The following is a 60,948-nucleotide window of genomic DNA, read 5'->3' on the forward strand; positions in this document are numbered from 1 at the left end:
AAATTCAACTAACTATAATAAAATATATATTTTCTATTTTTTTTTTTCAAACCATAAATCACACAAATTACAACAAACACAACCGCAGCCTAAAAATCTCATAGCTGATACCGCTTGTGTACGACTGGTGTCTTGAAGGCCTACGTGGTTTCTTTAAGGCCAAACAACAAGCCTCTGACTCTCTGCGATGGATGCTTGATTTTTCTAACATCGTCGTTTTTCCTTGTCGTGTATTGATGCCCTCAGTACGTATCTTAACTGGCACATTTACGACCAGGCAATGTTCGTTGAAAAATATTTAATACTCTTTTAAAAAATTAAACACGCATGTTAAATTCATCTGATCACATGTATAAATATATATATATATATATATATATATTTATATTAATTTGAAAATATAAAAAAGGGAGAAAATGTTTTCAACTAATTGCTTTTAATCACAATTGTTACTTTACATTGATTTATTATAGTTTTTCTTCGTAAATCAATTGCAAACATAAACTTTAATTTAAAAGTATATATAATTTTTTTTATAAGATATAGAATCTTGAAAAAATCATCTCGCATGGTGTATTAACTTATATCCAGATCTTTTAAATTGCTCAAAAAAGCTTGTAAAAATATAGAAGTTTATTTGTGTATTATTAATTTATTTTTATTTTTTTAATTAAAACCTCATTCTTAATAAAAATTATAAAATCAAGTGATACAATATCATTTCTTTAAAAGTAATTAAGAAAAAAGAAATAGGGACGTTTCAAGGGATTGTAAAAAATTATCCTGTGAGTGGCAAAGGTGGGGGTAAATTTCAGCCTCCCTGCAAGGTGAAATTTAATCCCTCGATTCTTTTAATTTACTCTTATTATTTCTCTTTATCTTTTATTTCAAAATACAAAAGCAATAATTTTTTATTAATTTTCTCTAATCATTACTAATATTTTAAATATTTTTCTCCCTTTTCATTAATAATTTACCCTTCAATTTATAACACACTAAGCATAATTAAAATTTGATTTTTATATTTTTAAAAATCAACTCTGCCATGATTATTGATGTAGTAAATCAAACTATTTTTTTGTACATTCTAGTCTGCATTACCTAACTGCACAAATACTAAAAAGAAACTCACTTTCACGGTAGAAATGACATAGTGGAATTTTTCTTTAATTGCTTACTATAATGGGTATTATAGCCGTGATATATTTGTAATTTTTGGTGTTTTTAGAAACCTCCTTTGAAGAAATGACAGTTTAATTTTTTTTTTATAATTTTGTTACTTCAGTGGGTACTGGTGTAATAGTACATAAATTTGTAATTTTTAGTTTTTTTTTTATATTTTTTTTTTTTATACTTTGTATTTTTATTATTTTACACATGGTCTTTTTATCATTAATTTTTTCTATCCTTATTTTTTTGTCATATTATTTTAGTTTTTTCTTCTAAAAACATATTACTTTTTATTATTTATATTTGAGTATTTATTACTTTACACTTTGTATATCTATTTCATTCCTTTTGTTCTCATTTTTGTTCTTTTGTAATTTGTGTTTTTTTTTCTTGACAATTTTGTTTTTTTTGTTTTTTGAAAAATAATTATACAAAAACTAAGAAACTAATATTTTATTATAGCGATGATAATATTGTTATTTTTTTTATTATATTAAAAATTAACTTGAAATCTTATATATTTTTATTAACGAAAATGATTTTTATTTTATTTTATTATATATAAAGTATAGACTTTTTAATTTAAGGGTATATTTTTTACTCAATGTCAAAAAAACATATTATTAACAAGTATATATTAATTATTTTGTATTAGAAAAAACATATTTGACTATAAGGTTAATCAAATAGACTAGTTAACACTTTTTTATATATATATATTTATTGACATATATACTTATTTATTTAATTAAATATTTTATATAAACTTTTTAATTTAGATTTAGATTTTTTTTTTAAAAATGCATTTAAAAAGCGTACATATTAATTTGAGAAAACAATGTTATTCGACACGCGGTGAAAAAAACTAGTATTAGTTAACTAGAATTAATTTGGCTCGTGCTTATATATTAATTGCTCATAATTGTTGTTGAAAAGGGCGTCACTGCATTTCATTTCAACAAACCAAGCACTCTTCCACGCCGGAATCTTCTCTCCATTTCTGTCCGATTCTCTCCCTCCATCTGTACTTCTTCATCGGATTTCTTTAGCGAGGTGAGTGATCCCTGTTCTGCTCGGCCTTGTTCTTGCACCTTGACAGCTAGCTGTGCTTGCATAGCTTGTTCATCAATAATTTTTTATCTCGTTCAAGTCTTTTTTTGTTTTGTTTTTGCAGAGCTTTACATAACTATACTCTTTGATACTAGCTTTTGAGATCATCTGGTCAGGGCTAATCCATTTTGTTTAACAAGGAGAATGAACTATCATGAAGAAAAAGAACAGTTATATTGCAATTTCTAATAACAATAATAATATCGATCGGGCTTGGATCAATCAACACAAATCTTTTAAGTTATTGCAGTTTATTTATGATCATCGCAGGTGTTGATCAAAAGATGAAAGTTGATGTGAAACAGTCAACTATGGTTCGCCCTTCTAGAGAGACACCCAACAGGATCCTATGGAACTCGAATTTGGACCTCCTGGTACCAATGTTTCACGTCCAAACTGTCTACTTCTACAAGCCAAACGGTTCTTCCAGATTTTTCGAAACCCAAGTGCTTAAGGATGCTCTAAGTGATGTTCTTGTGCCGTTCTACCCTGCAGCAGGGAGAGTGGGAAAGCACGAATCTGGCAGAATTGAGATTCACTGTAATGGAGAGGGAATTTTGTTTGTTGAAGCTGAAACAAGTTGTTTTGCAGATGATTTGGGTGACTTCACTGATAGCTCGAAGCTGCTGCCCCTTGTTCCGGAGGTCGACTATTCCGGCGGGATCTCTTCTTTTCCACTGGTGGTGTTACAGGTACCTTCACCTTTCGAGCCGCCGTTTGGAAACTTGTTCTAACATTATTTATTTTTTATTAAAATTATTATTTCTTTATATTTTAGATTTTTTTTCCAGCTTTTGGTATTAAAAATGATTTTTTTTTTCAAAAATATATTTTTTAAATATATTTGAAATGAAGAGTTATGAGTTAATCATAATCTTGCCTTTTCGTCGAAATAATCTATAATCTTAGGGACCTAAAATTGTATATTGCTGGATCTTACTTTTTCTTTATCTTTTGCCAATCATGCATTATAAATATATGTGATATGGGTTTGAAATGAAGTCAAACCATGTGGCTAAATGTTAGGATACACTAAGAAGGAAGTAATTAATATGCCTAAAAATATAGAGGGCAGCATTAATTATGATATGCGCTTTGGATCGTAGTTTCTTTTTTTTAAAAAAATTGAATATACAAATTATTTTGATATATTATTTTTAAATAATAAAAATTATAAATGTAAATAAAAAAATTTATCCAAAATAAAAGATTTACACGTTTGTGTCCTCTAAATTTATTCATTAAAATTAATAAAAAAAAATAATAGAAATAGAAACACATATAAAACATAATGAATAAAATAAAAAAGCAAAAAAAAAAAGGATACATGACCGAACATATAAAAAATATTATTTTAAAATAATTAATTTTTGTACAAAACAAAATCTACTTGGTTAAAGTAAAATAAAAATCAGCAAAAAATTAAATAGAAAACAAAAGTGTTTTTTTTAGAAAAAAATCTTTATCTAAAATTAAATTATTTAATTAGTGGTTTATATAATGAGACCGAGATAAATTGATAAAAAAATACAAAGTTAACAACAAAATAATTTTTAAAAAAATAATATAAAATCATAAAAAAAATAAAAAAAAATTTCTAATCATAAAAACACTTAAAATTTTGCCCCGTATCATTAAATTTGAAGCATATCTAAGGAAAAAATTATAAAATTTAATTTTAAACAAGTCAAATATATTTAGAAATATAATTAAAATTATGTTTTTTAAAAATTTAATTTTTTTATTTATAATTATTTATTTTATATTTTTGAATTGTTTTAATGTTCAGTTTTTAAAAATATAAAAAATATTATTTTAATTAAAAAATATTTTAAACCTCATTCACTATTTTATTCCTGCTAGTCCTGAATACCATGTAAAGATTTGTATACCATGTAAAGATCAAAGGCGGAACCAAGGGGTGGCAAGCAGGGCCCAAGCCCCTGCAAGACACCCCTGTAAAATATTTAAAATTTTTTTTTATTAGTATTTAAATATAATAAGTAACAGGTTATCTAATAATAAATTATTATTTCATTAATTATCTTTGAATATAAAATTATTCTCTTTGTTCAAGTTGTAAGAAAAAAAAATATAACCTGTTCAATTTAATTATTTTTTTACTGTTTTTTTATCTTTTTTTTTAGAATCCTAACCAAAAAAATATAATAATACAAAGTAACGTAGAAAGATTAAAATAAAGTTGCTAATTAATTTATTGTCCATCAAAATAAGGAATTTAATTTTGGTGAGGTTTTTATATTTTTATATATAATTCTGCTATTTTTTCTAGTTTTACCATCTTTTTATTTTTTGTTATAGTGAATGTTGTTTTTTCTAATAAATTAGATATATTTTATGGATTTGTTTTTGACTAAGCTTGGATATTTTTTATATTTTGTTTTTAGCATAATCGTCAAAATTATCAATTTTTTCTCCTATAGACCTTACTATTACCAGGTCCAATAAATTTAACATGATCTTTCTAACCAAATTAAATTCTTTAAAGAGCACATACTTGGCTTTAATTTAATTTAAGGTTTTTTTTAGGAATCAATAATCTCATTTTTTATGTTATATTTGCTTTTATATATTAGAGTGGTTTACATGTAAAAATTTATATCTTATTATATTAGTTATAGCCCTTTCTATTAAATAATCCTAGCTACACCTCTACCGACACGAATGCTCTCCTTCGTTTTCTGTCCCTCCCTGTACTTGATAACACCTATGGTAAGTACACCATGATATGCTCTCCTTCGTTTTCTGTCCCTCCCTGTACTTGATAACACCTATGGTAAGTACACCATGATTTCCCCACGCCCCCAGCCACTCTTCTCATTACTGAGATCCCCCACTCTGTTTAATTTAAAATAATATTAGGTTTTAACCAATTTGAGATTAGGTATTAACTCTCATTTATTTTATTTTTTTAAAAAAAGGTTGATTTGGTGTCCTGTATATATCGCGAGTTTACGTACTGTCAGTGATCTGTTTCCTATTTCCTTTTATAAACTATATATAGTAACAACAAAACAAGTAATGAAGCCTTGTTGGTATATAACCTAAGTTTTTTTTTGTGTCTTTGTTTGTGCGACTGCAGGTGACCCATTTCAAATGTGGAGCAGTCTCTCTTGGAGTTGGCTTGCATCATATCCTAGCAGATGGGACTTCTGCTCTCCATTTTATCAACTCATGGTCTGACGTAGCTCGTGGCCTGCCGGTTAGCACTCCACCATTCTTCGACAGAACCCTACTTCGTGCTCGTGACCCACCAAATCCTACCTTCCATCACGTTGAATATGACCCTCCTCCGACCATGAACACTCCTCCCCAATCGCAACCCAAAACCACCTGCACTAAGATTCTCAAGATCACACCGGAACAACTTGGCAGCTTGAAAGCCAAGGTCAGAACAGAAGACGGTGCGGTCAGGCATAGCACGTATGAAACCATCACTGCACATATTTGGCGTTCCATGTGTAAGGCACGCGGGCTCTCTGATGATCAAGCGAGTAAGTTATATATCTCAACAGATGGAAGGTCTAGATTGAACCCTCAATTGCCACCAGGTTACTTGGGTAATGTTCTTTTTACAACGACGGTGATGGGTTTATCCGGTGAAATACAGTCAAAACCATTAACGCGCACAATGGAGAGGATCCATGAAGCACTGGCGAGGATGGACGATGAGTACCTGAGATCAGCCCTGGATCATATCGAAGCTCAGCCAGATCTCAATGCTCTCAAGAGAGGGCCTCACACATATGCAAGCCCGAATCTCAATATTGTGAGCTGGATCAGGTTGCCTGTACATGATGCAGATTTTGGGTGGGGAAGGCCCGTTTTCATGGGGCCAGCCAGAGTCTTCTGTGAAGGAAATGCATATATACTAAGGAGTCCGGTCAATGATGGGAGCTTATCCCTGTTTATTTGCCTAGAGGCGCAACACATGCCACTCTTTGAAAAGTGCCTGTACGATTTCTAGGCGATAGAATCCATGGTCCCCCGTGAGCTATGCACGCTATAGCAATTCTAGAATTTTCAGTGAGTTTTTGTTTTTTGTTTTTTTTTTGTGTGGCTTTTGGACGTTTTTAGGCGATTGTATTTGTATTATTGAATATCTGGTGGTAAGAGGATGCAAATTCTGTTGGCAATAAATGGTGAGACGTGTCATGTTATTCGAAACCCCATTTTTTTTTTTTTAACATACGAATTGATACATGTTTAAAATAATATTTACCAAAATATAGAATGCATGAATTGTGATGGTCATCTCGTGAAAAAACATACAGAGAAATTATTATTATTATTATTTTGTTTAAGAGGTAAAGATACCCTTCTTTACTATTACTATTATGAGAAATTTTCATTACAAAAACTATTACTAATTAATCTAGGTTGACTCTAATAAATTATTTTTTAATTTTTTATTGATTTTTTAACTTTAATTACATTATTTAATATTATATTTATTACAAATTGAGCTTCATAATTTTTTTTTATTGAGTTATTTCAATCTCATAACTTAGATTGTGGATTTGATAAATTAACTCGGGTTATTTTTTTATTGTTTTGTAATTAATTTTTTTTTAATTTCATCTTTCAACACTATATTTATTGGAAATTAAACCTTATAATTTATTTTAATTTGTTTTTTATGATAATATAATGATCTTATGACCCGACATGTAGATTGATAAGTTAACTCAGGTTGATCTGAATCGTTCCTAATATATTGTCGACTTAGTATTTATATAAAAAAAATATTATTTTAAATATTTATTTTAAGTTAAACTATATTTTTACTGGTCGTTTAGATTGTTTTTAATTCATAAAGTTGACCGGGTCATATCAAATCAATTCCCGTATAATTTAGAAAATGTTTTCTGCTAGACAAAATATAAGAAACACCTAGAAAGTTTTTATATTAAAAAAATTGATCCCAAGCCAATATTCTATTTTGGACAATAATCTTAAGGTTTTCTTTATTTTAGTCTTTTTTTTTAGTTTATAATCCCTTGTTTTATAACTTGATTATTAGTTAAAAGAATATTAAAGTCTTTGAATTATAATTTAAATTTTATCTAATTGTTTATTTTATGCTTTTAATTAGATGCATATAACATGTACATATGAACAAAACAATAGAAACTTGTTTATGTCTACCATATAATATTTGTTAGTTATTTGCATAGTTTGATATAGGAATTATAACTCAAGGTAAAATTGCAATCAAACAAGGTATGCTAATTTTTTTTAATTTATTTAAACAAGCATATTGTATGATGCATGCCATTGGGATAACATTTTAATATAATCTCTCCTAGTTGAGAAAAAACATTATTTGTTCTCATAATTTTTACATTTTTTTTATATACTTGTTAAAGAAGCTAATTTTATTTGTATAATTTTGACTATTGTGCTATATTTATATTTTCTATTTGTTGAGAAGCCAAGTTTATTATATATATTTTGTCTATTATTGTACAAAAATATTTTATAATGCCTTCTACTCAAGAATTGATTGTTCTAACCAATTTTTCTTTGGCAAGTACTACTTTGGTTGCAAGGACTCCACCATCACCTTTTATAATGCATAATAAGAAACCTGAAAAGTTTAATAGATTGAACTTTAAGAAGTTGCAACATAACATGTTTTTCTATTTGACCACTTTGAACTTGAAAAAGTTCTTGTCAATAAAAGATGTCAAAGTTGTCAAATAATGAATCCGATTCCATTATTGTGATAGCTTGGGATATATGAAATCTTAGTGATTTTGTGTGAAAAAACATCTTGAATATATTGGACAATACATAATATGTTGTGTATAGTTCAATCAATAATGTAAAGGTATACTGAAAAGTTTTAGATATAAAGTTCAAGGTTGAAGTTGTTGGCATGAAAAAGTCTATTGTTGATAAATTTTTAGATTTCCAGATGGTTGACTCAAGTATCTTTATAAGTCAAGTTCAAGAGTTTTAACTCACCTTGCGTGTTATTTACTTTAAAGATATGGTTATAAGTGAATAATTCTAAGTGTTTGCAATTATTAAAGAATTACCACCATTTTGGAAAGAATTAAATAATTATCTTAAGCATAAAAACAAGGAAATGAGAGTTGAAGACTTTTTTTAAGACTAAAGGTAGAAGAGGACAATAAGTTGTCCGAAAGAAAAGTTAAATCTTATGGCATAACCCTTAAAGCAAACCTTGAAAAAATAAGTATTAAAGTTCCACAATAAAGATCAAAAGAAAAAGGTTGATGAGAAAAGAAAAGGTATTAATAAAGTGTTTAATGATAATTGTTTTATTTGCAACAAAATAGGTTGCATAATTAAGGGTTGCAAAAATAGAAATCAACAAAGTAACCCAAAATAGATAATGATTGTTGAAGCTAAGGTTAACCTTACCGATGAAGGTTCATAAATAAACATATATGTTTTTTTTTTTAAGTCAACATGATAAAAAATCATGAGAAAAGATGGATTGACACAAGTATAACATGATATGTATGCATTGATAAATTATGTTCTCCACTTATAAAGAAGTGGATGATAAATATTTATACATGAGAAATTCATCAACCTTTAAAGTACTGGGTGTCGGGAAAGTCGCAACGAAGATGACTTATTGAAAACTTCTGACTCTCAGCAATGTGCTTTATATAGCTAATAAGAATAAAGTTGAAAATCAACTTGATAAGAAAATAAAGGTAGCAAGAAACGATAACGAAGAGAGTATGCATCACCATTTGGTGAATTTTGTTCTAAAAAAGTAGTATCCATCAAACTATCGCTTTTTTATTTACCTTAATAGAATGGCAACGTAGAACATAAGAATCGAATTTAAAAGAAATGATGAATGTCATGTTGACAAGTTTGAGAGTACATCAAAACTTGTAAAAAAAGACAATTCTAACTGTCAATTATATACTTAACAAAGTACCATATAAAAAGCTAGAGAAGACACCGTATGAATTGTGATAGGTATAAGACCTTCATATATTTACCTCTAAGTATAAGATTATTTTCAAAGAAGGTAGTGCATGATCCTAAAATGTCAAGATAGAACCTATAATTATGGATTGTGTATTTATTAGATATGCTTATAATAGTAGTGCATATTAATTTCTTGTACACAAGTTAATTATTAAAAATATTCATCTGAATACTATAATGGAATCAATTGATGCTATATTCTTTGAAGATGTGTTTCCATATTAATTTCATTTAAAAGAATGAATAAAGCTAGTTCAAGTAATCATTATCAATTAAAAGATGACGAAGTTGAGTCTCGAAGCAGTAAAAAGACAAAAAAGACCAAAAAAATTAGTTTAAATTTTTTAACATATTTGTTATAAATTGAACCTAAAACATACTTTGAGGTAATGTCTTTTCTTTAAGCTTTTTATTAGAAGAAGAAAATCATTAGTGAAATTAAATTTATTATAAATAATTATACATGAAAACTAGTAAATCTTTCAACTAGAAATAAATCATTAGACCATAAGTTAATCTTCAAAAGAAAGATGAAAACTATTGGAACCATTGACAAATATAAAGTAAAACTTGTTACTAAAGACTTAAACAATAATAATGTGTGGACTATTTTGACACATATTCATTCATGTCAATACTAATTTCTATTTTGACACATGTTATAAAGCCATTAAAGATTTATTTATTGAGGTGAAATAAAGATGAATATTAATACCCTATGACAAGTTTGGGAGGACCAAGTTAAAATTTGGATTATTCAAGGTATAATGGTCTGATCTTAATGTATAAATATGATACACACATAATTACAGTTGTCCTTTATTCGACAACTGAATTTAAAATCAGATGACCTATTATCGGCTCCTATTATTGGATGTTAACTATCTAGTGATAAAATTGGTTAGTACTTGTTTATGTATTTTATTATATTATTTCCATGTTGATTTTGTCCATGATGTGAGTATAAAACTATATTTTATTCAAAAACTCAATCCGGGATTAGATGACCAATATTGACTCATATCATTGGAAGTTGACTATCAAATATTTGAAATGATAAATATATATTTTTGGCGACCATTATGTACTTTATATTTACATGTGATTCATAAGCTATCTTTTATTTGAGAACTCAACATAAAGATTAAATGATCCATTTTTGGCTCTTATTATGTTGACTGTCAGGTATAAGAATTGGTGAATGTATTTCATTTTGAATTCATTGTGTGTTTTGTTTTGTATACAGTGTATGAGTTGTCACTTATTTTGAGAATTTGATTTATAATTCGAGGACCCATTCTTATCTCCTATTCTTGGATATCAACCATCCAATATTTAAATTAGTGAATATATACATACTGTGTAATCATATTATAATCTTTTTTTACATATTATTAAACATCCATTGATATAAAATAATCCATTTACGTTTTTCTTACAGTACATTTAAAAATCAACATAAATACATTTAAAAGGTTGTACATATAATGTAAGTCAAACTTTATAGAATTCTATCTGACATAGGTAAACTATGTAGTTAAAAAACTCTTTATTAAGTATTTAGGATTTTATTCCGTGTGTGTGTAAACTTAATTACCTTCATCTCGTAAAACAATATAATCTATAATGGTGCTAATATATGAAGGATGTATATAATCTATGATTGTGAGTTGAATGGTATGTTTTAGGGGAAAAAAACTCTATTTTACACATATATGTTTATTGGGAAAGTGAAGAACTGCATAGAAAAGTTCAAGGTGTTACATGTTTATAATTATGTTGATTTGTGTTGTTTTGAGAATATCTTCCTTGAATTTATGAGCAAGTTGGGTTGGATTGACGTGATCTAACATGGGGCCATTAAGAGCGAGTAGTGGCTTTTAGAACCATTCCAATTTGTACAATTCATGTGGGTTCAACACTTATCAATAACTAACCATCTCTGATGATTCTACACCGAACTATTGTTAAAGTGGGGATTAGGTTGTTTCGAGGTCTAAAGCCAAAACCACTATCTTAGTTTAGATTTTAAAACAAAACATGTCACTTTAGTGTATGACCAACTCTTTTTGTTTTTCTAATAAACAATAATGCAATGTATCTTAGATATGATGCATATGCTAATTTTTTATCTTTCTTATTACATAACTAGTCCCTTATTTATAATCTTTGAAAATCAATTATGATTTCTAATCACTATAAAATTAGGTGACAACTCTATTTTTTTCCCCACTTTTATCCTTTATTGACTAAGATGTTCATTGTGACAGGTTTCAAGTTTAAAAAATCAAAAAAATCAAACAAAACTAATTTTTTTTAAATAAAAAACTAAAAAAGCCCAAAACATTATATCAAAACTGTAAAAAAAGCCTAACTAAAACATCTATGAAATAAATTAGATTTATTTTAAATAAAAAATCTACCAAACTATTTGATTTGAATTGATAATTCAATTCATTTTTTTTAAAATTTGATTATGTTAAATTTTTTTAAAATCTATTTGGTATTGTAATAGCGATTAATTTTTAATGTGCTTGTTGTTTGGAAATGTATCAAAATAATATTTTTTTAATTTATTTTTGATATTAACACATTAAAATGATTTAAAAACATCAAAAAAAATTAATTTAAAATAAAAAAATTATTTTTAAAAAAAATACTTTCAAAATATAAAAATAAACCAACTCTAAATTTAAATTAAACTGAACTAAGGGTATGTTTGTTTCTCGGAAAGTGATTTTTGAAAAATCATTTTCCAAACATTCATGTGTTTGTTTACCATTAGAAAAGTTGGTCAACGGAAAACACTTTCCTTTTAAAAGAAAATTTAGCTTGATTTCCAGGAAAGCATTTTCCTTTTATTTTGGACGGAAATCACTTTTCAGAAGTTGTGAAAAAATTAAAAATATTATATTATTTACTGATTATATCAAATTTGATCCTCAAACTTTTGATTGCTATATATTTTGTTTGGATCTTTTTTTTTTCTTCAAATTCATCCCTTAAAATTTGATTTAATTTGATTTTTTTTATTAACCTTAGTCTTTATTTTTATGATTGTTATTTACTTTTGTCTTATTATTTTTTAAATTAAAATTTTTTATCTATCAAATTTAGTCATCATTCTTTTGATTGTTACTTATTTTATTTAAAATAATTTATGAAATTGTAATTATAATTATTTTAATTTTCATTATTATTTAATTTTTTTATCTGTTAGATTTGATATCTATTATTTTGATTATTATTTATTTTTTTGAGGTAATTTATGAAATTAGATTTTTTTCAATTACATTCTCATTCAACTTTTTAATTATAAGATTTATTTTTTATTATTTTAATAAACTTGAAGAAAAAAATAAAACATTAATAAGATATTTTTCAACTCATTTTAGTATTTTACATAACATAACCAAATACTAGAAATTATTTTCCAACTTACTTTTTATAATATTATTAAATATTAAAAAATAATTTAATTTTCTGAAATTTAATTTTTTTTAAAAAAATTGCTTAAAAAAAAAAAAATTATATAAACAAACGGCCTAACCGATGGCTGCGACCCCTAAGTTTTAAGAAACAAGGGTCATTCAACAATACTGGAGATTTTTTGAGGTACATTCAAAACTCGAAATGGAATAGGATGGGAGCCGTGTCCTCTGATCATTGGTTTGTGTCCAATTATACATGACCAACAGGTAAGATAAAATCCATGGCAAAGCAAATCCTGTGAAGAACATCAAAAAAATATCAGAACCCCCCCCCCCCCCCTTCTATCCTCTCAAAACCTCTCTCTCTTTCTCTCTCTGTAAAGATGGCTTCGACGACTGCTGTAACTGCTCAGGTCACAAACCTTAACGGGCTATGCGACTGGAAAAGGCCTTTCGCTGCTTCACTTCCCTTAGGTAACTTCACTTCCTCTCTTTGTCTTCAATTTCCCATTGTTTGGTTCCTGAATAACAAATGGAGTATTTTTGAGAGAAAAGCTTGGACTTTCCTCTCTTTAGTTTCCACTAAGTGACTGTTCATGAGCTTATTATTTATTTTTTGTTAATTTAGGGTTTTGGTATTTATGGTTAAAATGTCAAATTTTAAGTGTTATTGACTTTAAATGTTGTTGGTATTTTGTCAATTTTAATTGCAATTGTTGAAGTGATTGAATTAGTTCAAAGAATGGGGCATTGAATCAGAGTTGGATAATTCTATAATGGATTTTTAGAGTGGCTACTCGTTGTACATGTTAAGGTTTATGCCCTCGTTTTTACTTTATAGAAAGGTGGCTTTTGAGATGCTATTTTTTTGTTGTTGTTGTGAGATGATAAAGCTAACCCTTATAACAGAAAAAAGAGGTTTTTATTTTTATTTACTTTTTTTTTGTCGCAGAAATTGACTTTAATAAAAGATTTAATCTATGATTAGGCAAATGTATTTGTACCTGGTGGAAGTAACTCAATATATCTGTCTATTAGTTGAGATTTGGTTATGGATATGATATGAAATAACCGTTCAAGCTATTGTTAAATAAGATTGAGAGGAAACAGAATAATCCAGAAGAGAAGGATAAGAAAAGGAAAAAGGAAATGAAAAAGGGACATGTTTAATGCATCATTATTGTTTAAGCCATCAAGTGTCTTGGTTTCTTCACCAATTTCTTTTTTGACAGAGAGTTACGGATCAAACTCTGCTAGTATTTTCTTATTATGCCTGTTGCTTTCCGGGAACCAAAGATCTATGTTAGTTTGTTTCCTTTCAAAACTTTGTTTGCTTGCACTTCTTCTGCTTATGCTTGTGCTAATCATCAAATATGTGGGTTTACTCTTTCCCCCCTCCTGTTTAGCTTTCAAGTTCATTGGATAAATAATTGCATAGTTATGGAAATTTTCGTTGTAAAAATTATATGGACCTTTTGAACTATGAGTTACCTGCTTATGATTGTAGTAGTTGGCTCTTAAAGGAGTTTACTATCTAGTTCTTTGTGTTTATGTCATTATGTTTATGTGCTTCTCAAGTATACATCCCCATTGCATTCTCTCCTGCTTCTGTCTTTAATACTATGTTGCTTACGGAGAAACTAAAAAGAAAAAAAAGGTCTTAAGTGTATCATTTATCATATTTTATGGCTGTCTAGACATGTTGTATTGGGAATGTTGTTGCCTATTGGTGATTTTGGAATATAATTAAAATTACTATCAACAACTTTTTGCCATCATGTCATTTTAAGTGTTAAGATTGTTCAATTTTTCTTATCTAGGTGGTTAGTAACTAATTGATTGTTTATGCTTGCTTCCGTGCTTAATAGCGTTTTCTGCCTTGCGGATTGAAGTTGCAGGAAGACATTATGGGTTGGAGATCATCCTTTCAAAATTATGCCCCTTTTACTTGGCATATTCTGGTTTCTCTGTGAATGTTTGGCTGGATGCTTGTCCATTCTGTATATCTAATGTTGAATTTCTTGTGACTGTCTTCTACCACTGCTTTCAGGTAACCTGAATTTAAATGCAAATGTTGTTGGCAAGCAGCTGTTGTCTTGGTCCGGCAAGCAGAAATCTGAGCGAAATTACAGATCTTTCCGTGTGATTGGTTTATTTGGAGGGAAAAAGGAGAATAGTGAGAAGAGCGATGATGCACCTTCAAAGGTAACCTGTGAACCTTCTTCTTCTAGTCTGTGTCGTGTTGAACTTAAGTGTCTTCTATATAATTAGATGATAATTGCCCCAATCTGACTGAGTTTGCTGTGCTTACATTGTGATTATGGAGATGATATTTTCTCTTTATTTATACTCTAATATTCCCCTTTTTTTTGTCAAAAAAGAAAAAAAATATTTCTTATTGTTTTTTATTACAGTTCTCTAGGTTTAACATTTTATTTGTTGAAGTCTAGGGGTAGCATATAAAAATAATTATAATGTGTAAAGGAAAGCTTGTGTACTAATGCTAACTTCTTTTGTGGCCCACCCATACTGTGTTTGAGAAGACGAGTTAACATTATACTGTACTGTGTTACACATATCCTTTATGTTGATGGCGGCTCTCCATCAGAAATATCTGGGAGCTTGTTAATTGGTTCTAATAGCTGAGAAGGTGAGAATTTGGCCAAACTACCAATCATATAAGAGAGCTATCTTTGTATCTGCATAAAGATCTTAAAGCAAGTGTACAATGGTATCATTTTGTCAGAATCTTGCCATTATTGGCTTAAAATTTAAGACATTATTTTGACACATAATATGCAGGATGATATAATAGATACATGGTGCTTCTGTGAGGGATTGCAATTCTGTCTTCCTTGAGGAGTTTTTTCTTGACCTGAGGCAATTTGGAGTTTGCATCTTGGCATCTGTGCTCAGTCATCTTCTAGGTTCTCAATTATCTTTTTAAAAGCAACACATCAGAAAAAAATCTTGAATGATTCCATAGCAGTGCCTTGTAAGAAATTTTTGCATTTAGCAATCAAACTCTTTTCTGCTCAACTTGCACTAATTTTAGGGAACAAATCAAAAAATCCTTTTTTTTTTTAAGAATTTTTTTACAAACCAAACCACAAGAATAAATATAAATAAATCCACATATAAGATCTAATTATCCAGATTGGATTATGAATATGGCCTTGTATTATTGTGCGTTCACTATTTCAAACATTTCCTAAAAATAGATGACAAGTTTTTAGACTGAACTCTCTTCTCATTAGGTTCCGAGTTTTTTTTTTTTTTTTGAGGGATAGGAAATGAAGACTTCTGAGAACAAATATTGAAACGGGAAGAAAAAGGGAAAATAAATCAGATTGATTTTTCAATCAAAAGTGCTATGTGAAATTGCTGATGCTACTTTCTTGGCAAGAACAACCTTTCCTGTTGTGATATTTTTGACTTGGAAAGATAGACTGTGATCCTTCTCTTTGACACCAGCTCTCTGTTTGGCTTTAGGCAGGAATATTTGGAAACATGCAGAACTTATACGAGACTGTAAAAAAGGCACAAATGGTTGTCCAAGTTGAGGCAGTTCGGGTGCAGAAAGAACTTGCTACGTATGGATTACATATTAAATCAATCTTATCTGAATCTTTAATTTTGATGCCTCTGTGAATCCTCAATTAACTTCCTTTTGTTTTATTGTTTGCAGAGCAGAGTTTGATGGTTACTGTGAAGGTGAGCTAATCAAGGTATGCTATTCTCTCTACGCACATGTCTGAAGCGTGTGTGTGTGGTCTTACTATTTTAGTTATGGTGGGATGAAGAGATTTAAAAGCACCATTTGGTCCCCTTTGGTTGATTCATCACATTAAATGTCAAGTATACAAAGAAATGTAGTTCAATGAAAACAAAAGGTAGTTATTCGACATGTGCCAGATACAGGAACAGCTGAATGTGGTGTTGTATGATTGTTGCTCTTATCTCAGGAGTGACCTTTCCATGTTGTTGCTTTTGAGAAAGCCTACGATTGTGTATTAATGGTTGGAGTGAAGGCTACATAGCTGTCAATATTGTAAGCATTAACTGCACCTCCATTGGTTTTCATGGAAGTTTTGAACTGTGATCTAGGTAACACTAACTGGCAACCAGCAACCTGTACGGACAGAAATAACTGAAGCTGCAATGGAATTAGGTGCAGAAGTGAGTACAGTAGTTGATTGATTTTATATTTTCTTTTGCTAAATCACAGAATGATGATATCTTTCATAATTATTTTATCAGTTCTTTCTTAATGAAGTTAATGAGTGTATCTGTTCTCATTGTATGATTCAATTGTTTATGGTTATTTGCAGAAACTTTCACTTTTAGTTACCGAGGCATACAAGGATGCTCACCAAAAGAGTGTCCAGGTAGAACCTTTGCTTCTTTTAGCAGTGAAAACCCCCTTCCATTTTTTATTGTTGAGCTAAAATCTGGACCTCGTAACTTTCTCAGGCCATGAAAGAAAGGATGAACGACCTTGCCCAAAGCCTAGGAATGCCACCAGGACTCGGTGAGGGGTTAAAGTGAAGGTGCATTCCTCTCATGATGGTGTCCAACATGCGCATCAATTTTGTAACTGGACTGGTTAGAAGTGCTTTTGGTACCATGACTGGAAATTTATTATCTGTTTATCGTAATAACTGTTTAGATTCAAAAGAAAGAGTATTTTGAAATTTGTGATCTTTGTTGTAATAACATTCAATAATAATTGGTGGTTAAACTGAATCAACTAGTCAATCAAATTCTACTTCATCCCCCACAAAGGAAAGAGCATAGCATCATGAATTAGGGGGGAATGTAGGCAGTGCAGTAATGATACATTTTGGTAAAACTCTGCTCCTCCATCTCTTCTTTCAAGACTTTAGTAAGAGTTACCAAATATTTTTAATGCATTTTCTCATTCTTTTTTTGTGAGTGTTGTATTATTTTACACTGAGAAATTTTCCCTTTCAAAGTTATCTTGTCAATATTGGCCAGAAGTAGATGCTTGTCTGGGAAGGGATATGCATTAACCTGGTAAAAAAGCCTTAAGTATCATGTATTTGGTGACATGAATGCAAAAATCTTTCGTCAACTGACATTTTAAGCATTAGTGTGTTCCTGATAGGCAATTTTGTTTCTCAGAAAAACCTTCAAATTCCTCTGCTTGCACAGAAGATTTTGTAGATGGTTTGGCATTTGATTCAGTGATCATCTGGAATGACAATTAGAATCCGTCTATGAAACAGAATAGAACATGTTGCTTTAAAATATATTATCTTCTCCGAATGGATGACCCAACCCTAGCTGCTTCACCCATCATTTGTATGGGGTTTCTACTGATTTATGGATTGCTCCACATATCAGTTACTCTTGCTCAAGCCATTGTCTCAGATTTTGTCAAGATTTGGGTAGTTCTTTCCCACCCAAGAATGATCTGAAAAGAATGAAAGCTCTTTCTGGTTGAAATAATGGAACTTCATGGCCTGCTCCTCTCACAGTTGCGAAGGTCAGCCCCTTGTAAGCTTCTGTCCATCCTCCAACCTATATCATAGGTTACACTGTTAGTTGTTTTTCAAGCTCTCTTTTGTTACTGAAATAAAACTTGAAGAACAGTTAAAAACCATGCTGAAACACATTGCGCTTTACCTGGTCGCCTGAGTACCAAGGGTGCCACCTAGTTTTAACAGGGAGATCGAGGTGACTAAGGGAAAACCTAGTGGCAGTCACCGGAACCACTGAATCTGTGTCACCGCTGCATCAAAAGAAAAACAAAGTCATTAACCTCGGGTGTTTTTTTTTTTAAAAATGGGTTTTCAAATGAATCATGCATTGAATACATGATGGTGAATGAACGACAACTTCTTCTAAAGCTGGAACTCTATCATGCTAACATGGCAATTGACAGGTGTTTTTTTTTTTTTTTTGAATTTAGGATAATTTTTTTTTTAGAAAAATATCATAATCTAGAAAATGTTTAGAAAATAACGCAATTTAAAAAGTTATATATAACATCCGCACTAATTATTTATGGCTCTAGCTATTCTCAAATGGTTTTACACAAATTACAATAAAATAAAAAAAAGAGAGACAAATTATAAGAAATTATAAGAAAGAGTTAGGAGAGATGAAAGAAAAATAAAATGTAAAAGATATATCAAAACTCTAGTGATAATACTATTGATATTATTAAAAAGATTTTGACGAAATAAATCTAATAACATCAAAAAAGATTATCAATGTTGATTGTAGTGGTTCATATAATCTGTTTAGAAGCCAGTAAGTCACTTTGTTATCTTTAAACATTTTTTATGATTCTATTCTTGTTATTATTAGTATTATTTTTTAATATCGTTAAATTTATGTTGTTAATTTTTTTTAATAATATTAATAATATAATCATTATAGTTTCAGTATCTTGAAATTTTTTTTTTTAAGTTTTTCTCTTGTATCTTTTAACAATAATTTGTGAAAAAAAAAAAAAAAAAAACCTCGCTACACATGCCGCTCAAAAACACACAAGCTATCTATCACCTTTGACGGGTCATTTCACCTACTATGATTACCGTTAGTAACATTGGTATTATTGAAATTGTTTTGTCGACATCTCTATGACAACAGTAATGTGTCGATATTGAAAATTTTACTTTCCCCGTGATTTTTTATTTTTTATTTTTTTTCTCTCCTCTTTTTACTGTAATTTGCGTAAAGATCGAGAGTAACTAACACATGCGACTCGCTCTAAACTGTGCCGTTTCCAAGTGTCTGTGAAAAACAATGATGGTAAAAAATCTCATAATCTAATGCAGTCAAACAACGAAGCAGAAGCTCCGGCATGGACAGTCAAACACTCAGCCTCTCTATAGCATAGCACTCTGTCTTTTACAGTAACAGAGCTTGCAGTCAAAGAAATTAGAGGACCGGTCAATAGTTATTTATGTGATTTGACACCTTTCCCCTCTGGAACACCCGCTTATATTTCTGTTTAACAGTGATTATTAACAGCATAATTAACCAATGATCTGAGATTTGTCAACGGGAACACATAAGAAAATTACCTGAAAACCCAGATTCTTAAACCAGCCGCAATCAGCTCCTTGTATATGGGTAACATGGAGGCTTCAGAATCCTTCCAGTTCTTATTCAGGACATCACTGCCAAATAACAAATACTATCAACCTATCAGATGATCAAAGGAGGAGGAAAGCATCGCGTCTTTGCCTTTTTTTAGATGTAGGATGTTACCTGCAAGCAGTCCATTTGTAAGGAATTCCGGTGACATTAGCATGCATTGCCTCTTGCACTTCAGGTCGATTGTAGTATTTCTCTGCATAATTCTCAGTACATGGATCATAACCAGAAACCCTTCTACGGAACAGAGTATTCTTCAGCCTCATAGTACTATTTGGAAGTTGCATGCAAGATGGTGTATAAATGCTGTATGGATCAATACTCCCAAATTCATGGTACATTGCATAATTCACAGCATCATCACATTTTTTAGAGGTTTTGTCATCTGTGAAATTGCAATTATCAAGAATTGCTCGGTAAGTCTGATCCGATATCATTGAATGTGTCCACCAAAATGCAATAGTTCCAATGCTGTCATAGTTGGTATCTGTGACTGCATTTCCTACCTGTAAAAATATTTCTCTCGAAACTTGAGATCTTCTTGAATCTTAAATATCAGCTTAATTAGTATCTCGCAATATTTCTCAAATTTGCAAATTAATATATTTCACTCACAATGAATCCTTTAAGATTGATGATGGGACGTGGATACGCTTTATTGTAATCATGGATTTTCTTTGCCAGCTGGGGGACATAATGCCCTAATAAGTACATGAGAATAAGATCATATCATCCCCATGCATATCCTTAAGAACTAGCCATTTACTACATATTTTCTTTAATATATTGCTGCTTAAATACCTGCATAACTTTCACCAGCAATGTAGAACTCTCTATATTTGTATTGAGGAAATCTTGACATCCATCTGATGAGAAAAACTAGAGCATCCTGAGCTGTTTCACAAAAGAGGATATCTTATCATTGCACGAGCATGATCATCAATGGCATTAATGTAATTGTTAGATGATACAAATATTTATAAACCTGTCCTTTTGTCTCCAGAATCTTTAAGATTTGAGCTTGTGTTTGTGTATGAGAATCCCACACCAGCTGGTGATTCCAGGAACAAAATATTTGCTTCTGTGAGCATACAAAGGAGATGTAATCTCAGCATTAGAAAAATTAAAGAGAAAACTTTAACAAAGTAAACAATGTAGGTAAGAAGTTGTGTTCTCTAAGAAGAGAAAAAAATAATAATTATTGCATTATAGTTTTTTTTTTTTTTTATTACCTCTATTCCAAGAATATTTGTTCATATAAAGAGATGAACCAGTTCTATTTATCAGAAACGGCCCGATTTCTTCCGATGCTCCATATGCCACCGATGAACAACCTGGTCCTGTACTCACACACACATATGATTAAATCTTACATCAGTGTGATTAATTATTTTTGCCAATACTTGATTGGAATTATTTTAAGCGTTGATAGTGATATTCAGAACCAATCTCAAATTTATTAGGACCGATATGGAGCAAAAAGATGAAGCAATTAAAATAAAATAAAAATAAAAATAATTGTCGAGAAGAAAGAAGAGGAACAAAAAGACAACAAATTAGGCCCAACTGGACCAGTTCCACTTTACCATGCTTCTCTTCCTGTCAAGCAAGGTGATGAAGTTGTGCCCCAGATCTCTAGTGACGCAGAATTGTGGAAGAAATTTGTCAAAAAAAAAAAAAAATTTAAGAAAAAACGAATTTTCTTTGTTCTTTTTAGATTTTTTTTTCAATTTTCATTGTTAATAAAAAATAGAAAATGTGTTCGTTTGTTAAGAGCAAAGGTGAACTTTTTCACCGGAAAAATAATAAATACATCAAAATTATAAACATTTTTTTTTTTTATAAAAAATCAAAACCTTATTTTATAACATTAATCTTAATATTTTATGTTTTTGATAATGTAATTGTAGAAAATTAATTATATTTCATTAAAATTAAAAATTATCATATAAAAGTTATACTTTTAATTCAAAAATAATCTTTGTATACAAATTAAAGAAAACATTTGCATTGTTCATGTCTTTTTTTTAATTGAAAACAATGTAAAGCTTACAAAGAAAAAATTCTAATATTACTTCGTGTTGATTTTAGCTTGAGAATTTCCATTTTTTTAATAAAATTCCAGTATTTCAGAAAATTATAATATATTTATAATTTTCTTCAAAGCTCAATTTACTTTCAATAATCTGCAATAGGGCCCTCATAGTTAGTACAACCACATTTTTTATATGAGAAATTGTTTATGAACTAAATTTCACTGTTTGTAATTAGTTAATCATGCAATTGATAGAAGATGTACTAGGTTTTACTTTATTTTATGTTTTGTTCTCTCGCATGTCCTCCATTATCGATACACTTGTGACCCACGTTATCATTGTTCTTCCTTGTGCTTCGTTTTGATCTGAAGATTTTCAACTCCCCCTCCATTTCTGGGTCACCAAAAATCATCATCATGATGACCCTTTTCTTCTTCTGGATGCGCGTGCTTCGAGGAATGATGTGAGCAGTGCTGTTATATAGACTAGTAGTTGCCACAAGTTTCTCTATCTTTCACTCCTTTTTATTCTCTCTCTTTCTTAGGTCAACTCAAAGAAGCAAGACAGAAACGCTAGGGCAAAAGAGAAAAGAAGCATCTTTTTTCTTGGGATAACAAGGGACAGTTTGCTAGTGAGTGTGTTTGGAGGTGTTGTGTGGTGGAATGTGATATTTTTTTTTTCTGTGAAATCTATTTAAAAAAAGAAGAAAAAACATGTAAAATTTATTTTTGATAATGGTGTTCTGTGCAATAAATAAACTGTATATTCAAAACAAAAAGCTATCACACCCCACCTATCCACGCTACCAAACAAGAAAAAAAAGGTGGTTATTTTTCTGTGGCCTTTTTGGCTTTTTGCTTTGCTTACATTATGAATCACAGAAAGCAAAAAAGAAAGTGACTAGAAAAATCAAAGAGTTTAAGGTGTTCTAAAGGTGGAATAAACGTCACTTGTGGAAGAAGAGGAATAAAACCCTAAAAAGATGCAGACAGAGAGAGATCACGAGAGCTCATGTGGCTTATTTTGTTGGGTTTTGGCTGTGCCTAATAGACAACTAGTCGTTTTTGCTCTCTTTCTTTCTGACTTGATAATCTTTATCAATTTTTAGAGTGGGAAAATTTGGGATTTTTACTGCCTTGTTCACCTGCAAGAATTTAAGGGTACTGTCCTATTAGAAAGGGCATTAAAGCCCAAGGCAGAGAGTGTGTTTTGTGTTAATTGGAGCATGTACAAGAGGCAAGACGTGAGTTGGGGCTCCATAGACGTCATAAATAGGCACGCACGTTCCCTTCATTTATTGAGAGGCACAGATATTTTGGCTTATCATTAGGGCATCATACAATGTAACTTCAACAATTAATAATGATCTTTGCTTAGCTCAAACCAAGTTATAAATGGTGATCAGCTAATATATATATCAAGTTATTAACTAACTTCATGTTTGATTCTAATTGCAGATCATTAAGGGAAGCCACCTTCATGGTTTTGACTTCTTTGCGTGATCTTTTGTATTTTTGTTGAACTCACTTCTATGAAAAAAAGAAGCCAATCCAAGGCCCCATGGATTCAGCTTAAAGTCAACCACACCATGCATTTGCGTATCGAAATGTTTAAAAAATGCAGTAAAATCACCACTGATTTTGATCCTGTATGAAAATTATCTTCCTCATTTCCTAGCTACGATCACAGCTTAATTTTTGTTGTATAATTCAATTGAAATAGTTCAAGTCAAGATGATAGCCAAGAAAATATACAAGGTGCTTTCAAGGGATAGTAAGAATTTAGCTAAACTGACCTCCATTGAGCCAAAGAACAAGAGGTTTCTTGTCAGGAGTCGTTGTAGCTTCTGTCAAATAGTAAAAGAGTGCACGCCCATGTTTCTCATTGACAGTAACATAGCCAGAAAACTGTGAAAATGTGACTGGTGGTTGACCAAGGAGAGACGAGATTCTATCCAGTTCTTGCTGTTCTGTCAAAGCAAGAAGGGCTGTGGTGAGTGACGAAATGAGAAGGAGGCACAAGATCAAGAGATGGGTGGTTTTGCTTTGAACTGCCATTGCAACCTCCACAAAATGATCAGAAGGGTTCCCTCTCTCTTTCAAGAAACTATGAAATAGTAGTAGATACTGTTGCTATGAACTATAGATACTGTGAGATATTATACATAGAACTGAGTGAAGGTATTGATAGAGCTTCAAGTTAACGCTGCTGCTTTACCACACTAGTAGTGCAGGTTGCAGAGCTAAGTGGACCTCTCTCTCTCTCTCATGAGATTTTAGAGAGAAAGAGACAGAGAGATAGAGGTGGGTGTGTGGAAGGGAAAGATGGACCTAGATCAGAGCTTGGTTAATTAGGAACCACCCACAGGAGGGATCATTAATGCATCACAAGTCCCTCTCTCTGTCTGAGCTGTACACAGCACTTGCGCCAAACAACTAGAGCTTATTATTATCTTATTTGTTACCTTTCATTTATTAAGAAACGGGTATTAATTGGGACCAAAAAAAAAAACTCGAGGCCAGTCTGTATTTTAAGATGTAATTCATAGATGTATTTTGTTAGTGTCACTCATGGAAGAGATAAATATATATAAAAAAAACAGAAATATATTTGATTAAAAAAATATTATTAAAATAAATTTGTTTTAAAATATTTTTATTTTAAAATAAAAGATACAAGAAACATATCCTCTCTATCTCTATTACCTTATCTCTTCAGTTTTTTTAAAATAATCAATATGCTACCTAAAGTTTTCCTAAAAATATTCTTTTAAGAACATAGAAGGGAAATATAAGAGAAACAACACACTTGTGCCTTAAGTTTTCTTTGAAGTATTTTTGAATCTTTAATATATACTAATACAATACATATGCTGGAACCTGCCGTGACAATGCATCTTCCTGGATCCGAAACTGTATGTAATTGCTAGAATTGTATATGATCTTGCTGGGATTAATTGGAGGTTGTGTAAACATGGTGTTAATGCTGAGATTCCTTGAACAAATTGCTTGTAATCTTGTTGTAAATTTCAAAACTTTAGCTGTAATTAACTGTAGGTTGTGATTTAGGGTTCTTACTACTGACTGTCCCCAGTGATCTTGCTGTCTCAAAGGTTGTTGTCTGTGTAACCATTAATTGCTTGAGAATCCTTAACATTCCTCGGCAAGATCGTCTCACCACCATTGGTGATGTTGCTCCTGGACCTGAGCATTTCAAAACGAGATCGAGGATGAGTTTATTTTATCATCAAGTCAACAAGCTGATGATCATGTGATGAAACATGGCTAACATTCAGCAATCCTTTTGTAACATAATCACGAGAAATTTAAAAAGGAGCCAAAATGCTATGATAGAACCAGAAAAATGATGCGAAGGCAGTCTTTGAGGCAATCATTAACTGGACTTTCCACGTTGAAATTCACGAACTTTAACACCTTCATGAGAAATTTTAAAAGGAAGCGAATCAAGCTCTGAAAGTTCTACAGAAAGAGGCGGCTTGTTATAGACTAGGTAACTAAGATGCAACCGAGATGATTGCTAAATTGCAACCAGATATGTATTGAAATTTTAACATCAAAATTTTCTTTGTATGATTACTTATCCATAAATGGAATAATTAACTCCCAATATATGTCTAAAATTTATCTTTAGACTTGAAAAAGTATTATAGCTCCAAGTGGGAAAAGATTTAAAATAATTAATGTTATATGTGAATATTTTAAGGTTTTTAAATAATCAACATCTCATTTAAAACGACAATAATTAATGAAAAGTTTTTTGTTTGTAGTAGCCATCAAATTCTGTAGGCGAATGAGTTTGTACTAGACATTAAACGACAAGCTTCCAAAGCAGTCCTATGCAACGGCATGCCATCTCCCTTTCACTCATGTCCTCTCGTGGTCCTAATCTGAAGGGTATACAAAATAAGAGCTCATAAAGCTCAATGGCTGTGGGGTTCGGCTCTTGTGACCTCTCCTCTAATGGCCTGCTTGTTTGGTCCCTCGAATATATATGGGACGAGACCAGGGGTGGTAGCTAGCTGGCCGGCCGGCTAACAGGTCTGGTCAAACAGGTTCTCAGTTATTTTTAATAAAAAAGTCGTCCCTGTCAATTAAATTAAACTTTTTTATGTTTTCAATTGCCTACTATAAATTGTTATGTAGCTGAATTTAATAAGTAAAAACCTAACAATTAAGTAGCAGCAACTATCCATATATATATAAAGAAGAATTAATTGTCGTATGGGATTAAGTAGTAATTAATAAAGTTGTTAAACTGATTATTAATGGTGAGATTAGTAGGGTCCAGATGGTTGACCAACCCTCTAAATTACACAAATTATAATTATAGAAGGAGTAGTTAATATATGCTCACCAAATTATATCACCTTTCCATATCCACTAAACTAACGACAGATTAATTAATAATTAATTAATTGCAGCTGATATGTATATTTTCATAAGATTCATCTGGTATGATCTGCTGGTTAATCAGTGTAATTTGTTCACCAATCTGTCTCTTCTTTCGTTACAGATGTTCCAGAGAAAATCCAACCTTGCACATGTTCTAGATCAACCTTATGTGATCTTGAATTTGTGAAGGACTGCCATGTGTGTGTGTGTGTGTGTATGTATATGTATATGTATATGTATATGTTTGATTGACTAAGGATCTCGAGTTGGCAGACTTTTCTCATAGTATATCTCTTTAAATTTATTATAAATGTGCTAAACCATGATACATTATGCATGCATTGCTACCCAATTATCCAAAATTGATGTGAAAAAAAATAAAAAAAAAAATTGATAAAAGAAGTCGATGCTCGATCGAACAGTTGAATCCCACATGCACTAATGGGGTTTTCTGCAATACTCACAAGGCATCAAAAGTCAGAGTCAGACCTAATTATATCGATCTACTAGGTTGGTTGCTTGCATTGTAAATAAACTCTTCATATGAGATGAGATCTGCCCATGATTTCCGAGATGTGTTCCTCACTCTTCACTGGTTTTTATATATTATTACGATGTGCGCGCACATGCCTTAGGTTATGTGAATGCAGGTGTGTAAATTTACTTCTGATCTACGGAAGAAGAACATTAAATTAAAAAAAAAAAAAAACTGAAACCCTAGCTCCAGACCGTTATTACTGTTTGATGGAATAATATAATGATTCTCATTCTTTTTTATATTTTTTCTTTTACTAAATTGATTTTTTTTTTAATTTCACCCCTCAATTAAATATAAAATTTATTTATTTTTATTTTAATTATAATCATTATTCTTTTAATTTTATTTTTTAAATTTTTTGTGTAATTAATTTTTTTTTTCTAGTTTCATCATTTAATATTTAATTGATTGGAATTGAATTTTATAGATTTTTCAGATTTGATATTTTAGGTCTAATAAATCAGATCATAGGTTTGAAAAATTTACAAATTTTTTTTTTAAATTGAGTTTTGTAATTCTCTTTAATTTTTTACTAGATTATTCCAATCACATGATATAGACTGTAAATTTAGCAGAATATTTTAGATTGACTCATCCCAAAACAACGTTATTATAAGTTTATAAAGACCGATTTTTTATATTTTTTTTACTCCATTTCACATTATTTTTTATCAAGACTGATTTGCAGCCATTGCACTACCTGGAAGCTTCCCTACTTTAAATCTGAAGAATGTGAGAATATTCTGGCGCCCACAAACAGTTAGGAAGAATAATATTCATTTTGCTCAGTATATGGCACGTGCGTTCGCACAATGTCGAATATCAGAACGTGAACAAACTAAGACAAGAAAATACAAACAAATTCATGCCATTACGTTCCAAAGCTATCCACCTCTGATCATTTGCCCTCCCCATTAACGCCATGCATGTTCCTCTTATGATTTTGACTTGCAAATTCCACTTTATAGTTTCAATTTCACTCCCCATTTCCATGTATTTCCTTCCATATTTGTAATGGAAAATACATATAAATCTTAATTTCCTGCTGAATTGTTTTTAAAATATTTCAATCACTCAAAAAGTATTGAAAACGAAAATAGTAATCAAATTAAATTAAAAAAAGAGAGGATATTTTTATCAAATAGAATAAAAAGAGTTTCTTTTCTAGGTTACAATATAATTTTTTTCATTGACACTTTAATTTTAGTAATTTTGAATGGTTGAGATCTATTTTTGATGAAAAACAAGAATTTTATTAATCAACTCATTTAGCCAAAAAAAAGAAAAGAAAGAAACATGGCTAAATAAGAGAAGAAATGTAATAAGAAATAAGCAAGAAAAATTACAAATTAAACATGAATATTAGCTAAACTTAATTGACTTTCTTGTTAACTCAATAAAGCGCACAAATCAAGCAAAATATAAATACATGAAAGATGACTATAACTATGCAATCAAATCAACTCGTTTATAAATTCCCTACCTGGTCAAATGATCCATGACATGTTTACTTTCTCTATAGATACATGTAGAATTCAAACGAGAAAGCATAAGATAGACATTGGAGATATAATTGAAAATACCTCAGCAATGGTTCGTCGTTTCTCCTCTGGAAAGTGTAAACAGGGCAAGCTTAATTGGTTTTACCAAATTTGGAATCTTGCTGGACTTCTTCTGGATCACAATTGCTAAGACATCAACACCAGTAGACTTTTTCAGTCACTTCCTTTCAGCAATGGATGAGTTTGAGAATTTTGGAAGTCATGTTCAAATCTTGATGCAACCATCCAAACAAGCCAGTTCATTTGGAGAAACCATTAATGGAGCTTATGGAGAGAAGCTCTTGGGATCAGGCTCAACCCATGTGCAAAGCAATGCAAGTAAATATAGTGCCTCCATAACCATTAGCTATACCTAGTTGAGCTCGTCTTTTTTTCTCACGTTTCATGTAATTGGTAACACAACTTACTCATGATTCCACCATTTGTTACAGATTAGCAGATATTTATCCAACCCTCGGTATCAGTATGTGATGAATAAATTGAAAGTAATCCTGTTTCCATTGCTACACAATGTAATGCGCGCGCAATTGCTGAAATATCAGCTTTCATATATTCAATTTCCATCTCCATCACTCTTCGCTTTGATTTTTCACATTCCAGGGACATTGAACGAGAACAACTGAGACGATGGGTGTTGAGCTCTCTTACAAGCCTCCAGTTTATGATATTAATGCACCGGATTTATACATTCCATTGATGGCGTTTGGTACCTACCTAGTCCTGGCTGGCTTCATTCTGGGCATCGACGGGAGGTAAGTTTTAAGCTTCATGAATACAGTTATAGTTGAGTTTTTTCCCCTTTCTGGGTTCGCTGAAACATCTCAATATAAATTCAAGAACCCCACCATCTTTAGCATAGAAATGCGATTCGAAATACTTTGCTTCAAAACTGTTCCCTTTTTATCCATAAACGAAACCTGACAAACATAGCCTTCCTTCTACTCTCCGTATGTATGTAGGTTTAGCCCTGAAGCGTTAGGTGTGCAATTAACAAATGGAATCCTTTGCTGGTTATTCCAAGTTCTCCTGCTTGAAGCTACATTAATACACACATCAGGAGATGGAGACCTGCGATTACTTGATGTTGTTGCTTATGGTGGATGCACTTTTGCTGCAGTATCGATCGGTCGTCCTGCTAGCGAGTTTTGCGTCCACATATTTATTTTATGCAGTCACATTGTGGGAATGCTTTTATATGGGAATGTTCTTCATCAAGATCATGAAAATAATTTTGATTACTGAAGTGAGAAGTTCCCAGAAGCATCCAAGCAAGCGCCCCTATCTCTTGCTGTTAATAGCTGTGTTGCCCAACTCCCACTGTTGTCTTGGCTCGGAAATGTTTGCTGCTTGTTGTTTGAAATAATCATATGTTGATTTTTAAATTGTATTTATTTAGAAATGTATTGAAATAATAATTTTTTATTTTTAAAATTTTAATTTTAATATTAAAACATCAAACAACTTAAAAAATCAGAAAAAAAAATTAATTGTTTTAAAAAAAAAACACCTGAAAAAAGGATTAACTTTAATCTAATCCTGCTCAAAAAAATTGTGAAAAATAACGTCTTGTCTGTCTGGGCCGTTGGACAACCAAGCCCAGATTTTTGTAACATGGAGGGCTCTATCAAATAAAGAATTGATTTTGTGGAGGAGGTTCAAGCCCATTCTGTAAAAGGCCAGGTTCTGAGCTAAAGAATAAAGATACGGTGATGGCAAACTTTCATTAAAAAAATAATGTCGTGTATGATGTTTTAATAAAAAGGTATATTAAAATAATTTTTTAATATGAATATATTGAGATTATTAAAAAAAATAAAAAATATTAAAATTTTAAGCATACAACTTTAGTAGAATATCTGACGTCTCTGTGATTTGGAATTGGAATCCAGGTGTGATTGCAATAAGGCTAATCCCATCTTGTGTCTATCCAAACACAACTTTCCAACGCATTTTTAGAATCATTCCATAAAAAGCAATAAGCACCAAATAAATAAAAGCATTCCATAAAAAAGTAAAAAACAAATAAAGCCATTATACAATTTCTGTATTTCTTTTTTTTTCTTAAATATTTCATTAAAGCTAAATTTTATGAATTTTTTTTATTCAAGGTATTTTAGATAAAATTTGATTATTGTTAATAAAAATAAAGATGAAATGAAGAAAGAAAGTACATATCTCTCTCTGCTTTCTATTTTAAAAAGTACGCAAATGAACTTAAGAATATTTATTTTATATTTTTATCAATGTTTTTTTATTTCAATATATTTTAATCTCTTCTATATCTATTTTTTTTTTCTAAAACTTTAATCAAATGTAAACTTTGTGATTTGAACCCGTAACTTAATGAAATTCAAACTAAGTTTTTTAAATAACTTAAAATAAAATGATGTTCAATAATACTCTTAAACATTAAAACTCAAACAGATTTTAAATTGATTTTAAAAAACTAGCATAGAAGATTTTATAAATACTGATCTCAATCGAATCACTCTTTTTCAGTTTTACCTCTCCAGAACATTTCATGGTTTCCATGGAATAATATAATATTCTATTAATTATTTTTTGGATCTAATTTGAAAAAGAAAAGGATAGATATAAAATAAGGTGAATATAAAATCTATAACTTATAAAAATAAAAATAAAAATTTCATATAATTTTTCTCTTCTAGTTATATTTAGTTTATTTTTTTTAAAAAAATAGACATTAACTAATATAAAAATATGATAATGATTATTTTTTAAAATATTTTTTATATATGAATATTTTCTACACATAAATATATTAAAATAATATTTTTATTTATTTTTTAAAATTTAATTTTAATATTAGTGTATAAAAATAAAAATAAAATATTAAAAAATTATTTTTAAAAAAAAAATAAATAAATTTCAATATAAAACATAGTGAAACTTATAATTCGAAACTCCACGAAGTACTCCTTCCACACCCAACCAGACCGTCAAACGCGTAACAGCGTACAGAAACGCCATAAAAAAGTCAAAATAAGCGGTTAATTTACGTTTTAACCCCGTAATTATTTTCCGAACTCAAGGAAAGGTAAGGAAAAGGTCAGTCCGTGGTGGTGGCGTGTCCAAATTTTCTCCGCCGTCCAACTAACTTAGTCAAACCCCACCCCCCAATTCAATTAATTACCCCCCCCCCCCAAAAAAAAAACCCTGTCATATAAATAACCGAATGTTCACAAATCCTCACATTGATTTTTATTTTTCATTTCTTGTCTTGTACGACTCCTTTCCCTTTGCTTTTAGTAAATTCTCTTCCCCTTTCGAATCATTTTCTAGAACAGGAAATTAGGTAAGTTATTTCTTTCGAATTTAATCGTTTATTTATCCATCCACAGATCTCTAACTACAATTTCTTGTGCCGCCGATCCGTTCTCTGTCCCTACGTTTTTAGTTTTTTCTTTTACGATTTGCACCATTTTTTATGGTTAATTGGACTCAATTTGGTTTGGTTGCTGCAGGTTTGGTAAAAAGATTGGAAGATGTTAGAGCAGTTGTTAATATTTACTAGAGGAGGATTGATTTTATGGACATGTAAAGAGCTAGGAAATGCGTTAAAAGGATCGCCGATCGATACTTTGATTCGATCTTGTCTGTTGGAGGAACGATCAGGTGCGGCGTCGTATAATTACGATGCGCCTGGTGCTGCCTCCTACACGCTTAAATGGACTTTCCATAACGAGCTTGGTCTCGTTTTTGTCGCTGTGTATCAGCGAATTCTCCATTTGTTGTATGTGGATGAGTTGTTGGAGATGGTGAAGCGTGAGTTTTCGGAGATTTATGATCCGAAGCGTGTGGAGTATTTTGATTTTGATGAGACTTTTAGGCAGCTTAGGAAGGAGGCGGAGGCGAGGGCGGAGGAGTTGAGGAAAGTGAAGCCGATGGGGAATGATGGGAGGAAGCAGCAGGTGGTGAAAAAGGGTAGTGGTGGGTTTGATGGAGGGAATAAAAAAAAATAAGAGTGATGCTAAGGAGGCTGATGGTGATGATGGGAAAGGTAGGAAGTTGGAGAATGGACACTCCAATGGGAACCATAGTGTTGTTGGTGAAGGAAATAGAGGGATGGGTCTCGCTAATGGTAAAGAAAATGCGAGATCCAATAATGGGGCTTTTGATGTCAGCAAACTTCAGAAGCTGAAAAGTAAAGGTGTGAAAAAACCTACTGATACTAGTGTTGTTGTTAGAAAGGGTTCGAAAGCGGACCCGAAGACAAAGGTAACAAAGAAGAATAGAGTTTGGGATGATTCACCTAAAGATGCGAAATTGGATTTTACGGATCCTGTGGAGGAGAATGGGAATGAGAATATACAAGTTGTGGCAGCCGATCAAGGTGAAAGCATGATGGACAAAGAAGAGATAATTAGCAGTGACAGCGAGGAGGATGAAGAAGATGAGGAAGTTGGTAAGGACAGCAAGCCTGATGCTAAGAAGAAGGGATGGTTTTCATCTATGTTCCAGAGGTAAAACATTGCCATCTAAATCCTTGTTATTCATTGCTTTGATTACCACCAATCCGTTAAGTTGTTTTTCATTAAGGTACTGGATATAGAGTATCTCTTCAAGTTCTATGTTTTTAACAAAAAAAAAAATTGCAGCCTCTTGTGACTTTTACTAGTGTTTTTGGGGTTTGTCATTGTGGCATCTGAGTTAAAGACTCCATAATAACTATTACCATGGATTTTTGGAATGTACAATTAGTTTTTGGGTAATTAGATAGTTATTACCTTTGCTTTATCAATTGAGCGTCATTACGTCTCTTAGTGTTCTCTGGCAAATCCATTATGTAGAAAAGCTCAAGCTTATTCTATGCTTTAATGAACAGGGTATATGATTCACAGTATATATCTAACTGTTCTATTTATAATTTAACATCTTATGAGAAGTTTCTTCCTTGAGATTGATGTGTATGTGAGACTGGGGTGATGGCTTGCCCAGTTGGCATTTTTTCTCTTCACCATGAATGCATGCTTCCACAGTTTTTTCTGTTGTCTCTCCTGCGTTATGAGATGTGCAACAAACTTTATGCATGAATCTTTAGACAGAATGTGGGAGGCTAGCATTGGTTATGCAGGGTTTGACTTTGTCAAACTGTCTGTTGGTATGTATAATGGGCATGATATTCCTTTTTCAAGGGTTCTCCTACTGAACTCAATCAAAGTTGAATCTCATAATTTGGACTAGGCTTTTCTTCCTCATATGACTCTTACATGAATTTATTATGCTTTCCTTGGCTCAGTATTGCTGGTAAGGCAAACTTGGAGAAGGCAGACCTGGAGCCAGCTTTGAAAGCTCTCAAGGATAGGCTCATGACCAAGAATGTGGTATGTTCCTGTATCTGCTAGATATTCAGTCAATCATACTTCCCTGTCCTATTTAACATTCTTATGGAGTTACTGTCCCGTGGCAATCTCAGGCTGAGGAGATAGCTGAGAAGCTTTGTGAATCAGTTGCGGCTAGTCTTGAAGGTAAAAAGCTGGCGTCTTTCACAAGGATATCTTCCACAGTGCAGGTTTGTTATATCAAAAGTGTCTTCATTTTTCATCTTTCCCTTTTGATTTAGGAATAAGCTTAATCTCACTTTCATACTGATTTTATGGCTGCAGGCTGCTATGGAAGAAGCACTTGGCCGTATTTTAACTCCTAGACGCTCTATTGACATATTGAGGGATGTACATGCTGCAAGGGAACAGAGGAAACCATATGTTGTTGTTTTTGTTGGCGTCAATGGGGTTGGAAAGTCCACAAATCTGGCTAAGGTGAAGCTAAGCTCGTATCATTGTGATTATTATTATTGAATTATCATCAAGTCACTAAGCTCGTATCATTGTGATTATTATTATTGAATTATCATCAAGTCACTAAGTTCGTATCATTGTGATTATTATTATTGAATTATCATCAAGTCACGCATCCTTACTGGGTAGGCTGTTTTTACATGTCATGATGCAGGTTGCATACTGGCTTCTGCAACATAAGGTCAGTGTTATGATGGCTGCTTGTGATACGTTTAGGTCAGGAGCTGTTGAGCAGCTGAGGACTCATGCACGCAGACTTCAGGTACAGAATTGATATCACATATTAATGTTGTTGAAGTTATCTGGCCTCTTGATCCAGTGCTTGTTTGTTTCTGTGATTCATGCCTGTAAAGGAAGCTTGACGTGATAGTCTTTTTTTTTTCCTGGTTAGATCCCTATATTTGAAAAGGGCTATGAGAAAGATCCAGCGGTTGTTGCAAAGGAAGCAATTCAGGAGGCTACACGCAATGGTTCTGATGTTGTTCTCGTTGATACCGCTGGCCGAATGCAGGTGCTTTATGATTTAATGCTTTATCATGGAGATTGACATGTACTATCTGGTGTAGTAAAATTTTGTTATTGTTTGATTGACTCTGTTCAATTTTCCTACAGAAATTGTGTGAAAACTTTTTCTGTAAGAACACCTTTATAGTATCAAAATGCTAGTCAATACAAAATGAGTTGGATAGAATCAGGGGGGTCTATGTTTTGCTTTTACCTCGCTTTTCTATTTGCTTTTTTTTTTTTGTAATTCAATTTTCATGTATTTCAGGACAATGAACCATTAATGAGAGCTCTCTCAAAGCTAATTTACCTCAACAATCCTGATCTGGTCTTGTTTGTTGGAGAGGCCTTGGTAGGAAATGATGCTGTTGATCAGCTATCAAAGTTCAATCAGGTTTAGTTCTTATATCCTCTCATCCGTTGTGTTATTTTGTTTTGTTGCATCCACATTCAGTTTATAAAGCAACATCCCTTGCTCTTTTTCTTTGCAGAAATTAGCGGACCTATCAACTTCACCCAATCCTAGATTAATTGATGGGATTTTGCTCACCAAGTTTGACACAATCGATGATAAGGTAGAGTTACAGAAGGCGGTTATTTCTTTTTTTTCCTTTTGAGTTATTTGTTATATTTACCAACTAAATGTTGCCTGCAATTTTCTTTGATGAGTGTAGGTCGGAGCTGCACTGTCGATGGTTTACATCTCTGGCTCACCGGTCATGTTTGTAGGCTGTGGTCAATCTTACACCGATCTCAAGAAGTTGAATGTGAAAGCTATCATCAAGACTCTCCTTAAATGAGTGTGTTCCTCCTCCTATGAATGTTTGTTGAGCAAATGCTGTTCTCTTTGTTTGTCTGCTCTGAATCCTACTGCGAACGAATAACTCGCTGCCAAACTAGTATATTTGTCAAACTCAGTGTTGGAGGTGAATCAGTCTCTTGAGGCTGTATGCTATGATATTAATTATTGTTTTATTGTTCCTTCGCTTCCTGTTGTGTTCAAGCTTCTCTCTCAGACACACTCGCACTCGAACTCGCAGTTTGTTTCCGTTCTCACGTCAACGTATGGATCCAGGCAATTGTCGATGTTGGATTTGAGCGTGACAATTCGTTCTTTCTCGCCGGTGCCTGCGCAACGTTAGTGGCTGGATCAAAATATATTTTTTAACGTAAGAAATTAATTAGGCACTTTTGGCGTGCACTATCAGTGTGTTTTTTAAAAGTAAGAAAAATTTACGACTCGGTTATAGCAATTAAATTTAATAAGTTCACTTCATCTGATCATATAATAAACAGATAATTATGATAAATCACAACAGGACACTCGTTTCCTAAACAATATTCCATTATCATTCCAAAAATTAGTAATTTCGTTTCATCTGGTCATATAATAAACATATAATTATGATAAATCACAACAGGACACTCGTTTCATAAACAATATTCCATTATCATTCCAAAAATTAGTAATTTCGTTTCATCTGGTCATATAATAAACATATAATTATGATAAATCACACTGACTAGGACACCTGTTTCATAGACAATATCCTATTATCATTCCAAAAATAAGCTTAAAAAAAATTATCACCCTGATATTTTTAATGCTAAGTGTACTCAAAACATAAATTTAATAATACAACACACGTATGTTGTCACGGGAAACACTTAGCTTAACTTGGATTGGCTTAAAAGAAAATAAATTTTAAGATAATGCACTCTTTTTAATGTCTCTCTTAGCTTAACTTAAAATAAAAGAAATTTCAAAATGATATTCTCTTTCTAATATCAAGATTCAAGATAATGATATGTTGATAAAAGATATATTGAATTGATACAAGTTAACTCGTTAAATATGTGATCCGAGTGATGGAATTAATTGAGTTTAATAATTTTGTTTTTCTTAAATTATATGATAATAAAATTCAATCATCAGAATTAATAAACCTACTAAAACAAAAAAATAATAATTATGATGAGTTGCACAAAAAGAACATTGATTAAAAATGAAGTAAAAAATAAATGAAACCACATAAAATAACATATAAAAATCATTCTTAGTTAATCTAAAAATCTAAAAATAATTATACATGCAATATTATAAATTATTTAATTCTTAAGAAAGTTAATATCATTCAACTAGAAAAAAAAAAAAAAAAACAAGTCAGCTATACAAGCCTATTAGCTTTACATAGCTGAGCCTCAATTTTTGTCTTTAAAATTCATCATTTGTCTAATATTTTTTTTTAAAAAATAAATAGATAACCCATCATTTAGGTGTCTAAGATTTAACCACTATAAAGGTGGCTAAAAGTTCAAGCTTTGTTTTTTTCTAACCTTAAAATTTAATTTCTAATCTATTTTGATCTAGAAACACTAAAAAACACTCATAACCTTAAAAAACTAATTACTCAACTCAAACGACCCTCAAATTAGTTAAAAAACACATAAAAAAAAAAAAAAACAAACAAGAAAAAATCTTTCAACCCTAATCTATTTTTTCAAGTAATAATAAAAGTTTAAAAACATTTTAGTGACACTTCTCTTATCAAAAGAAACACTAACATCAAATGTGGTCAGTTTAGTAAATTACATGAGAATAATCAACCTTTTTCTATTTTCGTCATTGTTTTTCTATGAGCCTCTCTCTTTTCTCATACTCACAAACTATACCATAAATAAATAAAGTTATGTATTAAATCATATAATTTCAAAACTCAAGGTATCAAGGTATAAACTTTTTAAAAAAATTAAGCTTAATAGGCGTTAACACCCTTCTGTTTTTTTTTTTTTTTTTTTTAAAAAGAAATGCTTCTATCTTATCAAGGTTTTAGTTTTGGTCCCATCATTATTAATTCTTCACAATTAATAAATTCTTGTAAAATCAAGAACTAATTTATGTCCGGACTTTTTTAGAATATAATAACTTGATGAGAGATAATCGGTGTAAAACAAATTACCAAATTAAATCACCAAATACCACAATATTAAAGGATAAAAAAAAATTAATGGCCTGACTAAATAAAATAATCCAAGGACCAATTTTTTTTATAACCATTTTATTTGATTTTAAAAAAGAAAAACCAGCAACAAATGTAGATTGGCTAGATTTTTTTAAATTTAATTTGATTTTTAGTTTTTCACCCGTTAAAAGACATTCTGGATTTTAAATGGGGTTACTAAAGTTGTTTAGATTTTAGAGGATGCCGGGAGTGCGGGTTTGACCTTCTAAACCTAAGTACTTCAGGGTTTTTTATGGGATGGTCGTGCAGGCTTCGCAGTCTAGGCACATGAGCACTTGGGTCTTTTTTCCTCTCTTTTTTCTATGTATTAAAATGAAATACTTTTAAATAAATTGTTTTAAAAATCATTTAATTATATCATGTTTTTTTTTAAAATAAACCTAGATATTTTTATGTTATGTGTTTTTTTTAATAATTATATATGAAACTAATATGCACATTATTTTCTTAAAAAAAAAACTACACACGAATACTCAATGATAATATAATATATATTTTTTATTATAAATTTTTTTATTATTTCTTTGCATTAATTATTTTTTATATAGCCATATAAAAATAATTAAAAAATTATTATTTATTTATTTATTTAATATTGGTTAATGGATATGATAGATTTTTATATAAAAAACCATGCTTCTGATGAAAAAAAAATATTCTTCATAAAAAAATGAATAAGTAAAAAGAAGTTTCGGCTAAAAAATACATGTTTTCTGCTAAATTTAAATCATTTGAACTTTTATTTTAATTGTTTTAAGTTTTTACCTTGTTGATAAAAAGTAAATTTATAAAATAAAATAATAAGAGACATATGAACAGTGAACTAGCTAAAAGATCTGGGGTGGCTTTCACGGTTGATATGAACAGTGATCTAGCTACCCAGATATTTTAGTTTTTCCTCCTTGTTAATTCCCAGACCAGGCGGCCCTGCCTGGTTTTAACCTTTAACAGTGTTGGCGGAGGGGCAGATCATGTAATTCTACGCTCCTTTCCAGCCCTTTTGTGTCAGTGTGGTAAAGAATGTAATTTTGTTCTCTTTGGGCCTACAGTGTAGATTTTGGACTGTTCCACTAACAGGACCAGAGGAGTGCCCCTCATGGGAATATTCGCTCGCAGCCTCCAAAGATCAAATGGGTGGTTTTAGATATTGTGGTTGCCAAGTCACTGATTGCAGATTAAACTAGGTACCATATGCACTGAAATCCGAAATAGTAAACACAGCTAGATTTTTATTATTATTATTATTAACAACATAGAGGAATCTTTTTTTTATTGTCAATTTTACCACCTAGCAACCTGATCTTTTATATATATATATATATATATATATATATATATATATATATATATATATATATATATATATATATATATAAAGGTTGATCAGAAGGATAGTTTCATGAGTTTTTTCAAAATATTTTCTATTTAGTTATTTCAATTTTATAAATTTAAGTTTTGTATTATTATTATTTGTATCTTGTAATGTTGAGTTTGTTAGAAATTAGATCTCATAATTTTTTTAGATGTACTTTTTATTAAGTTAACTCGGTTTCATGATTTAGATTTTTGTTTTGACATGTTAACCCGAGTTAAGTTAATTATTTTTTTTGTTCTTTTTTTATTTTATTATTCAAGATTGGGTTGCTTAATAATTGAATTTCATTTATTTTTTTTATTTTTTCTTTATGGATTATCTTAGTCTCATGATCTGGATCATGAATTTTATAGATTAATTCAAATTGACTCATATTTTTTTTTTCTTTTTAATTGAATTTTTTTTCAATGTTGCCTTTTAAAATTGAATTAATTAAGAATTTAGCTTTATAATTTATTTTTATTAGATTTTTATGGAATTATCACAGTTATATGAATTTGATCACAGATTTAACAAATTAACCTGAATTAACTCGAGTTAATCCATAATATTATCACCTTAATACTTTTTAATACACACACATCATCTATTGTCTCAATATTTTAAAAAAATATATCTTTCAATATACATTAAATTTTTAGTTCTTTTATTAAAAAAATATTATCAACGCTATAATAACTTTTTATATTATTTTTTTTATCTAGTGGAGCACTTGTGAATTATCTAGTTATCTCTAACTAAACAAGTGATTCAGTTACCTAACAAAAATATATACCCAAACCAACTCTATATCCCCGTGCCTTCAAAACAGAACCTACCCTATCAATTTGTTAAATTTATTATTTTTTAAATTTATTTTTTTATGAGATTAACCCAATCTTATAACTCAAAATCATGAATTTAAAAAATTAACTTGGATTATTTTTTATTTTTTTTAATTGATTTTTTTTTAAAAAAATTTCATCATTCAAACTTTAGAATTTATTTTAATTTTATTTTTTATATAATTATTATAATCTCATAATAGACTACGTACATATTAGACTGAGGTGACTATATTCACTCGGTTTCTTAGGTTAGCCTCGTTTGTCTCTTCTTTTTGTGTCTCATGTTTGCTGCATAAAATGCACACAGTTGTATGCAAATGCGTGACTCTTTTTTTTTTTTTTTTATCTTATTGCTAGGGAATTGATGAAGCAAAATATAGGAAACAATACTCGATACTTGCAGATGGATGTGACGAAGAAATAAAATAATTTAGAGCGATGCTAGCCATTTCTCTAGATATATATATATAGAATGTTTCCGATGAGTTCAGGCTCAAGAAGCAAAAAATTATGAGTTCCACATCAAAGTTTTCATTAATAAATAAATAATTTTTTTTTTTATTTTTTTCCAAAAAAACCAAATTATTTTATACTTTCTAAGATATATTTTTATTAATTATGAAATTATGAATTTATTAGTAGTTTTGCAAGAAACTATGCATTAATTTGTTTTTTATGATAACTAGGGGCTAGTTTTGTATCATTGCCATTCATTGTTTTTTTTTTTTTTATAAAAAAAATTGTTATAAAAAAGTTTACTAGCTTTCATCAATATCCTTTCTTGAAGTCCCCACTTGTTATTTATTTCATGATTATTTTTAAATATATTGCCGGTACAGAAAGGCAAATTTAAAGAGTTGGACCTTATATTTCTTTGATAGTTTCTTTTATATCTATGTTAATGATGGAGATGATAATTGATTTATTTATTTATTTTTCAAATTAAAACCTTTTTATTTTTGCAATATTTTGATATTGTGTTTGTGTTGAATTACTTTAAATTTAAAGTTCTATTAAATCTTAATTATTTAGAAATATTTAAAATTTTAAAATTATATTTAAATAATTGACATTGTATATTTGTATTTGTATTGTATAATTTAAAATTAATTTATTTTAAAATTTAAAGTAGAATCATAAATATTGAACTAATATTATGAATTATAAATGATCCGGGACGAAACGCGAAAATATTCTGGAATGGAAATATATACACACATTACACATATACACAGTAAGAACTTCTCCTTCCCATGCACACGTCGTACACTACTAAAAAAAAAAAAAAAAAAAAAAAAAAAGGAAAAAGGAAAGAAAATAAACAACACAGACAATACAGCATGGAATTTAATAGTACCGGGAGAGAAGGGTATAGCATACTGCCATACTCATAACCCAGTTGACCCAATCGACTTGGTTAGGCCAAAGGTTATGGCCATAGCGAACCATCCTCCGATCAAAACCCTAAGGGATGACTTAATAGTCGGTGCCTTCCCCAACACAGCCCCTAACCACCCAAAAGCCATTAAAGCCACGGTGACTGCCGCAACCACCACTCCCAGCCTCAACTTGTACTGTCCGATGAAAGAAGCAGCTAGAACTGGCACTGATGCACCAAGTGCAAAGGAAAGAGCTGAAGCTGCAGATGCTTGCGTTGGGCTTGGCAAATTCGCCTTCTCTCCCTCTTCTTCCTCCGGTAGTTCTTCGCTGTCCCTTCGTAATTGCTTGTCTCTCCTTATTTGTGCCAACTCAATATCAAGTTGAGACTGCACAGACACAAACTCGCCTATAGCCATGCTAGAAGCCCCAGCTACCAAACCAGCACACCCGGTTAGAATCATGGCCTTAACATCTTGTTTCACAGCGCCGACACCCATCATCAATGACCCGATGGAAACCAAACCATCGTTGGCACCAAGGACCGCGGCACGTAGCCACTGTGATCTTTTCGAGTAGTCGAAGTCTTTGGTTTCAACCTCTGGTGTTGCTTGTTGCTCAAATTCTTGGCCAGGAAGGGGAAACCTGGCATCATCAATATTAAGGGATGTCTGGGTGGCGGCCATGGAATTGAGAACTGGACTGGAAATAATGAAGATTTGATTAGAATATAGGATGGTATATAGAAGAGAAGACTTCAGACTGTGAAGGACACACGCCTCAACAAGGGTATATATAGAATATGTTTGCTACGGTGCAAGAAAAGGGGCCAACATGTCCACCAATGAAAGAAAATGCTTTATACATCTAACAGCATTAATTATTCTAATTATCATTTACGGTCCATATTTCAGGAAAAAGTATATGTAGGGCAACAATGCTTTACCATACTAAATAATAATGTCCGCGAGAGATTGTTAAAGCTAGGAAATGGATATATTGGGGGCATTTAGAGAGTCATATTGTATATATGGTTTTAATTAGGGTTTTATGCGGCCTATACAGAGGTTAAATCTGTATGTGGACAAACAAGATTCGATTTTATCAAGCAATATTACTGTTCTGAGACTTTTCTCAGTTTTCAACGGGCACTTGTAAACATGGGGAAAAGAAAATTGATTAATGAAATGGAGGCGCATCCTCATCATCATTAATTTACAGTGATCGGGGGGGAAACAGGATGCCGATGCCCCTCCATTTCATTAATCAATATTCTTTTCCGACAGTTTGTATTTGGACAAAGTAACAAGATCAGCCTTCATTTTATCATATATTATTATTGCTCGGAGTCTTTTCTGGGTTTTCAACGGGCATTGGGTCTTATTTTTGCATAAACAAACTGTCTGGAAGGAATTTTGATGATGATAAAAGAGATGGGGGCCGGCGCATCCTGTTTTTGCCCATACAAGGCTATTTGTAGGGTGTCCATCTCTATTACGTCTCTTATTCCATTCTTGATCATAAGATTAACTACACTAAATAAATTGGGTTTCCTCTCCTCTTATATATACAATTTTAATTTTCTTATAAAAGAATCACTTCCTCTTATATATATATATATATATATATATATATATATATATATATATATATATAAGAGGAAGTGATTCTTTTATAAGAAAATTAAAATTGTTTTCTTTCCATCCATTTTCCCCATTAAATGCTTTTAGCTTCTTTTTTCTTTTAATTTTATTCTTCAATATTTTGTTAATTTTAAATTCATCATCATAAATTATTTCAGTTTGTTTTCTATAAATTTAAGCAATCTCAAACAAACATTTTAGTATTTAGCTGGTGTTTAGTTTTGCAAGCATTAATTTTTGTTATCATATCATTAAATAAAAATTAATTTTTTTAAAAAAATAAAGCTTTTAAACTCAGTGGGAGTTAAGTTGCTAAACCCAAGTTGTTTAAACAAGTTATTGTCTCAATATTCCAAAAACAAATATCATGAATTTTTTTAAAGTTAAACCACATCTTTAGCTGTCGTCTAGATAGCTTTGGACCCACCAGGTTGAATGGGTAACATAGCGACAACTTACTTTCATGCTGGTTAATTTTAAAATCAAGATAGGTAAGACGTTAGGCCGAGATATTTCTAGGTTAACTCACTGGGTCAGATTTAATAACAATGCCAAATAGTTCTCTCTCTTTTTTTCCATCTTCTATTTTTTAAATCAATATTTTTTTTTGATTTCATCATTCAATATTAAATTGAGCTTCTTAATTGAGTCCAGGACTAGAATTTAATTGGTTGTGAATTTGAAAGATTAACCCAAATTTAGAAGATTCATCCGGGTTCATTTTCTTTCTTTCTTTCTTTGAGCTTGTGTATTCTCAACTCCATCTTTCAATATTTGATTTAATTGGAGATTAAACTGTATTATTTTTTTACTTGTTTTCTATAAGATTTTTATACTAATTTTGAAAATGGCTCTGGCTCGATATTTTAAATGTATTTCATCTTGTATGCATCAAATTTTTTACTTTCTAGTGAAGCATATTTCACATTTAAATAGATTGTTGATGATCAAATGGTGAAACTGATGAGATAACATGTTTAGTTGATCTTAATGTACGTACTGGACCCGTTTATTCTAGGCTCAAAGAGGTAAAACTAAGATTTTGTTTCCACAACATTCATAGGCCATAGAAGAATTCTGCTTTTATGATTTTAGGCTCATTATGACCAGTAGAAATTTTGTATTAATTGAGCAATAAGCAACTGAATTGCTATCACGGCGAGGATCGTTTTGTGAAGTATTATGCCAAAAGGTAACCTAAAATTGCATTTACGTACATTAAACCTCAAAATATCAATCCTATATATGTTATTAAGTCTTAAATTAAGATAATTAATTTGCAACTTGATGAAGATCTTTAAGGTTAATATTTAAGTGAGTGTGTCGTTAAGTCAAAAGTTAAATTTTTCAAGCAAGGCTACTACTGTTTTGAAACCAAATCTCAAAGAATCGCCTGTTTATCACTAAATTAAAGGGCAGAAATATATTTTAAAATTAATACTGCACAAGATTCTTTGGAACACAGGATAAGTGGATAACCTCCCCGATAAAGAACTGATTTTTGAAGAAAAGATATTTTGCCTGTACTCAAGGAGTTTTGGCGAATATTGGGCAGCTAGCATATACAGTAAAAAGGAATAGGTGAACTAACACCGCTGTAAAAAAAATTCTAAGTGAAATAATCTGTAGTATTAAACCATAATAATTAATTGATATTACGTTTTATAACAGCCATTTGAATTCAATTTCAATAGTTATTTTATAAAAATCCAACAACAAAATTCGTTTGCATTTAAATCTAACAAAAAAATATTTTTATTATATTTATTATTTAGTTTGTTAATCTTATATTTCATTTAGTTAATGATTTTAAAGAGTAAAAGATTCTCTAATTTTTTAAAAATTTGGGCAATTTTTTTCTTATTCAAGAACTATACCCAATTTTAGGACTTCATCAATTAAAAAAAAGAAAAGGTTCAATTTGTCTTTATATTGATTCATCACATATTGGAGCACCAACTTTGTTATAATACTATATTAGATTTGTATATATATATCAAAATAAAAAAAAGTTCTCTAACACTAGTGATGATCTTGTTAAAAGGTTAAATGTTAAATTTGTTATTTATTCCATGTGGGATTTCTACCCAACAATTTCTTGGAAATCATGGCGGAGCCCTTCTACAATTCTCGAATAAACTATCCAATATGTGGAAACATGTTAGCTCAGTTTTACACAATTTCACATGTGTTAAATTAATTAGATATTCATGGTGTTTAGGAATATGGTCGACATTGTGTTTTATAAAAATATAAAAATTAATTTTTTATATTTCTAGATTGATTTGATACGTAGATATTAAAAATAAATTTTTAAAAAAATAATAAATAAAAAATACTTTAAATCAAAATTATTATCATATTCTTAAACATTTTAGAGCATTATTTTTTTTTAAATAATTTTTATTTAAAATTAATTGTTTTATATTTCTAGATCAATTTAGTATGGAGATGTTAAAAATAATTTTTTTAAAAAATAATAAATAATATTATTTTAATATATTTTTTAATAAAAAAAAAATTAATTGTAATTAATTATTATTATACTATCAAACACTCGCTATTATCCTCATGGACCGTAACCTACTAGAAAGAATAAAATAAAGGAATGCTGAATCGGAGAGCACATTGTCGTTGAGAGAGAGGATGAGAGATATGATGATATTACACAATCAATTAATAAATGGAAGGAGTGTGCTTGCCACACGAAGGCCACCATTCTCTCCTTATTTTATTAATGAAAAGCTGCTCTTCACCGGGGTGGGTGCGTCTCTGTCGTTCCACCTTTCAACGTTCCACTCAAGCACGGCTCTGAGCTTTCAGTCGGTGGCTTCTGCAAATAAAGTATCCATTTGAGCTTATAACAGAAGAAGTGAGAGACGACACGCTTCTCTCAAAATCATAATATATTCGAGGCTATTATTTTAAATTGAATTATTGGAGAGTTGAATAAATTAAGCATTGACTATAAGACAATGTATGATCAACAACTGTATGTTGTTTTTCGAGCAACAATGTATTTTTTTGGAAAATAATTGTGAATATTTTACACTAAATTCTCTATACTATTTATTGACATCACGTTATTACGCTGTCAATGAATTATTTACCTGTTGCGGTGGGAGGGAAGATAGCTTCTATAAGGCGATGGATCAACATCATCGTTGCCTCTGATGGCATGCGTTAGTATAGAAGAAGGGAAGACGATTGACTTGGTTTGCTGATGCATGTTTTACACCACTTGAGCAGGATATTGCCTTCGTATTAGCAAAAATTCTACAAGTCATGAACAGTTTTTCACAAACTTTATTTTTCAAATAGTTATATATTTTTTTTGTATTATCATTTACTTTTTTTAAGATAATGATATTATTAGATCAACCAAGATTATTGAACTTATTCAAATCAATAACCCTAGTTCATATATATATATATATATATATATATATATATATATATATATATATATATATTATCGTTGGTTTTTTTTATATAATAGATCAACCAAAATTAGTGAACTTATTCAAATTAATAACCTCTCTAATTTTTGTTGTTTTTAAAAAAATATTATCATTGTCAGAATATCCTTTTTATGTTAGAAACAACTATAACTCACCTCCAACACTACGCGAGCCACCTATCTAGCCTTCTGTCTAAATCCGATTGGAAATTGTGCTATTCCATGGAACACACGCCTTCAATGGTTTTCGACGGTGAGATTTCATTTTGCCAAGGGAACTAATTTATTGCTCGTCTCAAAGAGTTAAGCTTAAGCAGGTCTTCCCAATGCTTTCTGCATGGCTATTGCCTATTGGTTCATCCAGTGAAAGGAAACGTATGGGCCATTGGAATCGTGGCATGGCAAAATACATGGACATGGAAAATATATGTTTAATGTTTCACGTCACTTGGAAACCAGACCAACCGATATAACACGGGAATGCATACATTAGGAAGTGAGGATTACTATATTTCATCCATTTATCTTGTGTTTATTAACCTACTTCAGTTTATGAATTATGTAAGAGTCTTGAATCTAACAATTTCTCTTATCTATGACCTGATTATGAGTTTATGTTAACTTTCTAGGAATTGACTGAACTTTCGGAGGCTTGATCGACATGAAAGCACAGGGAATCTAAAATTGAATGAAGCTGAGCTTACTTTCGCGCAATTGACTTCCCTGAATTACTGATGTTGAAGAAACTACAATTTTAAAACCATGGATGAAACAAGTAATACAGAGACACGTCAACAGAATCACCATGTAATTGACCAAGAAAACACCCAAAGTTGATATAGAAAAACATGCCGAGGTACTGAAAAACAAATGTCAAAATCCGTCCCCTCTTGACCTTTGAACCTCTTCTCCTTCCATGGCCTGTAAAACCAAGTTTCTTTACCATTGCCTCTTGCCTTCTCTGGTTTCGGATTCTGAGATGTACAGATTGTGGGTTGATTTCACGATTAAAAGTATATTTTATATAGAAATTGAGAGGACGCTGATGGACTAGTTGACTTAGCTTGATCACTGCTACGAGGACAATGCGGGAGACGCTAGCTCAACCGCCTAGAAAGAGCATATATTGTTCTAGCCCTTGTGAGCAAAGTTAATATCAGAATAACAATCAGTTGACAGGATTTCAAACGAGTGGTCATCCGAGACAAATCAATCTGCATCATCTGCAGTAAAATCAGGTTCTGGGGGTTTCTGTAGTTTCACTAATTCCCTGGCAGTCTTGGCATTCCGATTCCGATGAACGCCACGGAGAGCATTTGCTGCAAACCTGGTTGCCAAAAAGGTAGCCCCAATACTATATGAACCTCCCCCACTCATATTGCTACGGTTACCATCTGCCTCTGCTTCATCCTCTTCTTCCTTCCGACGAAGCTCCAGACTCTTCCTCTTGGAATAACGTCGCCATGCAGCTTGAATAAAGCACGCAGCCCAAGTCCTCCACTGCTGCGAATAAAATCGGAAGGTGTGCTGAACTTGTCTGCTATGAAGGCGCCTGAACTGACTGGCTACAAATTTCAACTCTTCAGCTATGAGTGCAAAGGCCTCAACCTCTCTTAGTGCCTTCACTGTCCGAGTAGAAGAGGGAAGGTTGACACCGGATTTGGGATCCAGTGCCCAGGTCAAAAGCTCCTCTCCACAAAAATCTCCTTCCTTGAGTAAACTGTGGTTGAAGAAACCACTTCTCCCACCATCTGTAGTCACACTCTCCAGGCGACCACGTATGATAAAAAGCATTTCATCAACTGGATCTCCTTCTCGAACTATGTATGTGCTCTCTGTAAATAGACATGGTTTCAGCCGCTCGCAAATGGCATCAAGCAACCTCTCATCCATGTTATCAAATAAAGGAACCTACAAGTGCCTCGAATCAGTGAACAACAATTAACAAAAACAGATGCTAGAACCTCATATACTTAAAACATGCAACGCAACAGAGTGGGAGCAGGGAATGGACAAGAATGGAATAATTCTTTCCTGCAGACCATGAACAAAAGTTCCTACAACCCGTTACATGTTGAAGTATAAATTAACCAAAGGTTCTTAAATTATCCAATCAAATTCTCAAGGTCTGGGTTCTAAACTCACTTTAACTCTCATCTCTTAACCAACTGAATCCTAATGCACACTTCCCAAGGCTCAAAAACATCATGGTAGCAGGAGATTCTTGTTCCTTTGTTTGCAGAATGATATTTGTCCATGCAAATGGCCATAAAAGAAAGGCAAATTGTTCTTAAGGAACAATTTTCTCCAGAACACTGACTTGGTTCCCCCAAATGAACCTTTGATGGCATTTCCTTAACATATCAAGAACCATAGGAGATAGTTTTATATCTGGAAATTTATAGAAACATGCTTGAGCAAACAATACAACTTAACAGAGCCAGTTCCCATATTTTTTTATAACTTCATACTTTTACATGCAGGAAGATGTGACTAAGCATTGAAATAGATAATATTGTGTATTTTAGGAACCAAGAAAATATAAAAGGGCATTCTGTCCTGCATACACATGGCACAAAAATTTGGGAACTCTGTCAACAGAACTGAACATAGTTTTGTGCTACATATTAGTATTGAAGTTTTAAGTTGCTGATGCCTTTTGAACAGAAAACACCCAACAGTATTTATTACTTGTACTTTACAAGAATGCATGAAATTTGTTGTGGTGCACCAGTTGATATAAACCCCCAAACTGTCTCCTGCTAGCACAAAACTTAGATACAAAAACAAGGGAGCGATAAGGATTAAGTGAACTTACCCTCCTCACCAAAGCCAAACAAAGATGCCGTTTGATATCTCTCCTAAGATCCTTTGGAAGGCTCTGTACCAAATTCTCTTCATCCACCCCACGTGTTTCCAACCATTTGTACTGGTCATAGCGTCTTACCCGTTCCCTAAGTTCTTGAGGAAGTAGGCGATGGTGCATCCACTGTTCTGAGTCACGCCTTTTGACTCTCATTTCTTCTAACCGAATAGTGAGTGACTGAAGATAGGTCTGTCCCAATAGCAGAAAACAACAATTTCAGTATCATCAGTTCATATCATACTTACATATTACATATCTATTTAACAAGCAAGTGATACAGTGATTTTTTATTCTTAAGGCAGCAGAAGCAGGAATCAATAGCAGAAACCAGCAATTTCAGTATCATCAGATCATACTTCCATATTACATATCTATTTACCAAGCAGGCAATTAATTACAGTGATTTTTTAATCTTAAGGCAGCAGAAGCAGGAATCAATTAGCTGTAAATTAATTTGAATCTACTAAAAATTGGATAGGAATACATTAGCATGCAAAATTAGGACATGTTTTCCCTCATAGACTTTGGTAAACATGAGTAAGAATATGTGTATCTACCTATAAGGAAGTTCAATAACCTACCATATGATTCAGATATCTGTATATATTTTCCCAGTGCAAGTCATCAAATAGATTCTGAAATATTTAATTTATCAAATAGAATAGGAGTGGTGAGATTTAAACTCGTGACTGAGTAGCCAGCAAGGTTCTAATATCATGTCAAAGAATCATCTCAACCCAAAAGATTAAGATTTTAGGTGAAGTTTCAAGATAAAATTTATATTATAATCTAACATTTTAAAGGCATGCACTAGATTACAAAAGAAAAATAAGGAAAAAATAAATGGTAAAAAAAAGAAGAAGAAGGTATGTGTCACTCTTGAACTTATTTTATTCCTTAATTCATTTACTATATTGTATACACCATTCTTGAAATAACACCATTATGCAACTAGCTTGCTGTACTTCTACATGTCTCAGCTACACTCTTTATATAATAATAGGTAGAGCAGGAAAAGAGATCATAAATATGATGGCTTCACAATCACATACATCAAAGGAAAAAAATTTGGTTTCCTTTGTCACTCTGATGAATTCTCACAATTGTCAGTTATTTCTTTTTCCCTTGTCTAGCCTCCATGTTATGATTTTATAAATTCAATAGCTACAGCCCTAAATGAAAGAATATCCTACTAATTAAGCAGCTATATCAAAAATTAAAAATAAAATAAAATAAAAAATAAAGAATACCACAAATTGGTTCTACTTACCTGCATGTTGCCAATCAGAAGAGCAAAGAGAATGAGTCCAAAAATGGCTAGTGCTATGGAGAATATAACCTCTCCAGGATAGGTGCTGGTTTGAAGCCCTTGGCCAAGTGTACTATGATGAAATTAATGAAAAGCAGTGTTAGTGTCTACATAATAGTGATGGTCCAACACTCGCAATGAAAACTATTTGAAAGAGCAACATATATTTATGAACTAATTGCTAAATTCTTCATTATTCTTGGCACAATCATGTTTATTGCATTATTTCATTGATGGCTAAGATTTTTAGGTTTTGAGTAGTATGTGAAGAGTCCAAGATGCGGTTTGGTAAAACAGATATAATTTTTAATTCGAGCATTGGATAGAGCTGAAATTTGATAGAAGATTCTAAAGGCCCTATTTTATATTGAGTAAAATTTCATGATTATCAGAGATGAGGAATGTCTTCAAATAAGGCTAAGAAGTTATTGTGTAGGATTGTTTTTATTTACCTTGTTATATTTGAATTCTTTTTCTATTTAATTAGTATTTTACTATCTAGAAATCCTAATGTTAGATGGAGTCTATTACTTAAGTAAGTTTTAATTAGAAATCATTTTCTATAAGAGATTTTAGATCTAGAACTAATATAAATAGGGGTATCTAATTTATTTTCAGAAGATTCAAACTATTCAGATTTTTAATAAAATATCATAGATTTTCTCTACTACTCTACAATGTTGTCAAAGGTGAAAGGTGCCAAGACTATATATATTTCCAATTAAGATTTAGATCATTAGAAAATAATATAAAAATATAAAATACCATAACATTCACATAAAGTTATATTTTTCACCCTTAAAACAAAATTAAGTAATTTAAAATAGTAAGTAGCCAAATAGATTAATAAGAAAAATTAAATATCATCATCATTATTCATTAATCTTCAAAAACATCTCCATCCATGCTTTCCTCTCCTTCACTTGAATCCTCCATATCCCCCATTTCATGATTATAATCAAAATCCTTTCCCTCAAACTATTGCACTTGTTTAGGAAAACTTAAAGTATTCGTCGTACAAATGTGTTGTTCTTTGAATCCCACTGTTAAAAAAAGAATGTGTGGTTGGTGTTTCTCTTCTAAGCGTCATTCATTGTCTGTTTGTTTCCCACTTTAATGATTTTTTTATTTTTTTTTACCGTAATCTTTGTTTTTTACAAAAATAGCCCTAAGTTGTTTCGTGTAGTAAATTTAAAAAATAGACAAAGAGGTCAAAACACAAATCATTTAAAAAAAATTCCAACAAAAAAGGATGAACTTCAAGCAGGCCTTGCACCCACTCACAAGGCGGCGCCTCATTAAAATCCAACACCTAAGGCTAATGAAGGCATTAGGGCCTCGCCTAGGTGACCGCCTCTTGACAACACAAAGTGTAGCCCTAGAGCTTGAAAACCCTACCTTTTATCCACGCTATATGTCGTTGTGTCAATTGTTATCGAAGCAGGTTGGCCTCTTTGATGAACGGAGACGATATCAACCTATTTTGCAATGCAGAAGTGGAGGCAAAGCAGAAATTACATTATTGGTAACAAAGGTTTGATCGTTTGGAGCAAACCATAGCAGGTCTAGCTTGGCTAATATAAGACGCAAACAATGATTGTGAAGAGGAGAGGAACTTGTTGGGAGACTTATCTCGAGACAAGTTTAACCCCAGACCTATTTCTAAATTTGATGAGATTTCTTTCTATGATGGAAAGTTCTTTAAGAAAAGATTTATTAATTGATTGACAAAGTTGAGAGCTTACTTTTGTTTCTGCAAAATTTCTTGTTATCAAAAAGTATGGCTTGTCAATACATAAACTTTCTTGTCTAGAGAATGGTGATGTGATGTTTTAGAATATAGAACCCATACTGGTAAGCCTTTAACTTCATCATAGAAAGATTTGAGACAATCATTAATTGTGGAGCTTATACAAGATGGTTATGAAGAGATTTTATATTGGATAGATAAGCAAAGAGATTGTTATTATTTGCCTTTTGTTCAACTTTCTTATATAGCAATAAGAAAAATATGGAGATATTGTCCCTTCTAAGAAGACAGGTTCAACATCACCTTAGTGATAACAACAACATTGTGGCAAATACTTCTCCACTTGTTCATGTTTCATCTACTAATAGTGAAGAAGAAATCAAAGAAGTTCCTAAATTAGTATCATGTAGTGATTCTCAGGGTCTTGAAACACAAACAAAAGCCAAAACAAGTTGTTGGAATTGCTCAAGAGGCTGCAGCTGACATAAAAAAGGACTTAAATATAGATGTGTCGTTCAAACCAAGCTTAAATATTATGAAATTAACAAATCAGTTGATGGTCAAGACATTGTTGTAAAGGATGACCAAACACATCAACTAAAGTTACCATCATCTAGACAATTTTATGCAAGGTTGATATTTTTGGTCTTGAGAAGCTTTGCCTATATTCAAAAATTCTACATGAATATATCTTTGCTAAAATTGGATTTATGAAATTTGAAACAAGCTATCTCATGTATCAATTGGTGACAATGTTATATTTGAAATATGTATTTATTTGGGGTGGTCGAGTTCAATTTTTGGCGGTTAACTTAGGCTAAGTTTTTTAGAAGTAGAGAGGACAAATGTGGAAAGTTTCTTTGTTATTCTTAGCATAATCATATTTATTGCATTATTTCATTAATGGTTAAGATTTTTAGATTTTGAGAAGAGTCTAAAACATAGTTTGGTAAAACAAGCATAACTTTTAATATGACTGTTAAATCAAGCTAAAATTTTGACAAAAGATTCTAAAAGCCCTATTTCATATTAGATAAATTTCATGATGATCAGAAACCAGGAAGAAATAAAGCTCGGAAGTTACTGTGCGAGATTGTCTTTATTTACCTTGTTGTATTTGTATTCTTTTTTCTATTTAAATTAAAACTTTTAATTTAGTTAGTATTTTACTATTTAGGAATCCTAATGCTAGATGGATTCTATTATTTAGGTAAGTTTTAATTATGAATCATTTCCTATAAAGGATTTTTGGCTGAAACTAATATAAATAGACATGTCTAGTTTATTTGAGAAGATTCAAACTACCCAAACTTTTAATAAAATTTCAGAGATTTTTTCTATTCTTCTACAGTTTTTAGGGCAGTAGCCTTAAAACTTGAGAACTCTACCTTATTCACGTTGCATCAGACCCCTACAGCAAGGAGCAAGGTACTGTTTCAATGCACATAGGACAAAATTGTGGGCATGTTGAGCATGTAAGGAGTTTTGTTTTGCATAAAGAAGGAAAACCATATTTTGTTTGAATTTTTTAATTTTAATTATTATTCAAGGAAACATCCAAAATATGGTTATCAACTGGGTGATAAAGAGATCTGAAAGTGTAATTCCCATGATCCAGCATGGACTGTGCACGATTTGAACTCATTAAACAATATGATTCTGGATACAATCTAGTTTCATTTAAGTTGACAATCAAGAATCAGAGTGGGATCTTGGATAAGAGGTTTTTAGCATTTCTACGTCAAGATTTTGGCTTACAAAAAAAAAAAACAAATAAATAAAATAAAAGCTCGACAGAGAAGCACAACAGGAAAATCAAGCTAACACAAACAACCAAATGAAAGAACTAAATTCTAGTTCAAAAACTTATTTCAACCCTATTTAAGGCTAACATGAACAAGCAACAACCTTGTGTTCCATAGAATGGTTAGTGAGTGATGAAGGATGAGGCAAGATAGTGCATATATTGAGGTGCGTGCCTAACTAATTTACTTTATGAAACAGGATTTAGGAAGTTGTTAATTCAAATGAGTGGGTGAGATTTGATAGAGTAAAGACCAGAAATAGCATTGAGTAGAATGAAAGGCCAGATCTGGTAAAGAACACATATAGCATGAAGCAGTAAAGAGCAAGGAAGAATATAAGCTTGAAAATTCAACAACCCTGCTTCGAAAACGCAAACCAATATGACTTTACAATCACTCAATTTCGTAGTCAGGATCCATTGGTAAATGAACCAATAAGCAGACAATGACATGATAACATCCCCCTAAAAGATATTCCATGTTCAAAAGTCCTCCAAAACCCAGATACCAACATAACAACCTAAAAAACATGAGCTGGTATTATTTTACGACACACCCACTTGTGCCAAACAAAAAATACTTGCTGCTACGTGTATATTAATGGAACAAGGCAAAGGGATTATAATGGATTTACAAAGGGATGCGGGAAAGTGATATTTGCAAAAAGACATCTATAGAGCTATATAAACTCAGAAAAGCTCGGCCATACCCATCCCAGACAAAATGTCAGAGTAGTGATCAATTAATTAATTTTACATTTTGTGAAGTACGTTCTTTCATTTTATCATAAATTTCCAAATGCATAATGACCCTACACTCACAAAACTTTTCCTGAGTACATTTCCAAATTTGATTAATTCACACACTGTCCTCTAGGACAACTTTCTATTGATTCCAGGATTTTGCTCCTTATTTAGTGTTTGACTCTTTGGAATTGGGGTTTTGGGCTGAGTATACAGGCACACAAACAATAAATTATGTTGTAGCCATTTAATACATGAAAATTTGAGTTAAAGAATTTCCTTCTTGTGAAGTTTAAGAAACCTAGTTTCTTAAGGAGTCAAAGATCTCCTTATGGATTTCAAGTCCCAGCCTACTTAAATATAGGAAGCCTAATAGAATATAGGTTTTCTATAACTCTCACTAATTCCCTGTTCTTAGAAGTCTTCCTTAAATCATATGCTATAAAAAATGTCATGCCATACTGAAGTTCCACATAAATGGAAAACATATACACAGTATGCTGATACAGAAGAATTAAGTTACCTCAAATTCTGAAGCCCCCACCATAAACAGTAACAGTACTTGGAAACGAACTTCTTAGATGAAACAATGCCAGAAGACAAAGCATTTGAGTAGATTCCATAATCAAATTGGTTGCTATCATCTGCTGAACAATTTGAATTAAGAATGGAGCTGTCCCAGTCACTATAATCTTCCATACCCTGATTGCCACAGTACAAGAAATCTTTTTTGCATTTTACAGCAGCAGTACAATTCTTCTGCCAGCATGCATCATTTCGTTCTACTGCTAACAAGTACCAGAATGAACCAACTATCTGGAAAAAAAAAACTCAAAAAATAGAAACAAGTGACAATCTTTGCATCAATATTTTGAAGGATTAGTGTTTGACTGCAATTATGAAAACATAAGAAATCAGATTTATTTTTTATATGATTGCATATCATAAACAAACAAAGAATTCTTATTCAGATTATAACTTCTAAGATTGGAATTGAATGAACAAACAATCAAGACAGTATGAGATATTATTCTATCCAATAGCATGAGAAGGATAATATTTTTTCCAGGTCCAACTACTAAAAAAAAAGGTCTAAGACGAGAACGATGGCATTCTGATGCTAAAAGAGAAATAAGGATTATGCTGGTTAATGTGAAGCTTCTAAGTGATGCATACTTATACCTATACTCATGCTACAGAACAACAATGCCAATATAACAACATACATGCTAAAACTGAGAGTTCCAATGAACAGAAAATAGAAACTGCCAAACGAGAAGGCTATTGAACCAAACAGAACTTACATGACTAGCAAGCATGTACAATAGCAAATAATATGCAGCTCCAGCCCAGGCTGTTTCAGCAAAGACACCTGCTGTCCTTTTTAGTTCTGAAGTTAAGGGAAAGATTCGAAAGAATCTAGGAATATATTGAAGCAGGATGATGTAAAGCAAGGCCTGTTTTGTAGCCAAGACATCTGAACCTTTTGACCTCAGAAGAAACCTCCAAACCACAATCTGCACACAAGGAAAAATAATCAAAAAGACTAAGAGCTGTTTGCATGCTGCAAAGTACTTGTTAGCTTGCAACTACGATATGATGAATTCAGCAGACTAAAATTGCAATCCTCTTCCGTTATTAGTTACAATAGTTCTCAAAGTAACAACACAAAAGCATTCTTATAAAAATGAACACCAAAGGAACACCATAATTTATAAAGTCCTTGTGATATGGGGAAATTTCCTTCATGTTCTTGGCATAATAATGTCTATTGAAATATTTCATTGCTGGTTAAGATTTTTAGGTTTTGAGAAATTTAAGAAGTCCAAAACAGTTTTGTAAATCAAGCATAACTATTAATCCAACTGTTGGATCGAGCTGTAAGGATCGAGCTATAATTTTGACAGAAGATTCAGAAGATCATGTTTCCAATTAGGTTAAAATTTCATGATGATCGGAGATTGGGAAGACCTTCAAATAAGGCTCGAAAGTCATTGTGCGAGATTATCTTTATTTACCTTGTTGTATTCAGATTCTTTTTTCTATTTAGATTAGGACTTTTGATTTAATTAGTATTTTGCTATTTAGAAAACAATATCTACTTCTCTGTAATTCACATTTCCAGTGGTACAGTATACAGAAGTGTATAGTGTGTATAGTGTATAAGAAAAAGATATGATCCCAAAAATCTATAGTGAAAATAGTCAACCATCATAAAGCATGTATAATAACCGAACGAGAAAAAGGAATTGATAAAATTTCAGTAATGCAATCGATGTAGCTGTCATGGAAATGAAGAAAACAGCATCTTGCTCAGGTATAATATACAAACAGCGCGGGGGGGGGGGGTAAAAAGGGAACAAAAAAGGCAAAGAATGAATTAAGGCCCAAAAGGATCAGAACAGGAGGGAGATATAAGTTTTTTTTGCACAAGCAAATCAACATACTGAGGGTGCCACAGTTTCTATACCTGTGGTAGGGGAAGGACAGAAAGCAAATCAATGATGAAATATCTCTGCATGTACCGCTTGGCTATTTGTGTGGGATCTATAACAAGTTCACCTCGCCCAAACACCCGAGAAGACGGTGCAATGTAAGCTGTTCGGAACTGGAGAGCCATGCGTATAAGATAGAAAGCATCAACAATTGTTCGAAAAGTTGTTGCTATAGTTGCTAATTTGCGATCTATTCCAAGACAGGTCTCTGAATCACTAAAAACTGGAAGATAAAAAAATAGAGGGTCCACAGAAACCGCCAGAATACATGATATGAGAAACAGTTTATTGCAGAACTGGAGGAATTTATCTTGAGGATCAAAAATCTTCTTTTCTGACACTTTAAGATCTTCTGGAAACACTCCCCGTGGGACCCCGAATCTAAGTGACCGACCAATAGACTTGAGTCCCTCAGACCCTTTTCTGATTCCTCTCTTGAAAGATCTTGATGGTGTATCTGCTCCTTGACCAGTACGTCTAAATCCTTCAATACCAAACCCACAATTTCTCGCTACCGCACTGGAAGGCGATGATAGCCTAGAATCCAAGTCATCCAATCTAAGATTCAGAAAAACAACAAAACTGAAAAAGTCAGATGCTCAAGGAAAAATAATTCATACTACAGAACCCCTAGAAGCGGGAAAAAGTAAGGTTCTCAAAATGGTAAGAAGGACGTCCTAACATAATTAGAAAAATAAGCCTTTAAAATCTATTGAAGGAACCTCCAACTGGGTGAATAATGCAGTCAAACATTGGATTCAAAACTTTAATAATTTAAGTATAGATTTGAACATCCCATATACTAGAACTTTAATAAATCAAATGTTAGATTCTAAACATCTCATATACTATCCACATAACCAGTCAATATTGGAAAATGATTACATAAACTGAGAGAACAGGTACATAAAGCTACATCAGTGCATCACATAACCATACAATGGGTAGATGATAATTATGTAAAGCAAATTGTTTTGGCTGGGTATGACAACAGAATTGTTCATAAGCACCTTTATTACATACTAAGATTTCAAAATGGGAAAATATCACTCTCACAGCAGCTTCCACGTAGCAGAACTTGTTTTCTAGGATACTTTACCAGCATAAACTATAGAATAGTACTAGACTAGCAGATACTGATATTGGCCTCATTTTCTGATTGTATATAAAATCATAAGATCCTAAGTTGCGTATTATTAACTTATTTCAATATCCTAAATTCCTCCCACAAGCCAAGAGTAGTACAAACACCATTGAAGCAAACATAAAACATTAACCACAAAAAGAATACATATATTGCAATTCAACTAAAAAAAATGTTACAGCAGATTTTATATGACAAACTTTACAGTTGCATAGATAACACCAGCCCTCTAAATTGATTCTAATTCTACAGAAAGAGATGTCTTCAACCATATATTGTGTTATCAACAAAACCATAAGCACGAAAATTAGGTTTAACTGATCAAGAGAAGAAGCTGAATGCTCAACCTTGGATAAGGGCGGCAGCAACATATGCAAATAGTTACATCTACCCCACCACAATTTTGAAACTCGTGATCATGTTTAAAATTTCAAGAACCTATTCCTACCACAACCATTTATTCGCATAGGCGTCTTTTCATATGCTTATGAGGAGGCTTCTTCTTCTTCTGTTTTTTCTTTTTTTTTTCATTTCAAACCTCACTAATGACTTATTGATTATCTTTCTTCTTAACTTAAATTTTTTTGTGAATCAGGGAAAAAAAACTGTGTCTTCAATGCTTAAAAATAAAACAAAATATTCCAACAAACACAATGACCTCTAACAAGAATTTCATTAAAACTTTACCTGACAAACTTGTCTCTTTGACCACCACCTAGATATTGCGATTTCGAACCACAATCAAACATCATTCCCAACTTCTTAAGACAAAAACATCACCTGCAAAGCTCCCAGAAGAAGAGTAATGATAATTTATTAAAAAGCATTCCAATTTGCAACAAACATCAAAATTACACTACCTTGATTAAAAACTCAACAACTAAAAAAATACTAGCAGTAACTTTAGATGTATTAGATCTCCAATAACAGCACTGATTTTAATTATCTACCGTTGACCACTAAATTCATGAATTACAAGAAAGATTCCTAAGATGAGAGAGAGAGAGAGAGAAGTAACAATCAAAAAGCAAGAAGAATACAGATTTAAAAAAACAAAAGCCTCGAATTTCGAAAATGGAAACTAAATCAAAGTATAATGGTAGCAGGCATGCAACAGAATTCCACGGAGAATCTACTAATACAGGGGTAAAAAAAGTTAACCACGAAATCAAATTAGAACCGTAAAGCACTGATTTTTAAACTACAAAATTCGATCGATCGATTTGGCGCTAAACGAGAATTCGGAAATAAGGAAATTGCAAGAGAGAGGGAGAGAGGAAGAAAGTAACTTACAGTGAAATGAAAGTTTGGGGTTTAGGTGATTAAGGAGGAAGATGAAGTAGAAATGATGTTAGACAGAGAGAGACCGAGAGACTTGAGTTTTTACAGGGAGGGAGAGGGAGAGTTGCAATTAGGCGCGATTATTTAGAGAGGAAGAGAGGAAATCGGAGATATTTTTTTTTTTACCGGAAATTGACCCAAGCAAGAAGAGTACAAACTGAAAGAAAGAAGGCAAAGGACTGAAAGGAGTCAATAATGTCTCGCACTTTTTCAGTTACTGAATTGCCCCTCTCTTCTTTGGCAGCTCATCTGCAGTCCGCTTGCTTCTGGCAACGGCAAAATAAAATAATTTTCGAGCCACTTTTAAAAACAAAAGAAGAAAAGAAACCGGATAAATTTATACTTGGGATTTCCTATCAAATGATTAAGCTGGGAAAATATTTGGATTATTAAATTATTAAATTAATATATGAATTATTAGATTCATTATTTTTATTAAAAAACATTGTTTTATTTAAAAAAATCATTTATATAACTTGACCGAGATTTAACTAAAAATCTATTAAGTAATTCATTTTTATTGTTATTGTATTAATTTTTATTCAATTTAATTAAAAAATCAATTCAAGTTAGTCTTTAAATTCTTGATCGACTAGATTAACTCATTGAACCAATTGTGATTGAGCAGCAAGTATTAAATTTTAAGCTTCCTGTTTGAGCAGCAAGTAAAAATTTAATTTTTAAAAAAAAAAACAATATTTTATATTTTTAAATTATTTTAACAAGCTAATATGAAAAATAAATTTTAAAAAATAAAAATATTATTTTAATTTATTTATAAATAAAAAATACTTCCAAAACCAACAAATTGAAAATGAAATCGGAAAAGATGCTCACATAGAATAAAAATGTTACTGTTCATTGAAAAAAAATAGCATAACTGTAAACCAGTCCCCTGCCTATATGATGATTGATGAATCAATCGCCATTCTTCAAAGGTTTGCTAATTTATTTTCTCAACCTTTCTTCAATTAAAAAAGTTTGTTTTTTAAGATATTTAGAAATATGATAATGATTTTTATTTTAAATATATAAAAATAATAGTTTTTATTTTTTAAAAATTATTTTTAATATC

At 31.4% G+C, this 60,948-nt stretch overlaps 6 protein-coding genes and 1 pseudogene across 8 annotated transcripts; 4 read left to right on the forward strand and 3 right to left on the reverse strand.

Moving 5' to 3' along the window:
* Positions 1-2,068: 2,068 nt before the first annotated feature.
* Positions 2,069-6,468, forward strand: LOC118034374 (shikimate O-hydroxycinnamoyltransferase). Of its 3 annotated transcripts, none has more exons than XM_035039647.2 (3): positions 2,069-2,223; positions 2,551-2,972; positions 5,384-6,468. In XM_035039647.2, exons 2-3 carry the CDS (start codon positions 2,565-2,567, stop codon positions 6,266-6,268), a joined length of 1,293 nt encoding a protein of 430 aa, XP_034895538.1. In that variant the 5' UTR covers positions 2,069-2,223; positions 2,551-2,564; the 3' UTR covers positions 6,269-6,468. The 3 variants fall into 3 exon arrangements, with proteins under 3 accessions (XP_034895538.1, XP_034895539.1, XP_034895537.1); XM_035039648.2 differs by having other exon boundaries at positions 2,072-2,223; positions 2,345-2,972; XM_035039646.2 differs by having other exon boundaries at positions 2,092-2,223; positions 2,531-2,972.
* A 6,562-nt stretch (positions 6,469-13,030) lies between these two features.
* Positions 13,031-17,459, forward strand: LOC118034373 (nucleoid-associated protein At2g24020, chloroplastic). The gene is made up of 7 exons (XM_035039645.2): positions 13,031-13,187; positions 14,764-14,918; positions 16,206-16,306; positions 16,402-16,441; positions 16,821-16,892; positions 17,045-17,101; positions 17,187-17,459. The coding sequence occupies exons 1-7, from the start codon at positions 13,097-13,099 to the stop codon at positions 17,259-17,261; spliced, it is 591 nt and encodes a 196-aa protein (XP_034895536.1). The 5' UTR covers positions 13,031-13,096; the 3' UTR covers positions 17,262-17,459.
* Positions 17,460-17,845: 386 nt separating this feature from the next.
* LOC118034372 (serine carboxypeptidase 24) lies at positions 17,846-24,231 on the reverse strand. The gene is made up of 9 exons (XM_035039644.2): positions 23,676-24,231; positions 21,077-21,184; positions 20,830-20,925; positions 20,646-20,738; positions 20,460-20,545; positions 19,959-20,350; positions 19,772-19,867; positions 18,363-18,468; positions 17,846-18,257 (listed from the first exon to the last, which is right to left on the reverse strand). Exons 1-9 carry the CDS (start codon positions 23,935-23,937, stop codon positions 18,114-18,116), a joined length of 1,383 nt encoding a protein of 460 aa, XP_034895535.1. The 5' UTR covers positions 23,938-24,231; the 3' UTR covers positions 17,846-18,113.
* Positions 24,232-28,565: 4,334 nt separating this feature from the next.
* LOC118034230 (uncharacterized) lies at positions 28,566-29,766 on the forward strand (annotated as a pseudogene).
* Positions 29,767-31,558: 1,792 nt separating this feature from the next.
* LOC118034371 (uncharacterized) lies at positions 31,559-35,697 on the forward strand. The gene is given in 11 exon segments (XM_035039642.2): positions 31,559-31,708; positions 31,878-32,368; positions 32,370-32,876; positions 33,653-33,737; positions 33,830-33,925; positions 34,020-34,172; positions 34,366-34,473; positions 34,603-34,722; positions 34,984-35,109; positions 35,207-35,290; positions 35,390-35,697. Coding segments are annotated over 10 exon segments (1,875 nt in total). The 5' UTR covers positions 31,559-31,708; positions 31,878-31,898; the 3' UTR covers positions 35,516-35,697.
* Positions 35,698-41,241: 5,544 nt separating this feature from the next.
* On the reverse strand, positions 41,242-42,258 carry LOC118034370 (vacuolar iron transporter homolog 2). The gene has a single exon (XM_035039641.2). The coding sequence runs from the start codon at positions 42,001-42,003 to the stop codon at positions 41,329-41,331; it is 675 nt and encodes a 224-aa protein (XP_034895532.1). The 5' UTR covers positions 42,004-42,258; the 3' UTR covers positions 41,242-41,328.
* A 4,866-nt stretch (positions 42,259-47,124) lies between these two features.
* On the reverse strand, positions 47,125-60,108 carry LOC118034369 (probable cyclic nucleotide-gated ion channel 5). The gene is made up of 8 exons (XM_035039640.2): positions 59,826-60,108; positions 59,220-59,312; positions 57,364-57,946; positions 56,198-56,410; positions 55,417-55,709; positions 50,557-50,668; positions 49,239-49,475; positions 47,125-48,331 (listed from the first exon to the last, which is right to left on the reverse strand). Exons 2-8 carry the CDS (start codon positions 59,282-59,284, stop codon positions 47,630-47,632), a joined length of 2,205 nt encoding a protein of 734 aa, XP_034895531.1. The 5' UTR covers positions 59,285-59,312; positions 59,826-60,108; the 3' UTR covers positions 47,125-47,629.
* Between the last annotated feature and the right edge of the window lie 840 nt (positions 60,109-60,948).

The sequence above is a fragment of the Populus alba genome, chromosome 18, assembly GCF_005239225.2.
Source record: "Populus alba chromosome 18, ASM523922v2, whole genome shotgun sequence".
NCBI lineage: Eukaryota > Viridiplantae > Streptophyta > Magnoliopsida > Malpighiales > Salicaceae > Populus > Populus alba.

Excerpts from the sequence above, each read along its gene's own strand:
- LOC118034369 (XM_035039640.2), bottom strand. The coding sequence starts at position 59,284 with ATGATGTTTGATTGTGGTTCGAAATCGCAATATCTAGGTGGTGGTCAA. Across the intron at positions 56,411-57,363 it reads CTGTCCTTCCCCTACCACAG|ATTGTGGTTTGGAGGTTTCT; the intron begins GTATAGAAACTG and ends CCTTGTGTGCAG. Across the intron at positions 48,332-49,238 it reads GTTTGGCTTTGGTGAGGAGG|GTTCCTTTATTTGATAACAT; the intron begins GTAAGTTCACTT and ends AGGCACTTGTAG.
- LOC118034372 (XM_035039644.2), bottom strand. The coding sequence starts at position 23,937 with ATGGCAGTTCAAAGCAAAACCACCCATCTCTTGATCTTGTGCCTCCTT. Across the intron at positions 21,185-23,675 it reads TGTTCTTTGGCTCAATGGAG|GACCAGGTTGTTCATCGGTG; the intron begins GTCAGTTTAGCT and ends GTGTGAGTACAG. Across the intron at positions 18,258-18,362 it reads CTTGGTACTCAGGCGACCAG|GTTGGAGGATGGACAGAAGC; the intron begins GTAAAGCGCAAT and ends CCTATGATATAG.
- LOC118034374 (XM_035039648.2), top strand. The coding sequence starts at position 2,538 with ATGATCATCGCAGGTGTTGATCAAAAGATGAAAGTTGATGTGAAACAG. Across the intron at positions 2,973-5,383 it reads TTCCACTGGTGGTGTTACAG|GTGACCCATTTCAAATGTGG; the intron begins GTACCTTCACCT and ends GTGCGACTGCAG.
- LOC118034370 (XM_035039641.2), bottom strand. The coding sequence starts at position 42,003 with ATGGCCGCCACCCAGACATCCCTTAATATTGATGATGCCAGGTTTCCC.
- LOC118034373 (XM_035039645.2), top strand. The coding sequence starts at position 13,097 with ATGGCTTCGACGACTGCTGTAACTGCTCAGGTCACAAACCTTAACGGG. Across the intron at positions 16,307-16,401 it reads GTGCAGAAAGAACTTGCTAC|AGCAGAGTTTGATGGTTACT; the intron begins GTATGGATTACA and ends TATTGTTTGCAG. Across the intron at positions 17,102-17,186 it reads CTCACCAAAAGAGTGTCCAG|GCCATGAAAGAAAGGATGAA; the intron begins GTAGAACCTTTG and ends TAACTTTCTCAG.